This window comes from Rhinopithecus roxellana, chromosome 13, assembly GCF_007565055.1.
Source record: "Rhinopithecus roxellana isolate Shanxi Qingling chromosome 13, ASM756505v1, whole genome shotgun sequence".
In the NCBI taxonomy this organism is placed as follows: domain Eukaryota; kingdom Metazoa; phylum Chordata; class Mammalia; order Primates; family Cercopithecidae; genus Rhinopithecus; species Rhinopithecus roxellana.
Genome location: NC_044561.1, coordinates 43,733,304 through 43,804,010, shown reverse-complemented (window position 1 = coordinate 43,804,010; position 70,707 = coordinate 43,733,304). Strand labels below are relative to the sequence as shown.

The window sequence follows — 70,707 nt, the reverse complement described above, 5'->3', positions numbered from 1 at the left end:
GATATCTGCCTGCTTTGGGCACCCAAAGTGCTAGGATTATAGGCGTGAGTCACAGGGCCTGTCTTTAATTTTTTGTTTATACTTTTCTATACCTTTTAATTTTTTTCAACCAACACATATATCCCAGAAAATGTTTTCATGATTAAAATAAAACAATTGCCCTCTCCTCCTTGGAGCCCCGTCCACAAGAGCAGCTTCTGCAGATGTGGGAAGGAGAAGACTTTGTACCTGGGTCCCGGGCCACGTGAATAATCAACCCTGTGCAGGGAGGCTTGGGGGTCTGACAAGGCCACGGCTTGAAGGAAAGCAGCAGACCATGGGAGGATCCAGGCCTGTGGGTGCCAGGGTCCCCGGAAATGGTTCCCAGATGGGAGAGTAACCAGTAGCCCTCACCCCCAACCCCCAGCCACTCCCCCCACCACTGCCATGTGAGCATCTGGTTTTCCGCACACACCACCCCATGTCACTGGACACAGGCAGGGCCCTCCAACCCCCAAGTCAGAGTCACCCAGACAGACGGACACCAGGCACCTTAGCACTTCCATGGCCAGAGGCCTCCTGAGGTGGGAACTGAGTCCTGGCTGATCCAGGCCATCCCCCCAGGTGCAGTCAGCTGGGGAGCGGGGAGATCAGGCTTAGAGGAAAGCTCCACGCCCCAGGTGCAGCCACGAGTCCATTCAGGAGTGCCCTTTCACCGGGCCCCAGAGCTTCCAAAGAGTGGCTGTGATGGGATCAGTGACTGGAAAGTTGTGGGTGCCAGTTTCTGAGTTGGGACATCTTACGTGAGTGGATTGTGTGGTTGGCAGGTGGGGCTGCCTGTCCGATGCCCACAAAACTCAGGCAGAGGTGGCTGCTGACAAGGAACTCAGGGAAACCCAAAATTCACAGGAGCCAAAACAGCTGCTAAATAAGCTCTGTTGTGTCTATACGATGGAATACTACCAAAAGCCATGCTGCGGGAGAACCTTCACTGACAGAAGAAAGCTTTGAGGACCTATTACGGAGGCAAAAACGGACATCGCGAGGTGGGACGTGGATTATCATGCCCATTTATCTAAAAGGAAAAGAATATGAATTCATCTGCATAGACAAGAATCTGCAAAGTGTTAATTTGTAGAAAGAGATGAGTTTTTTCCATATATTTTCCAGTTTTTCTACAATGAGCAAACACTGCTTTTTTTTATGTCATTAAAATGACACTTTTTTAATGGAAGAGCGGAGATCACCCGTGTAGAAAGGACTGAGAACACGTCTGAAAGTGAATTCAGGTGGCCTGTGTTGAACGCCTTGGAAGACATCTCACATCTAATCAGGGCCTGTTGCAAGTTTCCTAACCACTGTTTAGCAGCAAGTCCAGACCTCAGGGAGAGCAGGAGTGAGTGGCACATCCACTCCTGGACCAGGCCCTTTAAAATGGGACCATCACCAAGAAGAAGGGCAGCCAGGTTCTGGAAGGGCTGGTCTCTGCAGCTGGCAGCCTGTGTCACGCCTCCGTCCGTGGTCTCTGCAGTGGACAGTCTGTGTCACGCCTCCATCTGTGGTCCCTGCAGTGGACAGTCTGTGTCACGCCTCCATCTGTGGTCCCTGCAGTGGGCAGCCTGTGTCACGCCTCTATCCATGGTTTTTGCAGTGGACAGTCTGTGTCACACCTCCATCTGTGGTCCCTGCAGCAGGCAGCCTGTGTCCGTGGTTTATTGCAGTGGACAGTCTGTGTCACGCCTCCATCTGTGGTCCCTGCAGTGGACAGCCTGTGTCACGCCTCCATCTGTGGTCCCTGCAGTGGGCAGCCTGTGTCACGCCTCTATCCATGGTTTTTGCAGTGGACAGTCTGTGTCATGCCTCCGTCCATGTCTGCCAGCAACACCACCTCACTCTGCTTTGCACAATCACTCCACCTCCCCACAAGCCCTGCCCCCACTTTGTATGCACACAGCACACACCTGTGCCCATGCAAACATCCGCTTTCACACATGTCCACTCACCGAGGTGAACGGGCACACTTAGGCACAAACACACTCACATTTGGTACATGCAGTTCCAGAGGAGCAAGACTGACCTCCTTCTCAGGAATGGACACGTGACTGAGGGCTGGGTCACTCAGACACTTTGCCCCTCAGGCCCCAGGGATTGATTAAACTGTGAATCCCTGTGAGATCCCTTCCTGCCACGCATTCCTGCTGATGGGAAATAAAGCAAAGTCTTTGAGGGCTTCTGGATGAGGAAGGAGTTTGTGATAAACTAGTTGTGAGAGGAGAAGTCCCTTTGCCACCTGCCCTCCTTTCTGCATTGGACGTTGTCCTCAATGGACATGATGCTTAGAGCCCTGCAGCCATCTTGCCTCCATGGGGCAAGCCAGGAAAACCTCGCCGGCTTAATGGCTTCCCTCCAGCCTTTCCAAAGCCCTGCTCTGGCCTCAGAGAGTTAGGAATTCTGTCACTTAAGGCCCAGAGCACCCTGCTGCTCCCTTCACTCCATAACCAGAGCCACACAGCTAACAGGCAAAGGGCCAGGAACATAGCTCATGTTTTCTGCTCTCTGTACCTGGTCATCCTGCATAGAATTTGGCTCCAAGGCTTGGCCTGACACCTTCGCACCAAGGTGCCGTAAATGAAACCTTTACTCCTGAGACTTCCTCACCTCTGCATTCCCACGTATCCACAATCTTCTATTTGTAAAATGATTCCCAGTTGTCACGGAGACCAGGGCACCGCAGTGGAGCTGGAATGTTAGGTGGGGTCCAAGGTTCAGTCCTGGGGGTAGGGAGTGGGGCAGGAGGCTTCACTGGGCCCTTTATCTGCCTGATTCTCATCTTTCTTACACAATAGTCTGTTCTTTATTCCTTCCCTAAGGGCCGGGACACAGGCTTGCCCGGGGTCACAGGCCCTGTCTTTACAAGTCCTCTCCTTCTGGCTCCTGGGTGTGCCTGAGCTCAAAGGAGCCTCCAAGCAAACTTGGCAGGGGGTGTCCCCCAGGGCAGAGGTGGGGCCCTGGGTCAGCACCCCCAGAACTCACAAGGTGGGGGTGGGGGATCTTGCACCTGACCTTCACCTTCGTGTGGATCAGATCAGAGCAGAAGTTCTATTTCTGGAACTGTCAGACCTGCTGACCTCCAGTCAATGGCGGAGGCAGGAAGGCAGGCAGAAATACAGGACGCAGCTCTTGTTACACCTCCTGCACAGACCAGCCTAGTTTTGGCTCCACACAGCCACTCACAATTTCACTCAATACGTGTTTCTGAGCATCTTCTATGTGCCTTTTCTCTATCAGGTGGGGGCCCCTGCGGTGGGCAGAATAACGGCTGCTGCAAAGATGCCAAATCGAGTCCCCAGAGCTTCAGCAGAGATCTTGCAGATGTGATGCAAGTGAGGATCTCGAGAGGGGAGATTCTGCTGGATCAGCTGAGGGGGGTCCAGTGTCCTCCCAGCATCTTTATGAGAGGGAGGAGGGGAGGCGGAGGAGGAGATGCAAGGACGAAGCAGAGGTCGGAGTGATGTGGTCTGCTGCAGGGACCATGAGGCATGCAGGCGGCATCTGGAAGCTGAAAAGGCAGGAAGGCAGCTTCTGCCCTGAGCCTCCAGAAGAATCCGGCCCTGCTGACATGGGCCCAGGAGCCCCTTCCCCCATCAGGATTACAGGCAAGAGCCACCACCCCCGGCCGAGATTCTTAATTACATCTGCGAAGACCCTATTTCCAAACAGGTCACCTTCGCAGGTACCAGGGGGTAGGGCTTGGACACATCTTTTGAGGGGCCACTACTCACTCTAATACACTAAATTCGAGAAATTATGATCAAGACCAACCCCTCATTTTGCAGAAGAGAACAAGACCTGAGAAGGGAGCCATCTGGCCCCAGCCTCACGGTGCTGCCACCACATGCAGGCCAGTGCTCAGTCACAGCAGCTCCCCCAAGCTTGGACCATGAGGCACCTGCTCTCACTCCTCGCCCGGCCTGTTCCAAAACACTATCTGAGGCTGGCTATTTGCTTTGCTTTTATAACTCTAGAAGAGCTATAAGCAAACATAGCTTTAATCAGCATTTACAGTGTGCAGGAGCATCTTTCCTTTGACTCTGCAAGAGGATTCGTGTCCTGTGGATGCCATAACAAAGTATCACAAACCCAGAAGTCAGGAATCAAGGTGTGGGTAGGGTGAGTTCCTCCTGGAGGCTCCGAAGGCACGTCTCTTCTGGGCCCCCCTCCAGCTTCTGTTGGTCGCTTCCAATCCATCAGGAAACCAAGGGGCAGAGGGGCAAGAACCTCAGCGTTGGAGACCAAGGTCTCTACCCTGGCTCTGCCCCCTTGGCTGTCATTCAACCTCTTTGTCATTCAACCTCTTTGCCGCAGGGTCTCCAAAGGCTCTGCCTGCAAAATGTGCACAGAACATCTCCTGCGCATGGCCACAACCACAGTTCACAGAGATAATGTCATTTGCCTTGCATGAGATTAACCCTCAGAAAACAGCAGTTAACATTTCATCCAGAAGGCCAGTGCGGTGGCTCATACCTGTAATCCCGGCACTTTGGGAGGCTGAGGTGGGCGGATCACTTGAGGTCAGGAGACCAGCCTGGCCAATATGGCGAAACCCCATCTCTACTAAAAATACAAAAAAAAAAAAAAAAAATTAGCCAGGCACAGTGGCGTGTGCCTGTAATCCCAGCTACTCAGGAAGCTGAGGCAAGAGAATTGCTTGAACCTAGGAGGCAGAGGTTGCAATGAGCTGAGATCGTGCCACTGCACTCCAGTCTGGGCAACAGAGCCAAACTCCATCTCAAACAAACGAACAAACAAAAAACACATTTCATCCAGGCCTGTAAGTCCTCAGGGCGACCCTCCCTGTGAAGACAAGGTCAAGAACGTCAGATCCTGGAGGCTGCAGGCTGCCCACTTGCAGACCTGGACGCTGAGGAGGAGCACAGGCTCCCAGGGACACTCGGAGGGGATCCTGGAGGGAGTCTTTCTGCAGGATGCGGGTGAGGAGGCTCCTCAAAGCCTCCCTACCTTGACGCATGGCATCTGTCCAGGGAGCTGCTACATCCACAGCCAAACAGCAGGGAACAGGACAGTGTGGGGGCTACGTTTCAGCAGCAATGATTTTTTTTTTTTAATTTTTTGGTAACAGCTTTATTGAGATATAATTCATCCACCATAGTCACCAGGTAAAGTCTCCAATTCAATGGCTTTTACAATATTCAGTAGTACAACTATCAACATAGTCAATTTTACTACATTTTTATCACCTCAAAAGAAAGCCCGTAGATTTCAGCTAGCACCCCACAGTTCCTCCATGTCCTGCCAGCCTCTGGCAACCATCAGTCTTCTTTCAGTCTCTACGGATTTGCCTATCCTGATCATTTTCTATATAAGGAATCATATCATTGGTGATCTTTGTGTCTGGCTTCTGTCAATGAACACAGTGTTTTCAAGGTTCATCGACATTCTAGTGTGTGTCAGTCCTTTGTTCCTGGCTGAGTAATACTCCACTGTATGGATGGGCTGCATTTATGTATCCCTCCCTCAGTTGATGGACACTTAGGTTATTTCCACCTTTTGGCTATTAGGAATAGGACTGCTATGAACATTCACGTGCAAGTTTTTGTGTGGACATATGTTTCCATTTCTCTTGGGTATAAACCCAGGAGTGGAATGGCTGGGTTGTGTGGCAATTCTATGCTTAACTTATTTGAGGAACAGGCACTGCAACCATTTTACATTTTCATGTATAGCATCCAAGGGCTCCAATTTCTCCACATCTTCTCCAGCTCTTAATATCTTCTGACTTTTTGATTATAGACATCCCAGTGGGTGTGAGATGGCAGCTCATTGTGGTTTTGATTTGCATTTCCCTAACAACTAACAACTGTGAGCATCTTTTAATGAGCTTGTTGGCCATTTTTATATCTTATTTGGAGAAAGCTGCAATGATTTTGAAAACAGGTAAACCTGGAGGCAACAGGGTGTGGAGTAACAGCTGAAACCCTGGAGGCAGGAGGCCTGGCTTTCCGTGTTTGTTCCAGCACTTAGCCAGTAGGTGATCTGAGCCAATAATGACTTTCTGAGCTTCCTGGTGAGGAAAGCCAGAAAAATAACACCAAACCCCCGGAGTGGCGAGGTGAACTTTTCCACTTACTCATAATGTGGGTCTAGTACCTGGCGCCAAAAAGTTGGAATCTAAATAGCTATTGCTGTTTATTGTGAAGCAAATGAGGTTTAGCAGCGCTGGCAGTGACGAGGCTTATGTCCCAGTTTTCAGCAACTGCTCAAGTTGCTTCAGAAAGATCCCAAATCACAGACACCTGTACACACCTTCTGTTGCTGCATAACAAGTTACTCCCAAACACAGCCGCTTGCAACGCCCATTGACTGACTCACAGTTCTGCAGCCCAGCAGGGCTGGATTCTTCACTCAGGTTCTTTGAGGATAGAATTTGGATGTCGGCCCAGCTGCATTCCTGTTGAGAGGCTCTACAGAGACTCCAAGATACAGTTTGGGCCTGTGTCCCCACCCAAATCTCATCTTGAATTGTAATCCCCATAATCTCCATGTGTGGAGGGAGGGAGCTCGTGGGAGGTGACTGGATCATGGGGGCGGTTCCCCCATGCTATTCTTGTGATAGTGAGCTCTCACAAGATCTGAGGGTTGTATAAATGTTTGACAGTTTCTCCTTCACACACTCCTCTCTCTCCTGCCGCCTTTTGCTTCCCCTTCCATGATTGTAAGTTTCCTGAGGCCTCCCCAGCCATGTGGAACTGGGAGTCAATTAAGGCTTTTTTTTTTTTTTTTTTTTGAGACAGAGTATCACTCTGTCTCCCGGTTTCAAGTGATTCTCCTGCCTCAGCCACCCTAGTAGCTGGGACTACAGGGGGATGCCACCATGCCCAGCTAATTTTTGTATTTTTAGTACAGATGGGGTTTCTCCACGTTGGCCAGGCTGGTCTCAAACTCCTGACCTCATGATCTGCCCGCCTCAGCCTCCCAAAGTTCTGGGATTACAGGTGTGAGCCACCACACCCAGCCCCTGTCCTGTCTTACTAAAGTCCCTTGCCAGAGCTGCTGGCCCTCACCCTGCCCCAGTGCTGGCCCTTGTCCCCCACCCTTCTTCCCTCCTCCTTTTCTTCCTCAACATTCCGAATTCTCTACCACCATTTGTTACATTGATCTGCCCGGAACCTGCTGTGAAGAAAAAGACCTTTCTCTTGTTGGGAGGTGCCCTCTGTTGGAAATCTCTTGGGCACTAGAGAAGAGGTGTCTGGGGACACACCCTCCCTGGTTGCCTTGACGCAGATACACAGGGAAATACCACCTTGAGATAAAGTGCCTTCTCCTATGGGGTTTAAGGCAAGGACATGACACCTGGACATGGAGCCAGGAGGCTTCCTGGAGAAAGGCAGCGGCCGGGCAGAGGAGGGCAGGGCTTCAGGCCAGGCAGGATGCCCCAGGAGGAGGAGTTGAGTGTGCAAGTCAGACCACGGGAGACGCGGGGGCTGGGACGAGGGTCTGGAGGGGGATCAGAGATGGGGCTGGAGACAGGGTTGCTGCAGGGTAAGGGGCTGAGAGAGGCCAGCCGGAGGGAGGCTTAGAGACCTCGAGCCTCTTAGAGCCCTCCCCAGGGAGAAGGAAAGCAGGGGTCAGGGCTCAGATTCAAGGGAGATTCAGGGCAGAACCCAATGCTTGGTTGGATATGGGGAGGGGCATGAAGAGAAGGAAGGCTACCCCAGACTCAGGCGGACACCAGGGACTCCCAAAGGGGCAGGGACAGCAGAGCCCATGGCACGGGTTGAAGGACAGACGATGCATCCTCCTCATACTGCCTGTTGCTTTGACACCCACCCTGCACCCACCCACACACACACACACACTCCGACTCCGGGCATCCGAGAGGCAGGCCTGGCCTGGAGGAAGGATGGATGGACGCACAGCTCTGGATTTCGGCACTGTGTGGGGGGCCTGAAGTAGCAGGCACGCAATCAGCAGCTCGCTGAGATTTTAGGAAAGAGAAAAACAACCCCACCTGCCCCTAGCTACTCTAATAGGGTGAATTCACATTAAGACCCCAAAGTCTGTAAGATAGGATCTGGCCTCAGCTTAACTGCAGGCGTGGAGGTTCGGAGCCCGGGCTCTGGGTCTGACCACCCAGGTGGGAACCTAGCCTCCGCTGTGAAACCTCTCCCCTGAGGAAGGTGTGCAGCCTCCCCGACCCTTAGTCTCCTCATTGGAGTGCAGGGGTGAGAATTCCGACATCCGGGCCTTGCTTCGTAGGAAAGGGTGAAGACGCAGGTCGAAGCCTGAGGACCAGGCTCAGCTGAAAGCCTTGCTCAAAAAGGCTGGGTAGGATGAGTGTGAGACAGCTCAGGGCTCCAGACCCTGCGCATACTCGCTCCCCCGTGTGGCCTTCTCAGTGCTGCAGGCAGGCTGGGGTCTGTATTAGTTCATTTTCACACTGCTGATAAAGACATACCCGAGCCTGGGTAATTTATAAAGAAAACGAGGTTTTGCTGGACGTGGTGGCTCATGCCTATAATCCCAGCACTTTGGGAGGCCAAGGCGGGAAGATCATTTGAGGTCAGGAGTTCGAGACTAGCCTGGCCAACATAGGGAAACCCTGTCTCTACTAAAAATAATAATAATAATAAATTAGCTAGGCATGGTGGTGGACGCCTTTGTAATCCCAGCTACTCTAGAGGCTGAAGCAGGAGAATTGCTTGAGCCCAGGAGGTGGAGGTTGCAGTGAGTTGAGATTGTGCCATGGCACTCCAGCCTTGGCAACAGATCAAGACTCCATCTCCAAAAAGAAAAAAAAGAAAAAGAAAAAGGGGTTTAATGGACTCACGGTTCTACATGGCTGCGGAGGCCTCACAATCACGCAGAAGGTGAAAGGCATGTCTTACATGGTGACAAGAGAGAATGAGAGCCAAGCAAAACCATCAGACCTCGTGAGCCTTATTTACTACCACGAGAACGGTATGGGGGAAACCGCCCCCATGATTCAATTATCTCCCACCAGGTCCCTCCCACAACACAAGGGAATTATGGGAACTACAATTCAAGATGAGATTTGGGTGGGGCCACAGCCAGACCCTATCAGCGGCCTTAGGAGGAAAGAGCTGGTTGATGCCTGCCCTTCTCCCCCAGTGTTCCTCCACCTTCAGTGAGAATCCCCATCCTTCCCTTGCCTTGTGGGACCGTCCTGACTGACTAATCACATTAATAGGAAACTAATAGGAAAATGCTGAAGACATCTTTGACCAACGGTTAACAGGACTTGAGCTGGTCCTGCCAGCCGGATGTGTGCCACACTGTCCACGTGAAAGTTCACTCAATCCTCCCAGCACTCTTCTGCATCCAGCACTGTCCTCACTCCATCCTGTGGAAAAGACTGAGGCTGGGAGAGGCTTGGCACTGCCAGGTTCCTAAGCCCGGCTACTGTGGGGTGGTTTTGCCCAGGTCCAGCTCCGTGCCCCTGTCCCTGGCCCCTGGCCCCTGGCCCAGCACTCAGCGTGGAGCCTGCAGCCCCTGCATGCAGGTCTGGGTCTCCTGCGGTTCTGTGACCCTCATAGCGCTCCCCTAAGTCCTGGTCATTGGTGTGCAACAGGAGACTTGGCACTGTGAGGAGCATCCCTCCCTGGACCCCTCCCACTGTGTGCAGCTTTGCAGGCGACAGAGCATGCTGTCTGTGTCAGGCAGGGAAGGAACCTCTCTGCTGGTGGGGTATAGTTCAACCTGGGGAATACACTTATTGAGGGAAAATCCAAATTCCAGAGAATTTAAAAATAAATTTAATTATTTTCTAATAACCAAGCATTACTAGGAAGATGCGACATAAGTACAGATGCTAGATAAAATGCAAGGCTCCCAGCTAAATCTGAATTTCAGCTAATCATAAAAATAAAATTTTAAAGGCTGAGTATGATGGCTCATGTCTATAATCCCAGCACTTCGGAGGCCAAGGTGGGAGGATCACTTGAGTCCAGGAGGTTGAGACCATCCTGGGCAACATAGTGAGACCCTGTCTCTAGAAGAAAAAAAATATAATAATATATATGTGTGTGTGTGTGCATATATATATGTCTATATATGTATATATAAAATTCCAGCTAAAACAAATAACTTTTGGTATAAACATTCATAAATAATAATGTATAAGTTACAAGTATTCATAGATTATTCATAAACTTTTATTAATGGTATCAGTATATCCCATGCAATATTTGAAATATACCTATGCTAAAATATAATGAATATGTTCAGTAAAAATTTGAAATAAAATTTTAGTAAAGTTGAACTGTCAAACATTGAATTAAATATATAATGAACGACTTTTTAGTATAAGTACATCTCATGCAATAAGTGGGACATACAGTAACCATGATTTGTCGTTTACGTGAAATTCACAGGTAACTGGGTGTCCCGGAGTCACTTTCATCCTGTACTTTTATTTGGTGAATCTGGCAGGCAGCTTTCCCTGCCTGATGAAGCTTGGCAGTTGCTGCAGCCCTCTGCCACAAGGTTGGCTGTGTCTTCCCCTGCTGCTCGCAGGTACACACAGGGTGCATGAGGCAAACCAGCGGCCAGACGCCCTCTGAGTGTGACGGTGAGAGCCCCTGCCTGAGCATTACTCCTGCCCCTTTTAACTCTGCTGGAAACCTGTTCTTGCCTCTGGCGTCAGCCCCACCCGTCTCAGTTCAGCCTTAGCACTCCTGCAGCCCGGGAACCACCTGACTCCCTGAGGTCCCTCCCTGCAATACTGCCCACTGCTCACTCTTCAGGGGACAGGGTGAAAGCCCCAAGAGGGATGAAAGACCCCAAGCTCTGGAGTGAAGGTTGAGCTCAGCCTGTGCTGGCCTGACCCAGTCTGACTCAGGACGGCCGGAGCCTATGGTCGGGAGGCATGCGGGGCTGTGCCCAGAGCAGCGGGTCCATTGCTTTGGAGCACTTGCCTTCTGCACACGTCCAGCACCCTGAAATGGATTCACAGCCAGTCTGAATCTGTTTTCTAACCAAGCACCTTCCTCATGATGAACACTGGTGTCCTTTAGAAGAGCCCCAAAGCTTAAAGTTGCCTTTGTCAGTTCCCTAAGAACCCACATAAAACTGGCCATGTCCAGGGCCTCTCCTGGCCTCCCCCATACCTCCTGCCTCCACGGCACAAAGCAGGCAGGCTGCAGAGCAGCAAGGCCAGCCTGACCTCCCTATAGAAAGCTATGCCTCCAGCCAGGTCAAGGCCCTCTTCTCCTCAGCAGAGGCAACCCTAACAGACTCCCTTTCCCAGGAACTGATGGGCAAGTGCCTTAGAGCCCTGCTCTCAGAGCCAGGCAGGCTGCTGCGGAGGCTGCAGGGACCAAACAAAATCAGGTCTGTGAAATGCTCGGTGCGGGGCCCAAAGGGAGTCTGGGTTCTCTATGTGTCCTCTCTCCCTCCCTCTGGCTTTCCTCCTTCCTTTCCCTTCCTTCCTCCTCCCTCTCTCCTTCTTCTCCTCTTCCTCCTCTTGTTCTTCTTCTTTCTCTTCTTCCTCCTTCTCCTCCTTCCTCCTCCTCCTCCTTCCTCCTCCTCCTCTCTCTTCTTCCTCTTCTTCTTCCTCCCCCTCCTCCTCCCCCCTCCTCCTCCTTCTTCTTCTTTCTTCTTCCTTGACACCACAACACAAAGCAGAATGAAATTCATGCCATAGAGAAGTCCCAGCAAAATGCTGCCAGACCTGAAGAAATGGGGACTGCTTCTGCCTGGACGGCAGGGCTGGGGCAACTGTTAGAGGAGAGAGCAGGTAGCCTGCCGGGCTGGCAAACGGCAAGAGGGACTTGTAAGCGCAGAGGTGGGAAAGAGCCATGGCAGCCAGGGTGCACCCTCCCCTGCTGGGGTGTCATGGAACCTGCACCCTCCCCTGCCAGGGTGTCATGGAACCTGAAGGTCAGCTGGAGGATAGGACACTTCAGGACAGTGTTGTGGGTCCCAAGAAATGCTCTGGAGAAGAGGCCGATGGCAGGATGAGGCTGGCAGCAAGGACAGAATACAGGAGTAGAAGAGATTAGGAGGTGGCAAGGCTGGGCTAAGTGGGCCAAGGGAGGAGCCATGGGAGACTCCAGGGTTCCCAGCGAGGGGGCGGGGCAGGCAGGGGCCTGGCACCTCCAGGAAAGGCAGGAAAGGACCGGCAGGTCTGGGGAAATGGGGGCTGGCGTGGATTGATGGAGGGTCCTGTGTGCTGAGCACTGCAGAGGCATGACTCACCCCTGACCCCCGAGTGGCAGACTGGGACTCAGGCCCAGGTCTCACTGACACCGAGGCCTTGCACCTCTGGCCACCAGCCTCCTGTCCCTGCACTGGGAGAAGTGGAACCCCAGGCCCCTCACCTGGTACCCACAGGCTGCTCAGGCTCAGGTACCCACAGGGAGCTCAGGCTCCCACTGCTAATGTCTCCCCTTGCGGGGATGCATACAAGGCTGGACTCTCGGCCTTTCTTGGGGCCTGAGCTAGTCCATGTCCTAAGAAAAGATGACCATGGCCTCTGTTTTAACAAACACGGACCAGACCACTTGTCCCCTGGCTGTCACGTCCTAACCCTCCCAGTGGGTGGCGGGACAGCACGCCCCCTGGCCCTGAGCTGTAAGGGGAGGGGAGGCCCCCAGGTAGGTCGCCCGTTGGGGAGGCCACCACCGCCCCAGGGAGGCCTGCTCAGGTAGGTCACGGTGATGATTTCCGCTGGCAGGTCGCAACAGGCTGCGCTGGCTCTGAGAAATGAAGGAAAAATGTGCCTGGATAGGTAGAAGCGGTTCCTGGTGTCTTGGCAGCCTCAGAGGCTGCCCGGCTGTCTGGTTAACCCCTTCCCTCCTGAAGCGTGGCCCAGCACACATGTGGGACTTCCAGGTCACCCTGCACCCCTGGGAAGCCAGGTACACTGGGTCCCCTCCCCTGAGTTCACCCCATGCAGAATGGAAACGATGTTGCCTATCCCCCAGTAGTGGAAGCCAATAGGAGCTGGGATGGTGAGCACAGCCCTGAGGCCAGTGCAGACAGGAAGGGCACGGGCAGGCTCCGTGGGGGCTCACAGCTCCCCAGGCACAGTGAGGGTGGAGGGGACCTTCAGGAGGGGTCAGATTGTGGCCAAAACATCACCTGGAAGACCCCACAGCGCCCACTGTGGCCCCTCCTTCCTGGGCCGGCCCCGCTGCTCCACCCAGGCGTCTGGAGCTGCTCATTACAGCCACCTCCACAGTGCCCTCCAGGAAAAGCCACAGGGCCTCGCCCCACAGAGCGCTTCTGTGCCCGGCACCTCCCCGGTCCCTTTGGGAGTCTTTCTGATCTGCCGTTTTAGAAGCGCCCCTAGGAAGGTGTGGTCTTCAAGGCACCCCCCCGAGCCACCCCTTCCCACAAACGTGTTTCATGGGAGCTAAGGTTTGGGCCACGCAGGGAATTCTGACCAGGGAGACTTGGCTGAGTGTTCCCACCTGGCACCTGTCTCCCAGCCAGACCCCGCCAGACGCTCTCCTCATCAGCACCTCCTTCCCGTGCTGGGGCCCCAGGGAGAAAGCTCTAAGCCACTGCCCAGCTGGCTCCAAAAAGGGTCCAGAAATCACTTTGAGGGTGACCCTGGGGCTGCTCCCAGCATCCCCACGTCCTCCCCATTTCCAATGAGCAGCACCTGCCCCTGGGCACTCCCCAGCATGCCTGCCTTCTCCTTGGCAGAGGGGGCTTCCTGCTGCTTCTTCCTGCAGGACAGTCAGGTGTGTGAGGGCGGGCCCTCCAGCCTGGGCACCTCCTCATGTGGCTCCCTTGGTGAGCCACCATCACACAGTAGGTGGGTAGAGGGAAGAAGGCAGTGGACTTGGTGGTCCTGACCCTTGTAAACCCAAGGACAGGAAGTGACTACCAGTGTGCTGAGGTGGGTGCCTCTGGGAGATTTTGGGCTCCCTGGTGCCTTGACTGTCCTGTTGACGGCCAACTCCCTTGGCGTGTGGTCCCGTGCAGTACACATCTATCAAACAACCGCAGAAATGAATGAATGAATGAATGAATGAATGAATGAATGAATGCTTTAGTCTGACTTCATACCACATAGGTAGGTTTCAGGATGTTAGCACAGCTTAAAAGCAATCGGGCAAATTACGAAAAAAAAAAAAAGGAAGGTTGGAAAAAAAAAAACTGTCATGAGCACGCCTGGCGTCACAGCAACCCTCCAATGGGACCGGAAGAGTCACGTGAACACACGCCCATTTGCTGGCTTTAGCTCGTGTCCTGGCCGTATAGGACTTGCCTCTGTTTCGCGGCCACATTGGTGTTGAATTTATTCAGGGAGAATTCATACAGCATCAAACCGAGCATTCTAAAGTGAGCAATTCCTGGCACTTAGTGCATTCACAATGTTGTACAACCAGCCTCACCCTCGAGCTCCAAAACATCCCTTCTCACCCAAGTAAAACCGTGGCCCTGTGAAACAGTGTCTCCCCAGCCCCTGCAGCCACCAGTCTGTCTCTGTGGATTCACCTGTTCTGATATAAAATGGGTGGTACCATATGTGGCCTTTCCACCTGCCATTTCTCACTCAGCATCGTGTTTGAAGGGTGTACCCACATGGTAGCCCATATCAGAACTTCACTCTTTTTTATGGCTGAATAATATCCCATTGTATGGGTAGACCACATTTTGTGAGTCCATTGATCTGTGGATGGGCATGAGGGCTATTTCCTCTTTCAGTCCTGTGAATAGTGCTGCTATGCAAATACACAGGTGTACATGTAGTCATTGGAGTCCCAATTCTTTGTGCCACCAACAGTTTTTCATAGTTTATAAAACATTAGATCTGTAGAATGTCTACCTCAACCTCCCTCCGTTTCCAGGCATGACTTGACCAAGGGCACAGAGGGTCAGGAACGGCAGGGCCAGGCCTGGGACCTGGTCTCCTGATCATACCCTCCACTGCCATGAGGATGAAGGTCCCCATGGAAGGAAACGGAGGGTGTGACCCACTCACCTTAGCAGGTTGGGCAACACCCACCAGGCCAGGCCGCAGGCAGTGCTGTTAAAGTCGGGATCCCATCGCCTCCCACCACCCATTAAGGTCACAGGAGGCAGCCAGGCTTGCCCACACATGGGGGCAGCTAGAGGAAACCTGGTTAGGGCTTCAGAGAGGGGTCAAGGTTGGAGCCACCCGAGGGGTCAGAGACAGGAGGCAAAGGGCCCTCTGCTTCCTTCAGCGGCAAATTCAGAGTCTGGGTGCATGGAGGCGAGCAGGAGGAACAGGCTCATTAGAGAAGCCCCACCCAGTTACTCAGCACCTGGTAAACATCGATTATTCCCACTCCAGGCTAAAGGAAAGGGAAGGAAAATTCCCTGCTAATGCCACCTCCCCAAGGAGCTACTGTGAGCCTTTGAGGGTTTGTTTGCATGGAAAGAGAAATCTGGTGTGGATCATTGTACGTCAATGAATCAGCTCTAAATCAATGGAGCGGGTTTTATGGTATCCCTTATGTCATCAACTAGGAGGTCACTCATGCACCTGGGATGTCACCTGTTCTCCTCCACAAAAGCTGTGAAATTCTCAACACCTAGTCCAGTAGCTGGCATGTAGGGGGTGTGGAAAAAAATGCTTGTTGTAGGAACTAATGCTGAAACCCAAGGTAGCCCTCATAGAAAGTAAAAGCAGATGCCCTTGATGCCTGTCATTCTGGGATCCCACGGAGAGAAGGCACGCCCACCGCTTCCCCACGCCTCTGCCCGCCTCCGGCTCACTCCTGTTCTGAGCCCTCTTGGACCCTCCTGCCGACAAAAACAAGTTTAGGTAGCATTTTCACCTCTCTCATGTTAATATCTCAGTGGATATCTTAACTACAGAATAGACATAACCTCATTATAACAAAGTTAGCTCAACTCAGCAACTGGAAGGGACAGTTCCCATTTAAAGGTAACTTATGCAGAATATACCACAAAGAGACAGAAGATGTTATGAACAGGAAGTTGAGATTTGAAGGACAAAATTAAAAGGAGTTCTAGATTGAAAGTCACTTTCCTTAGAATGTTGACAGCATTGTTCTCTTGCCTTCAAGCTTCCCTTTTTATTGTCTGTGCCTTACCAAATCAGTAAATGCACACAGTGCAAAAACTGAAAAACTCAGGGCGAGAAAACATAACGCATGCAGCCCTGCTCTCCCACCTGCTAATACCCGAAATCCAGGTCTCCCACCATAGGCAGTCACTCTCCAATCTTGCAGCGCTTTCTTCTAGTATCCCCCCATCACATGCTTACACTGATGTTTGTTTGCTTTTTTGTTTAAGGTTTTATGTATTTATTCCCAACTAGGGAAGATGAAGATTTAGTGCTTTCCTGACAGCCCCACCCACACCCTATAGAGTTATGTCATCACTTACAATGAAATCAAAATCCACTGTTTGTACATCATTGTGATTCAATGTGATTCCACCCAACCCAGGCCTGCTCATTTGGCTGGATGTTGAGTTCTAGTTTGGAGGAGGCATTCTTTGCTGCCAATTGCATGGACTAAACATGAAAACATTCCTACTGCACAGATACAAGTGTTGGATAAAATGTGAGACTCCTTTTAAATAACTAGCTAAACATACAAGAAGAAAAGAGACAAAATATCCAGGGACCAAAAGAAGAGGGAAATAAAGTCTGAGTAGTGAACACCGGCTGGGCTGAGACTGACATGGGGATTGCACTAATACTGGCAGCCAGGGACCTTGAGTTGAACAGCCCAGAGACAGAAGATAAGGCCAGGGGTCCCAAATGAGGTAGGATATTATAAGCAAAATTCTTGAAGAGCCACCCTGAGAGAAAATGCTGGCCACCCACCAGCAAAGGAAGATGACCTGAAAGCATATCTATCTCAGACCATGCCAGGAGCAAAAAAAAAAAAAAAAAAAAAAAAAAAAAGAAGAGAAGAGAGGAGAGGAAAGGAGAAGGGAAGGGAAGAAGGGAAGAGAAGAAGGGAAGGGAAGAAGGGAAGAAGGCAAGAGAAGGGAAGGGAAGAAGGGAAAGGAAGAAGGGAAGGGAAGAGAAGGGAATGCCCCTTGAGAACTTGTAATGATGGGCCTGTCTTGTTCAGGTTTGGGATTTGAATTTATACTCCCTGCACAGTCCAGGACTCACAGAGCCACAGACTTAGCACAAAAAAATGATCACAGGCTGGCAAGACAACTGAGAATCTTGCAAACACAAAATCTTTCAGTAAAGACAGCTTCAGCCCAAGCACAAAAGATTCTCACAGCTAGAGCCCCACTGAAAATGAACTCACAATCCAAAATTATGAAACACATAAGGAAACAATCCACCAGCAGACCCAACAAGCAGAGGAATTGGATCCCTAAGAACTGTAGGTAATAGGATTATCAGATGAATGCTTTAAACGGGTATGTTTAAAATGATTATAGATGTAAAGCAAGGAAATGAGCACAAGACACTACCAAGAAAACAAGGCAGATTCAGAAACAATGGAGTAGAACGTTGGGAAATGGAAAGTATAGTGGGTGAAATAAAAATCTCAGTGGATATCTTAACTGCAGAATAGATACAGCCTCATTATAACAAAGTTAGCTCAACTCAGCAACTAGAAGGGACAGTTCCCATTTAAAGGTAACTTACGCAGAATGTAGCACAAAGAGATAGATAAACGGAAATATGAACAGGAAGCTGATATTTGAAGGACAAAATTAAAAGGAGTTCTAAATTGAAAATCACTTTTCTTCAAATGTTGACAGCATTGTTCTCTTGCCTTCAAGCTTCCCTTTTTGTTGTCTAGAAGTCTGATGCATCTGATATCTGATTTAGTATCTCCTTGCACTCCACCTGGAAGCATTTAGGATCACCTCTCCAGCCCCATCCTAGCATCACCTCCCCATCCCTGTCCTGGCATCACCACCCCATCCCCAACCTGGCATCCTTCCATGTTAGGCTTGTGATGGCCGTTCTTCTAGCCACCAATGTATGCATTTGCTGAGTCCTCTTTATGTGAAATTCCTGTTCTTTAGCTTGGAAACATTTTCTTCTTTTTCTTTTTTTGAAACTCCTATTATTGGGATGATGGGCCTCCTGGAATAATTCTCTGATTTTCTTTCCTTTCCTCTCCTATGTTCCACTTCTTTGTCTATTTGTTCTTTTTTCTGTGATAAATTATTATCTTTGATTTCTTAGACTTATTTTCTACTTTCGAGAGTTTTATTTTTCTCATCACATTAAAAAAATTCCATTTCTGTTCTCTAAATACACACACACACACATTCCTGAGCTGGTGTTCATTAAAATGTATGTTCTCTCTGAGATATTATAGATTTTGAAAAAATCTTCTGATCCATACTTTGTTTTCTCTGATTTTTTAAGCTGCTTGTTGGATTGGTTAGGATGGTCATGTCTTTGTCTTTCATGTTAGGGCTTTCTTTGTTCTAGTGGGCTCTCTGTTCTTTTTTCAGATGAGTTAGCCACAGATATCTGGAAGCTCTATGTGTGTGGGAGAGCTTATCACTGGGTGACTGTCACTGCAGCATGATGGAGGAAACCTCTAAATGTCAGGTCTGCAGATCTTTTCCTGCTTGGAGGTGCTGAGAGAAGGGAGAGAGGCTGTAGGGATGGAGGTGGAGTGCAGGTGATACCTTGAGTACATAGAGTCTACTCAATTTCCTCCTATTGAGTTGCTTCCCCCAGCCCCTCTCTGGATATGCCTGGAGTTGTGGGGTTCAGGCATACCTGGTTCAAACTTGTCCTGTCTGCTGATGGAGTGGAGAGTGGGAAGCCATCTGTGTGTCTACTTGCTCCTGGTGAGGGCGCTCAGGTAGTCCTCTCCTGTCCCACTCTTCTCTCTGTCCTCCAGAGTCTGGTGCCTCCACCCCTAAAGATTGACATTATTGGTGGTAGATTCAACAGACAACATTATTCTGTCTAATGAGCATACATTTTCTAAATGCTTGTTCAGCTCATTGTGGTCTAGGAACAAATGGTTTTCAGAGCCACACGGCCCACAGACAGACTCGCACCACCTCCCAGTGTGGTCTCCACCGGGCCCGTGGCGGGCCTATAGGCAACAATATCCAGCCACAGCCTCATTAGGGCACCAGGTGGGCTTGTCAGTCACACACCTTGGCTGATCAACAAATGAAGGGAAACGCCAGCAAATCTATTTCCACCATTATCGTGAGAGGGTACTTTCCAGCTCTTCTTCGGGGACACATCCCTCCGCACCCTCCCTCCCTTCCTCCTCCTCCATGCACCCCTTCCCATGCACCCTGGAGAGACCAGCTGGGCTGGCTCCTCAGCAGACCCCTCCTCAGGGGGCCTGGCCTGGCTTCACTGAGTCCACAAAGGTGATGGGTTTGGCTGTGTGCCAGCATGCGGCCATGCCCTCCCCTGGGCTCCAGCATCATCCCATGTATAAAAGGTCATTTCCTGAAGGCAAAGATGGGGTCCCACATTGCCTGGTGTCCTTCCCCACGCCAACCAAGGCAGCCCTCGAAGAACAAGTTCTTCCCCACAGCCACCAGGAAAGATGCAAAGGATAAAGAGAGGCTCTGCTTGAATTCCGAAGTCCAGGAGGAGGCCGCCCCGTCCTTTCTCCTGGAAGAAGGGCAGCCTCCCCACCAGCCCCACCTGCAGAGCTGCCAGGTGCCAACTCCCTGAGTCTAGTTTTTCCAGTAGCACCACTGGGATCAGGCAGTGATGTAAGGAGGAAGGAAGACACCGCAGAGAGACCAGGTTCCTCTGGGTTGCCTCAGAGGGGCTGAGGTTGCTGAAACCTCCAGGCTCTATTCCAAGGGGTGAGGTCCATCCAAACATGACAATGTAAAAGGAGGTCCTCCCCTGATCCTTGAGTCCCACTTTCTGGGGCCAGCCCTGCTCATGCTTTGGGGAATGCCTTTCTGAAGAGCTCCATCCAGCTGTACATTGATACTGTCGGGTTTACATCATGCTGTGTGGAGAAATGAGAAGCCGATCATTCATCCTGCCCACCCCCTCACCCCCGGCTTTCCTCACTTTCTCATCTTAATCCAGCATTTTCTTCTTAATTCAGCATCCAACGCATTTTTTTTTTTTAATTTAAACTTCCTTCCTTTGTGTGCTAACATTTTACATGTAGATCCTAGCACGTTTCTTTAGGAAACAGACCCTTTATTGAGCACCTTCATCGTGGCCACTGCAGTTGCCTGGAAGGCTCCGGAAGGTTTTTTGACTCCTGAAGCCAGCTGAGGTGCCCAGCTGAGCAAGGGGGTTGTTCATCCCAGGGCTCACCTTCATTCAGGGCCATGACCTTTTCTAGTAAGCGTGCACTCTCTTAGGTCCCACCCTGGGTCACCCCGACTCTCTTGGAGTTCAGCATGTGGAGATGACTTTCTTCCTCACTCTGGATGCAATTTGGGAACTTCACCGAGGATTGTGGCCAGGGGCTCTTCCCTCACCTCTGATGGATCCAGTGGGTGGTCCCAGATTCTCACTCTGACCCACCCACTATGACTTCAAAGCTGCTGTGCACAGTTTTCGCTGCTGGGCAGACCTTCCAGAACCTTCCAGAACATCCCATGATTCAGAAGGAAGACACCCTGGATGAGGGAGTCCTCCATTTTTCTGAGCAAATGCATGTGTTCTACATCCAATTCCAGGTCATTTTCCAGTGGTACCTGAGCCCTCCATAGGGCCCCTGTGAGGAACCCTGGGTGGGGACTTCTGTGGCCGTGACAACTGGCCTCTGGGTCACCTTTTCCAGGAACGGCATTCCTGATTCTCCCTTGGGAAACTACCACCTCCCTCCACGTTCAGGGTGGCATCTGCCAGCCTAGCCCAGCCCGGGCCATTGGAACCCTCCATCCCCAGGCTGAAATGCTGGCTTTTGGGGATGGGCGCAACCTGCTGCGGGGTCACCACACTGCATTCATTCTGAGATGCCATGAATTCTAAATGTACTGTTGTCCTGATCACCTCCAAAATAGGAAAAAATGCTGCCAATGACTATTGTAAGAGGCCATTGACTCCCTCATAGCTGTTAGAATGCAGAAAAAGGCCGGGCACGGTGACTCAAGCCTGTAATCCCAGCACTTTGGGAGGCCGAGACGGGTGGATCACGAGGTCAGGAGATCGAGACCATCCTGGCTAACATGCTGAAACCCCGTCTCTACTAAAAGATACAAAAAATTAACCAGGCGAGGTGGCGGGCACCTGTAGTCCCAGCTACTAGGGAGGCTGAGGCAGGAGAATGGCGTGAACCCGGGAGGCGGAGCTTGCAGTGAGCTGAGATCCGGCCACTGCACTCCAGCCTGGGCGACAGAGCGAGACTCCGTCTCAAAAAAAAAAAAAAAAAAAAAAAAAAAGACTGCAGAAAAAATAGCATCTAAGAAACTATGAATGATGTTTAATTTGGAGTTTGGGAAAGGGGAACTATTGGGAGAAAGAAGTTCTCTTTCTGCTGAGATCCTCAGGCCATTTAACCTTGGAGACAAGAAGACAGGGATATATTTTGCAAAGGGCTCACCCATTACTAAAGGTGACACAGGGAAAGGAGACACTGAACATCTGGATCCAGCCATTTCTGACACTGGATTTCATGAAGCAGTACTTATTATTATTATTATCATCATTATTATTTGCCTGCAGGGCCTAAAGCAGTGACTAGCACCATTCCTGGAACAGACTGGCCACTTAGTGCCTCCTCACTCTGCAGTAAACATTGGTACCGCTGCCCTCCTGAACATCAATGTCCGTGGACAGGTGTGTGGTACAGAGAAGGTCAGAGCCCAGGCACCTGAGAACAGGGGCCCGTTGCCTCGTGCAGTGGAGTTCTGAACTCCTGATCTTATGTGACAATTTGTTCAGGGTTGATAGTCCAAGATGTCAAGAACCTGGCATCCAAAGTTCCTTTGGGGCAGGGAATCTGTCTTCCAAATATCACCTTGTGCCAGTGCCTGCCCCTCCCTCTGCAGTGCCAGTAGGAGGCCTTCACACACCACACCCACTCTTTTGAAATGAGCAACTAACCTTGGCACAGTGGATGGTCCTGGTAAACAAAGTCCCCTAAGTACTGGGGTCAGTCAGGTTCAAGGGCCTGGGAGAAGATGGCAACTCTTGGTTCAACAGCCTGGGAGTGGAACAGTCTCGGTAAATCAGTTGTTTGCCAAGGAAGCCCTCAGGTATACAGGTCCTGGTGCTGTCAGCCGTCCTGGTGAAGCACCAAGAGGTTGACTGGACACTGCCCTCTGCTCAAGAGGGACTTCAGAAGGACCCTGAAATGGGGCCCAAAAAGTCCTAAGATTTATAGGACAGGGTACTGAAACCACGGAACCAGAAGTGACATGCCAATCATGGGTCAGGTGTTCCCCTCTGCTCTCCAAGAGCATGGCTTCAGGTGTGGGTCTAGGTGGGGTGCTGATGATGAAATCTTGGTGCATCTGAGCCCAGCAGGCTGTTTCTGACTTGGCTGGAGCTGAGGACGGAGGAGCATAGGAAGAAAGCATCCCAAGGACAGGAATTTCCTGAGTTGGTGTCATAGAGGTGTGAATGAAGTGAGGCAGAGTGGGAAGCCTGGGTGGAGTCCTCCACTACTACTCTTTGGCTGGTACCTGAACTGGATATCCCGATCAATAATGAGGGGAAGTTTGGCACCACATCCCCCTGGTCCTGACCTCATCCCCCGGCCACTGGGAGGGCTGCAGTGAGCTAAATGGTCTGGGGGCCTGGATGTCAGTGCATGTGGACCTGTCTTGCACCTTGGCTTGCCCCAGCCAGGGAGAACCACTTTTCTCCTAGAACCTACCATCTCCACATGTCAGAGCTGATGAACGCAGGCTGTCATCATCTCTCTGACATTGCTCAGGGCTGGGGTTCTGGAGGGAATAGCCAGGGGTGTACTAAAAGACCCCTGGCCCCAGAACCACTGTAGAGCATGTGAAGCATAAGACCCACTTTTGTTTCCTCCCAGGAACAAAGGGGCAGACTTTTCCTAAAGTGGAAGATATAAAAATGCATTCAATCCTCAAACCAGAAGATGCTCCTGAATGAAAAAACACAGAATAGGAATCAGAGGGGAAGGAAAATGCCTGAATTTTCTGGGAAAAGAAGAAGAAAAATGGGAGGCTTGTTAAATTATCACTATTTCAAGACAGGCAAGGAAATAATGTAGGTTCCTAAATGGAAAAACAAAAGGGAAATTAAGCCAAATGACAGTCTTAGTAAGGAACAGTTCCTAGGCATCGCTACCTGGCATAAAAATCTTTAAGGGTGAGTTGCCATTCTGCAGGGCCAGGAAGCCCAGATGACAGGGTCACTAGGCACGGCACAGCCAAGGCCACCAGTGTGTCAGGGAGATCATCACACACCAAGATTGACCTCATGTGTGTGTTTTGAGGATGATGGAAATGGCTCTCATAGCCAGAGAAAACAGATACAAATACAGACCAGGAAGAGTGACTGCTAGGGTGCTGGGCTGTAACCGAAGGCATGGATGTGAAATCTGTTTCTAATAAGACACAGAAATATATATGTGATATTCACGTAAGTCACACGCAGCTTTCTAGGTCTGTCTGCTGAGGGCCTAGAAGCAATGACAGCCCAGGAACAACGAGCACCTCCAGCACCCAGATCTTGGCTTCTAAGAACCATTCTCCACTCAGAGAAACAGTTTCCTTGGAGAAATGCCTGCTTCCAAGGCTGGGGAAGTAAGTACAAGGTGGGCTGGAACTGTGTCAGAAAGCAAGGAAGCAGAGAAAGATGGGAGGTGAGGGAGCACAGGAGCCTGCATAGAGGTGCCCAAACCAGCCAAATCAGGGCTAACCTGACCATCAGAATAATTAAGAGTATAACCTATCGATTAAACAGGGAGCCAAGACTGCATATTGATGTAAATAAACAAAAGTGGGAGAGGAAAAAGCCCTCCTTGGTACACAGTATCATGTCTGTGGTATTTCTGACAAAAACGTGTAACCTAAACCATATCTTGAGGAAAATTACATAAACCTAAACTGAGGACACTCCACCAAATAACTGGCCTTACTTCCCAAAAGGTCTGAATGAACCCATGAAGGAGCCTCATGTCACAAGTTAATTCAAAGTCAGAAAAGAGAAGACTGAGAACTGAGGATTGATGAAAACGGAAGCCACATGGCAATTGAAACACCATGGGGTCCCAGGCCAGAGTGAAAAAAAAGAGGTGCTGCTGTGTTTTTCAACTTTCTTCTTCTATAAAGGACAGTTTTGAGATAATTAGCAAAATTTGAAGAGAATTTGTGCATTCGATGGTAATATCGTACCAATGTTAATTTCCTGAATGTGATGGGTAAACTGTGGGTGATGTAGGAGGAACTCGTGCTTTTAGGAAATGTACACGTTAAGTATTTAGGAGTAACAGGGCACACTGTCTGCAACCTACTCTCAAAACAGGTAGGTGGGTGGATGAGACAGTCAAATGCAATCAAATATAAGCAAACAGGGAATCTGGCTGAAGGGTTACCAGAGTTCTATGTACTATTCCTGTCACTTTTCTGCAATATGAAATTATTTCAAAATACAGAACATAAGAACTATAACATTTCAATAAAAACTTTAGTGTTGGGAGCTTTCATCCAGACACATTTCTCTCCCCGACTGGATCACCCGTGTGTGGAGGGACCCAGGCAGAGGACGACACCCGGCTCCACCCTCTGCTTTCTCACGGCCCCACGGCCTGGGTTAATTCAGGACACAGGGGCCCTTCCAGAAGGCCATCTGCAAGCTTCTGTCACTGCCTCAAGCCTTTGGTTTTCAGAAATCAGATTACACGAGCTTGTTGATAAGAAAAAGCAGTCTCAACCAGCTTCAAAAAAGCAGGCAAGTACTTTGCTTTATTGACACCAAATGGAACTTTTCGTCCCTCATGCAGTCCACACAATAGTAGCATAACATAGTAAAGGCAAAATGAGGCATATTAAAACATAGCCAGTTTTAACAGCTTGGATATTTCCTGTCATGGACAAGTATCCTGCCCACAGATTCACATTAACATACATGGTACATTAATATCAATCTCTATCATATACCAGGCCACGGTACATGTTTGCACACAGGGTCACGTTCTGCAACAAACTTATTCTAATAACACTATTAGGAAGGCACCCTATGGGACACAGGTGATAGTTAAGTTACGAGACTAGATGGGCCGCATCTTTTACATCCAATAACCGCCCTGGGGCCACACCCCAAACTGCTGAGGTGCGGATGCACGTCTGCAAAGCAGGTCAGAAACCCTCCCCCTGTAACCCCAAAACACTATCCTTATCCCAAATCACCTACCAAAAATGAAAGCTGGAAAGGGTGCAGATGAGCAGTGCATCTACCTAGGTAATACTGTCCATGTCTAGGTAATACTACATAGTTCTATCTTCATACTGTCTATGAAGATAAAAAACACAGTTTCTCCTGCACCTCTTCCCCCAAGACTGGTGCACTCCAGTGACCTGACGGGGCTCGCCTCAGTCCCCAGGACTGAGGTTACAAACGGAGAATTTTTTAATGACTCTTACGCCTGTGGCTCTAGAGTTCCCAAAACATCTTAGACAATGAGAAATGAACAGCAGCTAGTACCATGTGAGCACGTGTGTGTGTGGTTGTCTACAAGGACTCACCAAAGTAACAGACTGGAATGGTTAAGAGCTGGCCACACACACGTCCCATAATGCTGGCTGCTACCATTCACTCCTTGTTGCATAAAACATTGTTTTCAAAGCCAACCCCACTACTTAGTCATCATTTACAGACTAGACTATCCAATGTTATGAACATTTTTAACAGGTTTCAAACAGCAGCTGATAAGGCATTCATCTCTTAAGATATTTTATAAAACAATTCCATGAAAACTTTAAGACAGGCCTCTCTGCCCACTGCTGTGTATAAAGATAAAAAACACAGTTTCTCCTGCACCTCTTCCCTCAAGACTGGTGAGCTCCAGCGACCCAAGATGGCTCGCCCCAGGAGAGAGTGGATGCTTCCTTGCCTGGGGCTTCATCACTGAGAGACCAGCCTCAGCAGCCCATTAGGAGCACAACGAAATGATTCTGACCTACGGTCCTTTCAGACAGCGGGTGCCTAGATCGGTGATGGAGCGGGCACGTGCACCTGAGCCAGCTTCGCCTGGAGGGGACACTCCGGTCAGCAGCAGCCACCTCCTGACGGCACCATGTCACCTCCGCTTGGTCAATGTTTAGGCAAGCCACAACAGGGCCCCACGCAGGATTGTTCCATCCCCATGAGGAAGAGAGGACAGGACAAGAGCCCCACATGGACCCCTGGTCTCCATAGGCAGCCAGTTAGGTCTTGCTTCGCCGCAGGAGGGTGGCGGCGGGGCCATGGCCGCCCTGGAACTTGAGGCTCTGCAGGTTGATGTGGGCCCCATGCCTGAGCAGAGTCTCCACTGTCTGTGCATGCCGGCCCTGGGCGGCCAGGTGCAATGCGCTGAGCCCCTGCTCGTCAAACAGGTCAATGACGTCGGTGCTGACCAACTCCTCCACCACCTCCGAGTGCCCGTGGGCAGCAGCCAGGTGCAGCGCCGTCTGGTTCAGGGGTCCCCGGGCCAGCACATCGGCCTTCTCCTCGACGAGCAGCTTGACAGTGGCCAGGTGTCCGTTGCGGGCAGCCAGGTGCAGAGCAGTGTAGCCATCGGAGGTCACGGCCTCCTTGCCGGCGCCCCGATGCAGAAGCAGCCTGGCAGTGCTCGTGTGCCCCGTCTCCGCGGCCACGTGCAGGGGTGTCTGTGCCAGCAGGCTGCAGACATTGACGTCAGAGCACAGGTCGATGAGGATGCGGGCCACGCGGTAGTGCCCGCGCTGTGCAGCCAGGTGCAGGGGCGTCCTCCCATCCAGTGTCTGGGCGTTCACACTCACCCCCGGCTGCTTGGCCAGCAGCTTGACGATGGGGAGGTGGCCCTGCCAGGCGGCATAGTGCAGCGGCAGCCAGGCGTCCTTGCCCTGCAGGCTCACGTCCACACCTCGGCGCAGCAGGATGCGCACGATATTCTCCTGCCCATGCTGGCAGGCCACGTGCATGGGCGTCCGGCCCTCAAAATCAACCTCGTTGACCGAGGCATTCTTCTCCAGCAGCAGCCGCGTGCTAGACTCGTCCCCGTTCTGGGCTGCAAAGTGGAGGGCCGTCCACTGGTCCTCGTCCTTGGCGTTGACACTGATCTTCCGTGCCAGCAGGAGCTCCACGACGCCCCGCACCTTCCTCTCCACAGCCATGTGCAGCGGAGTGGAGCCCCTCCGGTTAGTCAGATTGGGGTTGGCATTGTTGAGCAGCAGCCACTTGACACACTCCTCTTGCCCGGCCTCCACCGCCAGGTGCAGCAGGCTGGCGCCACCGTCCAGCGCCAGGTCCACATCCTGTGGCTGCAGGATCTTCATCAGCTTGCTGGTGTCCCCAGACACGATGGCATCCATGAGCTTCTTCTTCTGGACGTCTGTGGTGCCCAGATCTGCAAGGAGAGGAGAGGCAAGCGTCAGAGCGTGGCTGCACGTCCAGGGACGCAGCGTCTCTGGGAACCTGGCTGTGACGCTCAGGTGGAGGAGTGCCAAGGCCTCCAGGCTGTTTGCTGGACACCTGACCATGTTTAAGCATTATCTGTGCCTCCTGATTAAGGTCAGTCCTAGTGGGGGCCCCGGGGCAGGCTGGCGAATGTCTTCCAGGTGCTCGTTAGTTGGTCTGCAGAATAAAACCCACTCTTGTTGTCCTGCGGGGTGCTGAACCCCCTTGGTGCTTAGAGATGGCAGTGACTGCAAACATTCCTTCATTAAAGAAAGGAAAAAGGGCACAGACCAAAAGACCAGGCTGGAGCCCCCTTTGCTTGGAAGCCTTGGCACCTGCCATCCACGGACACCCCAGGCCTAGCAGCCTGCAGAGCTGGTGCCCAGAGCTGGAAGGGGCTGCTGCAGCTCCTGCCCCACCTCGAAGTGGCACCTCCTGACCTGGGGAGGTCAAGAGGGAAGTTTGCTATGATAATCCTGAAGAGACTGAGCCTCTTGTTTCAGGAAGATGTTAGTCCAGCACTCAGGATGAAAAGTTGCATTTACCACAAAAATCCTACTGTAGTGCCTGGAATTCTGAGTCCCTGAAATGAGACTCTCCTCCACCCTCATGTGAAACACATGGGGACTTGGAAGGTGGTGCTGCTAAGGTGTTAAGAAAACGGAACCCTCCCAGTCAGACTTGGTGTTTGAACACTGGTGTTCCGAGTAGAGCCAGTAAAGGAATCCGCTCTCGAGCATGAAGACGATATATCATTTCAGAGTATTAGACCCAAAGAGAATGTTCTAGAATGTACTTCTCCATGGGAGATGGTGGTATGTCTTTCTGCCCAGTCTTAGACTCGGCCCTGATTCTCTTCCTCAACCCTATCACCTACTGCTTATCTGCCGTCACACCAGGTCTTCCCCACTGTGTCTATATAGCATTTCCTTAACCCAAGACACCCTCTTTTGCCCCCAATATTCTAATCTAAAAATCCCAGGAGGTCTGTAAGATCCAGGAAAAGTCTTTGCCTCCAAGAGGATGTACCAATCCACCAGGAAAAACCAACTTCTCCTTCCCCGCAAGATCACAGCCTTGGCCCTCAGCCCCCGTGGCTGTAGCCCTGAGTGTAAATCCCTGTATTTTCCATCAGAGCTGCAGCCCCTTCAGGAATAGGGCAGGACCACATCTTACCCCTGCAGCCGGCAAAGAGGAAGCCAGAATGACCACCAGGCCCAGCACCCTGGGGCAGGGATCGGAAAAAAAGCTACCTTCCAAAAACAAAAGCCATGAAAATTAACACAAAAAGATAAGATCAGCTAAGTGAGAAGTGCTCCTCCCTAACAGGGGGTTTGCACAGGTGGCCTGGTGTTAAAACCTCCAAGGATAACCAACACATTACAAGCCCTGGACTACCATGAATGGGGAGCCCACATATGCGAAGGCATGGGTGTGTACCCAACAGCATCTGAGCAGAGGGTGTGGGACTGCCATCCTGGAGACAGGAGGCCTGCCAGGGAGTGGGGCTCAGCTCCTCGCCGGGCTCACTGCACTGGATGGGGTTTCCCATCTGTAGTCCAGAGCTCAGCCTCTACCCATGGCACTGGCACAGGCAAGACTGTTGCATGGACTGGTGATGTGGCCTGTTCCCCACATATGCTAAGTGACACAGGATGGAGCCAAATGCCCAACACCCAAAATTAATTACTTCAGACAGAGAGAACACAAAGAAGAAGTATTGCTGGGTGGAGAAACTTCCCCTTGATTCCGTTTAGCTGCTCACTGAGTCCAGTCAACTGTCCCGCCGAGCCCAGCATCTCTTGGGACACAAAGAGGCGTCCCCACTTACCGCTGGTCGAAGGCTCCCGCTCAAAGGACAGCGACAGTGATCCTCTGGAAGAGAAGGCGGAGTCCACCGAGGACACCCCCGAGAGCCTCTTCCCACTGCCGGACGACGGCAGCTTGGACTCAGAGGAGCTGCGGCTGAGCTCCTCCGGGCCCTCGACAGCCTGGGAAACTCCAGAGTCCAGCTGTGAGAGCAGCTCGGAGAGGCTGTAGTCGTTATCGAAGGTGGGGGCGGAGGCCCGCTTGAGCCTGGCAGACACAGGCACCACCTGCGAAGAGGCAGAAGAGGGGGTGGGTGAAGACCCTGCCATACCCCGCATGGCCCGCCCATGACACAAACATGGAAGAGCAAGGTGGGTCATGGGAGGGAGGTGGGGGAAGAAAGGACTGAACCCTATCGGTCCCCCAGCTCAGACCCCGCCTCCGCACAGCACTAGGGAGCTCAGACGCCGAGTCCGCACAGCACCCGTGTGCTCAGACACCACGTCGGTCCGCACAGCACCAGGGAGCTCAGACTCCGCAGCCGCACAGTGCCAGGGAGCTCAGACGCCACGTCGGTCCTCACCGCGCCAGGGAGCTCAGACGCCGCACCCGCACAGCACCAGGGAGCTCAAAGACTTGGAGCTATAAAGACTTGTGCTGGCTCCACCCAGCACAGAAACATTTTAAGGAAAGATCGACTTCATAAAGTGCAAAATCCAGCCTCATGCAGCTCTGGATGCCATCTGCTCAGTAGCACTGCACACAGCGTCAGTCACCCAGACAAAAGGCAGGCAATGTCAAGCTGCAGATTGACATTGTGAAGCATGCGTGGCGGGACACAGCTGCTCAGCACAGGCCAGCATTGGCAGGAAACCAGAGGATAGACAAGAACTGGGCAGGATTCCCACCCGTGGCTACAACTGCGACCTCCCCGCGGAACCACCTGGGGCTGGCCTGGGGGTTGTGTGGGGACCAGGGAAGGGGGAAGGGCCCGGCTACAAGGACGAGGGATGATCCAATCTGACACACACCAATGACACCTTATAAAGGGTCTCGCTTCACGGACTGCAGGGGCAGCAGGTTTCTGGTGGGTGAGTGGAATCTGACAGGATTTCACGTTTCTTCCCTTAGGCACACCTGTTTGTCCCAAATCCCCACCTTTGTGGGACGGCTCGATGTCCCACACTGTTGCTGGGTGTACCAAGCCACCCCCACATGTTGGTTGCCTTCTTTCCCTTATCAGGGCCCAGGTCTGCCTCTTCACTAGCAACCCCCAGGCACCTTTGCTCCCAGACTCACTGGCATGCATGCACTTTATGTTGAGACAGTGGGCACACCCTACATGTTTCCTGATCTCCTGAGCTCACACCAACAGGCTGGGATCAACTGCCCAACACCAGATAACACATTATAAAGCTCACTTAGCTCTGCCTCACAGGTCTGCTCCAGTCTCATTACCTGAAAGGGTATTTAGCCAGCCCTGGCACTTGGAACTTCTTATCACATTTGAAATCACCTAGGTGGCACTCATCAGAGTACAGACCATTTATGAGCAGCTATAAAGGGACTGGATCCCCAAACCAGACACCAGCTCTCCCTCCCCGTCTGGGGCTGGGCCTTCAGATCCCCGTGGTTCCACGCACATCCAATGAGTGGCTATTTAGTGTCAGGGAAGCCCTTACACTACTCATGCAGAATCACAGACAGGAGGTGGGGCGGGGATGCAGCCGGGCAGGTGGACCTGAGCCCCCGTGGGACCTACACTTCTAACGGAGTTGGGTGCGGGATGGGCTCAGAAGAGCGGGAGAGTGGTCCGGGCGGCGGAGGAGTCTGCAGAGAGGAAGAGGGTTGGAAACCCTGCCTGGAAGCCAAGGAGACAAAAGACCCCTGTGGGAAGGGCCCATTACCTCGCTCCTGGGCTCTGGGGGGCTTTTCACGTCCAGGTCGTGAGTGGCTTCTTTCACTTCATCATCAGGCTTTTCACACAGGTCCTCGGTTTCAGAAGTAATTTCTTGTGGGGAAGAAAGGGGACATGTCACTCGGATGATGACTTCTGCGTACACAAGCCTTCCATTTAAACGTGGGCGGGGCCTCCACAAGCTGGGGGATTTCTCACATGCCTCGGCCCAGGCTGAGCTCGCCAGGCAAGCCCAGGGGCCCTACATGGGCGATTTGCTGGCCAAACCCAGGCCCCCCTGCAATCATTTGCAGGCCTCACCAGACTCAAAGCAGAAGCCTTCCCCGGGGAAGCCCCACCTGCCAGTTGCAGGGAGCAGAGCTGCCAGCACCTGGCGGATGAGCTCCCCATCCCATTTCCTGCTGTAAGCTTTAAATGCAGCAGTTTCCATCTCATCAGGGTGACTTTCCTATGCCAGAGACACATCTGTCCCAGGAAGTCAACTCCCCAAGGGCAACACCTCCAGCCACCAGCCAGGTGAGTCCCCGGGAAGAGCTCGGCTGCACCTGAACTTCAGGCTCCCATACAGACTCCTCTGGGCAGCAAGTCCAGTTCCTGGCGGGGAGCAGGGGATGGATCGTTGGAAGCGACTCAGTTCCAGCTGCTGTGGCCGAGCCTTGAGTACCAGAGGCCACAGGCAGGTGCTGGGGCCAACCTATCTGTGCAGGGCTCATTTCGGCCCACCTGTTACACGCCTCGTTTCTCACCCAGGCCTGGTCCCTGACCCTGTCCTGTCCGTCGCCACTATCTCCTGTGACACCCACAGACCGTGCCGGGGAGACCCTGGGAAACTCACCTTGGAAGGTGGGCCGAACTCGCGGATCCCCCTGCCAGCACCGCTGCATGAGGCGTATCAGGTGGCTGCAGGCGCGCGGCCGGGCTCTGCACACGGGTGGCAGCTCGGGGCGGTGACCTTTCACCACCTTCACCATGATGTGCAGGATGTTCTTCTCATCTGCCAAGGGAAGGATGCGAGTCAGGGGCTCTGCAGGGCTGGGTGGCAGCATCTCACTCTTGGGAGGAAATGACACACTTGCCGGGGACCACGGTGGGACCATCCCCACACCATCCCAGGGAGACGGCTTCCCCTCCCGTTTCACAGCCAGAGCTTCCTGTAACCCTCATCCTCACGGGGCACCGTGCTCTCTAGTTTCCTGGTTTTGAAATCGACCTCTTTCCTTGGGTTCTGATCTACCAGATGGAGTGTGTTTGGTCACAGAGCAGATCTTTCTCGGCATCCCACCCAAAGGAGGATGAGGTTCAAAGGAGAATAATATCTTATGAGGCTCATTCCATCAACAGCCCAAGCCAGCAAAGGGAATGAGGTTCACGCACCATGGAGGAGCCACAGCGTACTGCATCCACAGAGACCCAACTCTCTCTACAATGGCGAAGAAGTCTTCCTCAGTTCCAACTCCAGTCCCAAGCTCAGGTCCCCAGCTGGCCTCCCCTGTAGCTGCATCAGGGCTGGGGAGTGTGGGAGGGCTCTTTCCCTTCAGTTCACCATGTGGGGCCGCGCCTGTCCTTTCTGACTGCCTTCACTAGCATGCACGGGCTCTGGCATACTATTATTATTATTATGGCCACAACTTCCACCCTGACTGGGAAGAAGGGCTCAGGGTGACTTCCAGTGGGCCAAGTTCTTTTTTCTGCGTAGCCTGGAACCCTCAAGGTGGACTCCAAGCTTCTTGTTCCCAACAGCCCTCTCCGCCCTCCAGATACAAACACGCCAGCCCATGGAATGGCAGCTCTTTGGAGAGGCCGTGTGCCCCAGCAGGTGTGGAAAATCCGCCGAGAATCACCCACAGCTGCCAGGATTCCATACGATGTTTTGCTCCACTTTCCCATTAAATCTTGTGCAATAAATACCTTAAGTATTTAACAGGCTATTTCCATGATTATTCAGACTTCCAAAACCAACAGCTCTTCTAAATAAAACGAAAGTGAACTGAAGTAAACACCTGGAATATGTCCTGCTGCCAAACGCAGACTGGAAAAGCTGGGGAGAGGCCTTGTTCTCTTGCACCTGGAACCCCCCCCCATCTATTAACCCGTTTATGCCTGAGGCTGCAACTTTTTGCATTTGAAAAATCAGACCTTGACGATGACCTTGAGCAGTAGGATATGAATAATTCCCACATGCTTAGCATTCCAACAATGGAACACTAGGCATATTCAGCAATAAAGCACAGGGACTTGAGCCTTGATCTGTCCCCTGTGCCTAGCCTCGGGTGTCACATCTATCAGACCCCCTCATCTATCAGACACCGCCACATTTCACAAGCATTTGGGCCATAGGCCACTGTGCAGGAGAACGTACAGAAGGCAAGAAAGGCGACAGGCGGTCAGGCAACACAGCCAGACACCGGCCGGCAGAGGCCTGGCAGAACGCGTTCCGTGCTTTCTATTGGCATTCTTTCAAAGCTGCCAAGATACTTGACCTTGCGATGCTGGGAAGATCTCTTCTCGCCCCAGCACCTTTCCCATATATCAGCTCCTAGTCTGAGCCCCAGCTAACAAGAGGGGGTAGGCCTTGACTCTCATCTTCATTTTGAGACATTTTCGGTCACACCACAAAGTATCATTAGTAGCCCAGAAATGCCTTTAGAGGAAAAGGGAATCTGTCCAGCAAAGCTAAAAAGTCCTAGATTTTTATGATAAGTAAGTCAAGGTGTGACAACTTTGAGAATGGTGTTCGGAACGGTCGCTGCCTGGCTGGGGAAGGAAACAGCACAGCTCTCAGGCTGGGCAGGGGCGCTGCTGCTTCTGCATGCAAATCCATGACACTGAATGGCTGTGGATGTTGGCTGTGCAAGCACGTGAGCACACGTAACACTCCTGAACTGTACGCTTCACACAGTCAACATGCTAAGTTTTGTTATGTGTATTTTATTATTATTTTTTTAAGTAAATAAAAAAGAATTAGTTGGAAATACCAGCACAGGCAAACTCATGGAGACAGAAAGCAGATGAGTGGTTGCTGGGGCTTGGGCAGGAGGAAGGGAGAGGGACTGCGGAATGGCCATGGGTTTGGCCTTCTGGCATGATGAAAATGTTCTGGAATTAGACAGTGGTGACGCTTGTTCAACACTGCCAATGTAGTTAATGTCACTCAATTAAACACTTTAAGTGGCTAACATGACCAATTTTATGTTATATATATTTTACTACCAAAAAAACCCCAAAGAAAACTAGCTGGCACCTACAAACATTCCATTGAACAGGCCCCTTCAGATCTGTGCCTTTTCCTGTGTGCAAATTACACCACAGAGCAGCACCTGCGGCGGCGCGGGTCACGGGCTCTGTTTTAGGATAAAGGACAATTATTCCATTATTCCAGGAAAGACAAGCACATTACACCTCCACTCACCTGCAAATGGCTTCTTCTGTGTGAGCACGCCCCAGATGACGATGGCAAAGCTGGAAGAGAAACCAGGCACGTTAGCATCTCACAGCCAGAGACTCAAAGCCGAAAGCACTCGTGCACAGCAAGAGGCATGAAGATACCTGTTCTGAAGCCTTCCAAAGACAGAGCCACGACACTGAGATATTTCTCCTGTTTTTAAAAAGAGAAAACTCTCTATAGTGAAGCCCAGCATGTTGACAGCTCAGATGTCAGACAGACTCAAGTAACTTCGTCAACTGGGCTACAAATCTTCAGGCAGCTTGAGGGACTCCCAGAGAGGGTGCCACACTACATGGGGCATGAGCTCCTGGGGAACAGCACCTGTGTGCCTCACTGTCATCTCCTCGCAAGCACCGGGCACAGAGCACCTGTGCAGGCATTTACTGAAGAAATGGATGAATGAATGATGGGCAAATCCCATGTCCCCCTCCCCCAACAATGATTTTATTCTCTGAAAACATGGATTCTGGTTCCTAACTTAGGCTTGCTGAGATTTCAGCGTTCCTAACTGAGGCTTGCTGACATTTCATTGTCAGAGGGCTGTTAAAGAAACCACACAGAAAACACAGGAGGCAACACAGCCAAATGCCCCAAAGCCTTTTTCGGGGGCTGCTTAGAAATATATAGATATATGAAGGATAGGTTCATGTACATTACTCTGGATACACCAAAAAAGGTGCCTAAATTGATTAAAAAAAAAAAAAAAGAAGAAGAAAAGAAAAACAGAAGTCCAAAAACTGAGCCTCCAGGAAGCACTGAGTTGGTGAGAGTGGCTGTTTATAGACACCGAATTTACTATCAAAAATTAGTTCAAACAGCAGGTTCAAAAGCTGAAACTCCAAACTCTAAAATAAATGGAAAGGATCTTAACTCTCCCCTAACTCTACAAGCTGTGACTAGTCTCCAAAGTGACACTTCCAGGCAACTCTCAGCTTAAACCCCCGGCTAAGCACATGCACAATGGCTACTGTCAAACCAGTCAGCCTGGGCTGCTGCTGGTGGCAATGACCAAAAGGCAGAGCTCAAATGCTAGATCAGAGTCACAGTGCTGGAGGATAAGAGACACAATGGGAGGCTTAGTGCCTGCTCACATGCTCCCGCCCACTTTTCTTCTCTAAGAAGTCTGTGTGATTAAGACCTTTACAATTTGAAAAAGGAAGGGACCAGGTGACTTGGGGAGTGATCTCTGACCAACAAAGGTGAAGTGCCATGAAGAAGATGAGCTGCTCACCTCACAAAATCAGAGTGAATTTCGGGAAGTACAAACACACATACGTACAGACACCCAGACCACTGAAAGCAGCAGGTTCTTCCAACAGACAAGCCATAAAGCCCACGGGTCATGAAATCGCCAAGGCTCTGACAGGGCAGAGCTGTCAGCCTGGCTCGAACGTGGACCCAGGAACATTCTTCCTCCTTGGCCAGCAACACTCATAGCAAAGAAATCCCTGAACTCTACAAGCACCCACCCGTTTCATGTGGACTTAGCCCCCTTTCTGTTTGCTTATTTTTTTTTTTTTTAGACAGGGTCTCGCTCTATTGCCCAGGCTGGAATGCAGTGGTGCAATCACGCTCACTGCAATCTCTACCTCCTGGGCTCAAGCAATCCTCCCACCTCAGTCCCCAGTAGCAGGGACTATAGGTGCACGCCACCATGCTGGGTTAATTTTTGTATTTTTTGTAGAGATGAGGTTTCACCATGTTGGCCAGGCTGATCTCAAACTCCTGGACTCAAGCGATCCTCCCGCCTCGGCCTCCCGCAGTGCTGGGATTACAGGTGTGAGTCACCGCACCTGGCCCGAACCCCATTTCTGACTGGCAGTAAGAGGCCTTTCTGAAAGCTGCAGCTCAGGGCATGGAGCATTGAGGTTCAGAGCCCCTGGCACCCATAGGGGATGGGGGGTGGCATGTCACACACACCTGTATACATCGTGCTTGGTGTCGAAGAGCCGGCTCTTCTCCCTGATGCGCTCTGGAGGGAGGTAGGCAATCGTGCCAAACAGGCCATCCATGCTGAGGTCATGCGAGTGGGACAGCCCGTTGCACTTGGCCAGCCCAAAATCAGAAATCTGCAACACAGCCATCAGAGCAGGGCTAATTAGCCTTCAACAGTGACATTTTATGATGCTGTATCAAAAGCTGCCCTCTGCAATCTGAGGGTGGGTGAGAGCTTTCTAAGAGCCCCTGAGAACCATGTCTGTGCCTCTCCAGGTAGCCCTGCCCCAGGCAGGGAGGAAGACAGATTCTGGGGCAGAAGCAAGCCTGGAGGCATTAGGAGCAGCACATTTGATGGGCAGGTTAAAGAATCGTACTGTAAGGAAGGAGTTCTCTGAGACAGAACTCAGGAAGAATTAGAACCCACCTTCTGCAAGGCATCGTGTTTGCCATTGTGGTTGACAGCCAGCTGAGCCGGCATAAAGGGAAAAAAGCCGGCCTTAGAGGGTTCAGGTAAAGAGAGACACATGTGAAGATCAGGTCTGCTGCTCGGGAAGCCGGGCAGCTGGTTATGCAACCTGCCAGCTGGGGAGGCTGGCGGGCAAGTGGCTGCAAGTCCTTTAAAGGGGAACATACCTTCAGAAGCTTAAACTTTAAAGCAAACAACACACACGCCTCGCAGCCCCGTCCATCTGGAGTGTTTTGTGATCAGACACTGGCTGGCTGCTTCAAACACACGTGTTCAAGCAAAGGTCTGATAAACACCTCTGCTGGCAGGGCCCGGGCCCCAAGGAGCACCAGCCACCAGCTCCTCCAGGAATGCCCTCAGTGTCCGCATTCGGGGGAGGCAGGTCTCAGGTCTCCTTCAGGCAAAGGTGACCTTGGAGCTCACTGGGGAGACTTCACAGACCCCCGGCCTGACCTCTCTCGGGGGCATCCCCTTTCCTGCCACTGTCCTCCCCTCTCCAGTGTAACTCAGTTCCCTCTGAAGCTGCTGAAAACCGTGTGTGGGATGAAGCCACAAGTCATTAGCATTAATAGGACTCTTGATCCAGGGGGAGTGCCGCCCTCAACTCTCCTTCAAGGCATATGGATATTTTTTAAAAACCCTTTTCATTAACTCTTGAGCTCCTCTCCAACACACCCATGGAGTGACAGGAAATGAGGCTGAGTCAGGCCTTAATTCTGGGCTGGCCGTGCCCATGTGGTGAGCCAACAGGGCTGCTGTCATCAGCACCAAACAGCAGGGAGAATTTATGACCCATGACTCGGGCTTCCAGGGATCCTGAGCACATCTGCAGGGAGGTGGGGGAAAGGCCTGTGAGCAGGGACTGGCCCTCCTCGTCTGCAGCTAGGAGCACCAGGATAAGGCCCCGACTCCAGCGGCTCTCATGTCCTCCCACTTCCGTTTCTCCCAGGGCCTTCAGGCCTGCACCGCCTTGAGAGCCACACTCTGCACCCCAGGGAAAGCATCAGCTCCCCAGAGGAACGCCATCACCCGATTGTGCAAACCCCAGCGGCAGCTGGACACTGGGACACAACGTGTCCTAACTCTCCAGATAAGCTCAAGAGTACAGGAAGTTTCAGTTCAACAGTGATCGGCGGCTTGAAAGCCTTCACATTCAGAAATGGGTTGGACAATGAGAACACACGGACAGAGGGAGGGAACATCACACGCCGGGCCCTGTCGGTGCGTAGGCGAAGAGGGGAGGGAGAGCATTAGGACAAACACCTAATGCATGTGGGGCTTCAAACCTAGATGATAACCTAGATCGCTGATGGGTGCAGCAAACCACCATGGCACATATATACCTATGTAACAAACCGGCACGTCCTGACATGTATCCCGGAACGAAAAGTAAAATAAAATACAATAATAAAGAAAGCATCACACACTTTCTAGGCAATTCCTTCATCCCCCTGTATGGTTGAATGTAGGAAAAAAGTATCATCCTCTCACTGGTTAGTTAAGGATCAGACTCACTATTCTAATCTTGCCTGTACAAGTCAGTAGCTCTTTAGTCCTGGACAATTGGCCTCTCTGTGTCTGTTTCCTTTTTCATAAAAGGAGGCAACAGCAGTACCCATCCTGTAGCTTTGCTGTGAAAATTAAATGACATCTCGGATCATTAGGAAAAAAAAAAGAAAGACGAAAAGAAAAAAATGAGAGGGACTGGGGCACAGAGATCCCAGCCTGGTGCTTCCCCAGCCCTGCAGCCTTTTCTCCGCCTCGCTGTCTGTGTCAGATACAGCCAGCCACTCCAGACTATACTTGGTGAAAAGAAAATAAGCAGAAATTCTCTGCAAAACCTCTGGCAACAAAATGCAAGCTCGGAATTGAGAATTCTGGGAGGGTTGCTGACTCTCTGTGTTCTCCTCCCTCTCTACATCTCAGACCCTGGGCCAGCTGCATTTCCCCTCCGCCCTTCCTCATGTTCCCACCCAAGCTGCCCCTTGCCCCGTGTCCTTAACAGCGAGCCACTGTGGCATCCACTCTGACCAGCAAATGCCTCCACACTTACAAACACTATCATCAGCACCCAACTCTGCATCTCTGCATCTCTAAGAGCTGAGGGCTCACAGCTGCCCCCAGGCACAGGGTCCTTCAACTTCAAGGTCCAGCTGTCAAGACTAAGAAAGTGGCCCTGCCGGGGCTTTGCTGCCTTTAAAAGAAAGACACAGCAGAACGCAACCCACGTGTGACCCTTTGAAAAGCGTCTGTTCTGGGCTAACTGGTCATATAAATGCAGCCTGAGATTTTAAACCAAGTTATGTCATTTTTAACTTGAAATTGATTCCAACTAATATCTTAATATTGGTATTTAGTATATTTAATGTTGAATAATATCAAGTAGTAAGTTGATACTATTACTTTATATACTATTTATATATATATACTTTGTGAAGCAGACAGTTGCTGTGGTATTTTTAGTTTGAATGAAGCCCTGGGGACCGAGGCAGCCCATCTCAGAGGCAAATGGCAGGACTGGAATGGCGACTTAAGATCTAATTTCAGAATTCTAGATTAAAGTTTTCCTGCATTGAATAACTGTCTACTGAGGACTGCCCAGAAGCCCAATGGCCAGTCCATGCAAAGCTTCCACACTTTATCTTCAGGAACAACGGTGCTGACTCTTAGAACCCCAACACTCTCCCTGCTGCCCTCTACACACACCAGTAGCTATTTCTAAGAAAAAATAAGTATGTCGTGTAAATACATTTTTCTGTTTGTTTTTGGGCTTCTTGATGGTGACTAACATGCCTGATTAAGAAGGATGTCACACAAAAGCAATCTTTCCTGCGGCCTGTCAGGGTACACAGAGCCCTAAGATGTCCCAGGGGTGCCAGGCAGAGATGTCCGTCACTTCCTCAACAGCAGCCTCCCTGAGAAAGCAGTTCCAGGCAGTAGCTGTCTGCTGCAGCCATCCTGAAAGACAGGGAAGCCCTGCTGCCTGCTATCCCTGCAAGAAAAGCCCAGAGCTCTCCCTGCGTCTCTCAGGCTATTTCCTTCACCTAAACGCTCTGCGGCTGCCTGCCCCCGACTCCTGAGGGCAGAAAAGCCCGACCCTGTATGAAGGCCCAGCCCCAGTAGCACTCCCATCCCCTCCCACAGGGCTGCCTCCAAGCCCTGCCTACAAGTCCCATGCTCTGCCCCCAAGTGACCACTACGTGCAGTGGTCATTTGGTTTCTTTCACGTCAAGCACAGTGGCAGGCCAGGTGGAAATCAAGGTCTCCGCTCCACGACTTACAGCTGGACGATCCTGGCTGCTAACTGACTCACTCTGAGCCGAGACTCAGCGAGAACCAGAGGCCACCGTCCACTCTGCACCTCTGCTCTGAGGATGGGGGCAGCTCCCACAGGTGAAGCCTCTGGCATGCCCTTTCTGGTATTTAGTGCATGTTGCTCAGCAGACCTTACCAGTCATTAGGGCCCCAGAGCTGGAGCTACCTAGAAACAAGCCCATAAATGTTGGCGGGAATGGAGGGTCCGCATGTGAAGCCCAGCCCTGCCCGTCACAGGAAACGGGAATCCCAGGGGTCCCAGAACATGAGCAGATGCGGGAAGCCACCCTAGAGCCCATTCAAGCCCAGTCATTTGATTTTTGTCTCCATTATCTCAACTTCCTACTTCACTTAGCAGGACAGTGCTTCATCTTCTCGCTGAAATCTTATTACTGGGCAACACCTACCCAAGAGACAACTTATAATTACCGCCCAAAGTGAAAAATTGACCTCCTCACCGCCGCCCTGGCTGAGCAAGGCACGCGAGATACACTCGGCCACAGAGTCTGGGCACAGGGAGCGGCTGTGCACATGCCACATGGGCCACCACTCCCATCCCCCCCAAGAGCTCAGGGGCAGGGCCGGGCCCTGAATTCAGGTCTATCCTAATTAATGGTCAGGCCATCAGAGAGGCCTGGAAGTGCTGTGCCACCAGGAATAGTAGCGCAGCCAAGCCAGACAGGGACTCCTCTGCTTGTTCCCTGCATGAATTACATGGATCCGGGCCATGGCTCTCGGCTCCTTCTCACTCCCAGGGCAGACACCAGTGTTGTGTGGACCAGCATATTACCCTGGGCCTCCCAAGAGCATGTGAACATCACCCCGTGGGGAAAAACTACAGTGTGCCAGGTGTAACCACCACATGTCAACGACAGTACAACCCTAGCCATGAAGGCCATCAAAGGAGATACAAATGCAAAGGAGATACAAATGCAAAACCTGATGCAAAGGTGATGATGCTAACACCTGCCAAGGCCCAGCAGCAATGCTGGTTTTCAGTTATATTATCCCTCTTACTTTTCTGTGTTTCAAAAACCAATCAGCAAAACAAAAGCAAGCTCCAGCTCCCAGGCCTTGCACTAATACAGCACGCTGCTCCTCCACACTCTACGCAGAGGCAGACAGAGGCAACGAGACCCTCCTCACAGCCTGTTTCCACAGCACTTTGAGGACCCCACTGCAGAGGACCCCCACATTCCCACCACCCTGAGCTCCTGAAAACACTGAGGGAAACGCGTCCCTTTGTTGCAGAGCCTGAGGTCTCGCAAGGACCCACCTGGCCCACGGGCTGGTTTCTAACCTGATTTCGTAAGACCAAAACCCACAAACCTGCAATCTTTTTCCGGAATGAGTCATATGCCAGGATTTGGGGGAACAGCCCCCGTGTTCACCAAGCCCACCCTCCAGCTACACAGCGTGTGGTTTTCATACCGACCAGGACAAGCTTAGACTCCTGGAGTCCTCATGCTGCAAAAGTCCTTGGTTTCAAGTTCTTTCCTCCAAGAAGAACCACCTCCTCTTCCGCCAGTGTCCTGACCTCAGGGCTTCACCCCTTGATGCCCTGCTCCCCAAGACACAGCCCCCCCCGCCCAGCTCCCTCAGGCACCGTGCGGCTCCCCACCTTGATGTGGTAGTGGGCATCCAGCAGGATGTTCGCGGGCTTGAGGTCCAGGTGCAGGAGTGGCGGAGCCATGCAGTGCAGGAAGTTCATGCCCACCGCTGTCTCGTGGATGATGCGGAACCGGAGATCCCACGGCAATGGCTCTGAGGCCAGCAGCTTTTCCAGGGAGCCCGTCTCCATGTACTCCATGACCAGGCCGACAGGTTCGCGGCAGATGCCGTACACAGGCAGGATGTAGCGAAACTTGGCCATCTCCATCTTCTTGGCTTCTTCCAAAAGCTCCATGCGCTCCCTGAAAAAGTTCAAAGGCATGAAGAACACGCAGTGATCACTCAGCCACAAACACAGAACAGCAACCTGGCCAGAAGACGACTGGCTCCAGAGGGCTGAGCAAATGCCTCAAGTGCACACACACGGGGCACACTTTACTGTCATATCACTAACACAGGGCTTTCCAAAATCTCAGTCCTGAGGCTGCTGAAATATACCTGTGCAACACAGGGTTATCAGAAGTGAGGAGAAGGGAAATTCTAATTTTATATATATATATATATATATACACACACACACACACACACACACAATACACATACATATATATATACACACACATATATAGGGAGATAAAATGTAGTAAAATAGACATAACATAGTATTAATTATTTTAGCCATTCACAGGTGTACAATTCCCTGACATTACACACATTCACAATAGGGTACAACCATCACTACTATCTATACCCAAAACTTTTCCATCATCCTCAACAAAAAGTCTGCACCCATTAACCAGTAACTCCTTCCCTCACCCCCATCCTCAGTAACCTCTTTTCTACATTCTAGGCAAATTCATACATGTGCAAGCACATAAAATTTGCCCTTCTGTGTCTGGCTTGCTTCATTAAGCATGTTTTCAGGGTTTATTCACGCTGTAACATATATGAAAACTTCCTTTTCATGGCTGAATAATATTCCGCTGCATGAAATGTACTGCGTTTTGTTCATCTGTTCGTGGGTGCAGGCCATTTCCACCTTTTGACTCTTGTGGATAATGCTGTACAGCTGCACACACTGGGGGACAAACGCCTGGAGACCTGGCTTTCAATTATTTTGGATATATACCTAGGAGCAGAATTGCTTGGTCACATTCTACGTGTAACATTTTGAGAAACTGCCAAATAGTTGCCCACAGCCTGCCACCTTGTTTGTATAAACTTTTACTGGAAGAAAGTCTCACCCATTCATTTAAAATACTGGCTGTGGCTGCTTTTGCACTTCAAAGGGGAGAGGAGTCCTTGCGACAGAGGCCCTGCGGCCTGCAAAGCCTAAAATGTTGCCTCTCTAGCCCATTGTGGAGAAAGTTTGCCAACCTCTGGTCTAAGGTCACTTCCCTGGTGCAGCTTGTGTTTTCACAGACTGGAATCCCAGTGCAATGGTCTGTATTAGTGTCATGGGTCAAAAGTCTCAGAATGCGTTCAGGGTAAGAGGCTGAATCTGAAGATGCACGCTCGCCATGGAGGATCTAGGTCAGCAGTCCCAAACACAGACATGGTAGAAAGCACCCAGGAAGCTGGCTGGAATGCTGGTTCCCAGGCCTCGCTCCTTGAGAATGTGTTCCAGGTTGGGGCTGGAAAATCTGCTTTTTTTTTTTTCTTTTTTGAAACAGAGTCTCGCTCTGTTGCCCAGACTGGAGTGCAGTGGCATCATCCTGGCTCACTGCAACCTCCACCTCCTGGGTTCAAGTGATTCTCATGCCTCAGCCTCCAGAGTAGCTGGGATTACAGGTATGCCACATTCAGCTAATTTTTTGTATTTTTAGTAGAAATGGGGTTTTGCTATCTTGGCCAGGCTGGTCTTGAACTCCTGGACTCAAGTGATTCGCCTGCCTCAGCTCCCAAAGTGCTGGGATTACAGGTATGAGTCACTGTCCCCGGCCAATCTGCTTTCTAATAATATAATAATAAGCTCCCTAAAGGAAACGTTCAGAACCACACTTGGAGAGATCTGACCTCCTAGAGCAGGAAACCCAGCAGCTCCATGTCTACACACAGGCCACCAAGGCAGCTGGCTGGGGTGGCCCTCAGGTAATTCCCCCAGAATCCAGAGTCCAGCCCAAGTCCCTGCCTATAGCCCAGTCTCTGCTGCCACAGCAGGGGGCGCTTCTGGAGCTTGGACACAGGCCTGCTCCTCCCAGTGACAAACCCTGGAGCAGGTGCTGGGAAATCACTCAGTGGCTCTCATTTCCTCGCCTGCTGGAGAATCCAAAACAGTGCCAACAGAACGCATCCATTTCTTAATGATCTGACCTCCCCTGTGAGATTCAGCCCCTCCCAGGCTTCCCTCACGGTAGTGAAAACACTTTCCCCGCAGGAAAAGCCAGCAGGAACCCGTGGATCCTACTGTTTAGCTCTTGCTGTGGAAATTCCCATGCATGGGATAGGTACCAAAGGCTTGGAGATCTCACTCTGCCCGCCCCCCACAATGTGAGCCCTGCAGCTAGGGCTCTGCGTCTCAGGGCATAGCGCACTGGTTCTCAATTCGAGGAAAATTCACCCCCCAAGAAACACTGTGCAATGTCTGGAAAGATTCTGGTTGTCAAAACTGAAGGATCTACCAAACATGCTACAATGCAGAAGACAGCCCCAAGGCTAAGAATTACTCAGCCCCAAATGCCAGTGGTGCCAAGTTTAATAACCCCGATGTAAACCAAGTGAGTGCATTTTCAGCCAACAAACTACTACTGTCCAGAATCACCACTTCACTACTCCCAGCACTCACCTGACCTTTATTTTAAGCAGTTCTGTGTACTGGTAAGTGCTCGGTGGAATCCACTATATGTCAGAACTAAGGACAGGAGGTCCCTTTCCTGTCTTCACGGTGTTTACATGTACCCTCTAAGGGAGAAGATGGAGAATAACCCCCAAAAGAGAGGTGTGGTTGAAATATCTAAGCCTCTTGAAAGGAAGGTCCAGGGAGCTATGGAGAATCAAGGGAGACCCAAAGTCAGAAGTCAGCGTAGGAAAAGGCCCCTGAGAGAGTCGGGAAGGCTGAGACCTGCACAGAGTCCAGGGGCACCCGGGAGGCCAGCAAAGCAGAGGGGTCACTATGGACCCCCTTGGGCTTGGCAGAGCAGAGGGGAAGCCAGCAGAGCACACACACTCCGTAGGAAGAATCTGTAGGACGGGTCCACTGACTGCATGTGGAGGAGAAAGGCTTACAGGACCTCTCTGGAGCTGTACGAGGGGTCGCGAGGCAGCCCCCCATGGTGGACATGGGAGCACCCCAGGAGAAGCAGCTGGGGGGTGTGCGGGGTGGGCAGGTCAAGAGTGTGTCTGAATACACTCAAGGAGCAAAGAATCCCACTGGCCTTGGGAACAAGGGAAGCAAGTATCAGGAATGAATGTGAAATTATGAGACAAAACAGAGGGTAGCATGGCCTGCTTTTCCTAGCACTCTGGTTAAATGACCAGTGGCAATGGCAAACAAGATGCCCACCAGTGTGCAGTGCTGGCCTGTGGGGGTCCCTGGGCTGAGCTGAAAGCTGCCCCATCACCAGCATACCGTCGGCTGCTCCCTCCCTCCAGGGGAAATCCCTCTCTCTGCAGCCACCGGTGTGGGCCAGGCTCTGGGACCCATCACGGGATGGGGGGACTCTCAACCCAGTTCCCAGTCTCAATGAGCATTGGGAAAAAAGGAAAAGGGCCTGATGCCAATGTCAAGCATCAGCTAAAATGAAACCGGTCACCAAAGAAGGAAAATGACACCTCTCAGCTCCCGGCCTTTGGCCTTTCTCCTCCTCCGGGAACACTGGTTGGCTTGGCTGGGGCCCTCATTTGTTATTTAAAGGAATACAAGCACAACTTCCAGCCCAGCAGCAGCCGCTAACTTCCAAACTGTCGGACTGGGACGTGGTACCAGCTGCTGCTTCTGTCTTGTTAAGAATCAGAGTTATGATTTGCCTGTTTCCGATTGCTCAAATGTGGCCAGCTTGCCGCCCCTCCCCTACCAGTGCGGCCTCCCTCCTCCAGACACTGCCCGGGGGCGCGGGCCAAAGTCCTTACATAGGACTCAGACCCACATCCACTGTGCAACCGTGTGAGGCACACCCTCCTCGCCGGAGGGTTTTGAGGAAATGACAATTCAGGTGTTTAGAGGCGGGCCATTTACAAGGGTCATTTTTCTACATTTAGTAGACATTCTGAGTGTGAACTCTCTAAGCCAAAGCTGACTGATAACAAACATGTATTCTGAGAACAGTCAATCCAAGGAAGGCTGAGTAGCTTCTTAAGTGGAAGCTCTGAGCCACTCCGCAAATAGTGTTTTCTTCTATTTGCCCAAAGGGCTTACTACGTAAAACCCAGGTGACTTCTGATTGCGGAGCGAGCTCCTTAGCAACTCTCACAGCTACGGGCTGGCGGCAGAGCACACCCCTCCCCAGCGCACCGAGTTCAGCAAGTACTCGACTCTTCCTGCCCCAGGCCCTATCTGCAGAACAGAGACCCCATTTACTTTCCTTTAAAAGAAACAACTAACAAACAGAAAAGGGCCACTGCTGCTGTTGGCTCCCAAAAGCGGGTCCCTGCTGGAACCTCCTAACGGAGTCCACCCCATCTTTGCACAACTGCCTGAAGGGAGCCGAGCACGACGTCCCCCTTCCACGGGCCACGCATTTTCCACGAGGAAAATCAGCTGTCCTGGAAAAAAAAAGTCATTGTTTCCGTGGACAAAAGTGTCTTCTCTGTGACAGCATGATCCACACTGGCTTGGGGTAGGCAGGATTCCAGCTGAGGAAGGGGGTCCCGGGACCGCCCCGTGGAAGATCTGAGGCCCAGGAGTGGAGGTGGAGCGGCTCTTGCCTACCAGCATGGATTTCGTTCAGAAGCACCAGCATATCCTCAGAAACTTTCCATACTGTTTACCATCCAGTAACCGCTGGGCCAAAACCCACACAACCCCTCCTTCCAGCCTCTCTTCAGGTGCTCCCTAGGCGCCATCTGGGAAACTCCAGTGGTTTAGGAAGCGCCAGCCCTTCTGGGGTCAGGTGTCGCCCGGCGGCATTTGCCATTCAATAAGCCTGAAAGGGCCTCCTCGCAAGCCGCAGGAAGAGGCTCCTCCGAGGGGGGGAGGTTACGAAGTGCTCAGGTACTCTGAGCACAGAAAGAACCCACCAATTGCTTTTTAGCAATGGCACTAATTTTTTTAATACATTTTTTCTTCTAAGCAGTGTTTCTGGCTTATTGTGATGACCACACAAAAGGAACTGCAGATTTATTATTATCATTATTTTAAGACGTGGAAAGATGCCGAATCCAGCCTAGGTGCTGGGGTGGCGGCCAGGGAGCGCGGAACATCACATAGTCACATTCGCACTGTCTCCAAATCGCATTTCTTACTGTGGACGGTGAGGTCAGCGTTTCTGGGTTGACCAGAACCCCCTCTCGCCGGTGTTAATTAAAACACAACCTAAAAACTGTGCCTCGCTCCAAGCGCTGATAGGCTTAGGCACAGTTCGGAGGGGGTGGCGCCCTGTTCCCCTCTCCTTCGCTGCTGAGGAAAGCATTGCTAATTCTGCTTCCGCGCAGGAACGAGGAAAGCCCCCACCCCACAGTCCCCTGGGCCCTGTTTTGGGTTCCACATGAAAAATCTCTGGGCATTAATTAGGATTAACTTGTGGTTCAACTTTTTAAAGATATGATGAGTAGCACTTACATGAATTCGGGTTTCTCCTCATTTAGGGCTAGCCAAAGTGTATTTCCCCCTCCCAGGGAGGGCACTGGAGTAGCAAGAAATACGAGAAATATCATCACACCAACCATTTCTAAAAGGAACTTCCTAAAGAAGTCCCAGGGTTCTTCTCCAGGCTCAGAAATCCCAAAGACCTGTGGAACAGGCCAGCTGCGGTTTCCCCTGGAAGCACGCAACCTGGAAAGGGGGAAAGAACAGCCCTGGGACGTGGTCTTGTGCAAGTGGAGAAGCAGTAAATGAAGGGAAAAGTGAGAAGCGGGGAGGTGGGGGAGGCGGTGAGACCGCTCAGGTAACAAAGAGCTCCTAAAGAGAAACCTAGGTACTACCTTCGGGAAAACGCAGCCGGAAAATGTGTTTCATCATCTGTTAGCTGATGCCGCTCAGTGAGGCCTTCTGCACACAAATCCAATTATGTTCCCAGGGAGCCTCCGAGGGGTTCCCACACGGCTATTTTTAAAACTGACAAGAAATGGGCTTGTTCAACTCTCAGCTCTGTTGTTACAAACCTGGGGTTTGCTCAGGCTCGCCCCGACCAGCCAGGGCTGAATGCGGCAGGAGCAGGAGTGGCTCCCAGCCGTCGCTGGCACTGGCTTTTTCTGAGCATCCCCTTCGCTGGGGGCTGGCACGGGAAGAACGGGGCCTTTGGGATCACTTTATTCTCTCCAAACTGTACACAGCACCCATCCCTACACCCCACCCTAGGCCCTGTGACCCCCCACAATGAGGGTCAGCCAGGGAGGCCAGCTGTCTCTCCAAAGCCACCCCACAGGACCCTCCGAGGCACCAAGCCCCATGATGAAGGGAACCTCAGATCAATGGGGTATCACCTATGAACTACCAGGAGCCCTGGGAGCTCCTGGGAGCCCTGCCAAGTGTCTAGGGGCTAGGCAGCCCCCCGACCTTTCTTGCATAGAAAAGCATGCTCACATGGCCTGACGCAGCCTGCTAATCAAAGAAGTCCTGGGCAGGTGCTGTGGCCAAGGGGTAGCTAAAGGCTGGGCCCAGGGGAGCTGCAGGGAACCAGGAGACCCCAGATCACCTTGAGAGGCAAGCAGCCTTGGCCAGTGAAAATCAGCCTCACCTGCACCTGTACCTGTGGTGGCTCTTATGCAACAAGTGGAGAGGACCATAATTGACCCCAGGCAGCCTGGAAAAGGCTCAGACCCATGTGGCAGGGGTGAGAGGGGCTGTCCCTCCGAGAAGAGAAGCAAGACTTAGGCAGAAGGGGTACAGGGCTGGGGGCTGCACACAAAGACCCCAGGAAAATCCTATCTCCCAATTCAGGGAACATCTTGCAAATATGAGGGGCTGGGGTGGGAGGCAGCTCGTCAGAAAAACACTGAGAAATTTGGCAGGGCACATGACACAGCAACTACCTTAAGGCCTAGGTGCAACCTTGTGAGACGGCAATGCAACCAGCTCCTGGAGCACAGAGGGACTGATGTACATTCCTAACAAGAACCTCAAGCCGAATACAGTTAATAATTAACCTAAAGGAATCAACTTCGCAAACAGCCGGGGTTTGACCATCTTCTCAGAAAGATCAGCCACTGCTGCACACGGCAAAGCCCCAACCTGCTCTACCAGGCCCAGCAGAGCACAGCAGGTGAAATGCTTCCTGCTAGGCGATGCTGACCTCGACCTAGCCACCTGACATGCCACCACCTGTCTGCTTTGGGCAGGGCAGGAAAGGCTTCCAGTTAAAGTACAAAACACTTTTCAACCAAGCTATGCAATATCCTAAGTGATCCGCCTCAAGTGTAGAAAGCCTCCCTCCAACTAGGCCACCCAAGATATAAAGGACTGGTCGCTAGAAATAACAGAAGATCCTAAGGATGTGAGCTGGTGAGTCAGTCTGGGGAGGTGCTTGTTTACTTTGCTCTTCCAATACAAGAAAGTGGTGTTAAAATTTTCGCTGATGATTAAAGCTCGCTGCAACTAGAAGACTGCATCAGACACACATCCCCAAGAGAGAAAATGCATGCCCCTATGGAGAGGGTTCCCTTTCTGAACCTAACCACTGGCTGGTACTCAAAGTGGTTTGGATTTCATCAAAATAACCACAGCACCCCTCCTGGCCTGAGAAGTTCCCAGGATCTGGGGCAGGGGAGAAAAAGTGCACAGCCTGGGCCAGCATCTCACCTTTGAACTAGTGGTGACTGGATGACACTCTGTTGATGTTTCCAAGAAACACTGCATTTGAAGGTTACAGCAAAAAGCCACCAATAGCTCTGCTGTGTAGTCTCCTAGCCAAAGACAAAAACGCAAAGGGAGAGGACGGGTCTCTCATCTACAGAGGCGTCATAGCCACGACATGGGGCTGCAGCACGCGCGCTGCCACCCCAGACACAAGCATCACAACGATTCTGCAGAAAAGCTGGGGTTTAGCGGGCCCATCTCTCAATCAGCCAAACATTCGAAACCAGGTCTGCCAGGCAGCAAAGGCTAAATGGTATTTTTAAAAGTAGCCGCTTCTGAGTGTATGTGTCTAGGGAATCTCTAGGTAAAATACAAGCATAGCTTCTATGTAGAATGTAAGCTTCATTAAAGGATAAGTAATTTAAATGTGCTAAATTAAGCCTTACATATAAACCATCAAAATCAACTGTAAACAGTGAAATCTACAACAACAAAGAGGTGCTGTTCAAGAACATTCTCCCTACCTCTCAAATTATGCACAGACGACAATCGACCCACCGAATTTAAGAGGGGCGGCTCTGCGTCCTTCCCATTCGTCTTTGTTACCTTGAACACTCCTGCTAGGTACTAGGTACAGACAGGTTTCATTCTGACTTTTGGACAGAGAAAATGGGTTGCAGGAGGGACCCCATGGCACGGCCACAGAGCATTAACGCAAGGCCCTTCCCCAGAGGTTCGGTCTCGAAATTAAGTCAGCTAAAACGAGAGTGTGCGGCGAGAAGGGGCTGGGTGGACGGATCAACACCCCAGACCCTATGCCGGACCCCATGCCGGACCCCACTGCCAGGTCCGAGCCCTGGAGTTCCAACGCGCAAGCGCAGGGCGCCCGGGAAACCTCGCCCGAGCCAAGCCGAAGCTTCCGACCGAAATAATTACTGTCTTACACCAATTTGTGTTCCAACGTAAATTACTAAGTCAGTCGAACGAAGGCTAACTCCACTCACAAAGCCCAGAGGCCCACACGGCAATTTTTCTAAGCCCTGCGTAGACCGCAGCTCCCCAGGAGGTCCCGGGCGGGCCGGACGCGCCTCCCAAGGGCACGGGTCCGAGGCGCAAGGCAAGCTGGAGACCCCAAAAAACCGGGGCCACTCGGGGAGTGTCAGGAAGCACGACTGGGCGCCTTCGGACGTCCGGGCAGACGCGGCCCCCGAGGAGCCCCAGAGGAGCCGCCTGACCCGGCCCCGATGGGCGCGATCGCGCCCGGGCTCGCCAAAGCCCCCGCGCCCTTCCTGCCGGGACAGGCCGAGTGGTCACTGCCGGAGTCCCGCGGACTCGCCGGCAATTGGTTTACCCCCCTAAGCTGCTCCGGGGGTGAGTTCGGGAGAGAGAGGCAGGACTCTGGGACCGGACACCCCGACCCCGGCTCCGGCCTCGCCCGCCCCAGCGCCCCGCCCGGGCCGCTCACCTGTCGTCGACGTGCAGGCTGGGCGAGCACTTGATGGCGAGCCAGGTTTTCCAGTGGACATGGCGCACCTTGTACACCTGCCCGAAGCCGCCCGAACCCACCTTCTCCCAGCCTGTGAACTCGCCCGCGTCGAAGGTGCGCAGCAGCCCCAGGGCCCACGGGGTCCCGCCGTCGCCCTCCATCCCGCGCTTCTAGCCAACGCCGCCGCGGCCGCCCAGGTGCCCAGGTGCGCGCCCCGCCCCGTTACGTCACTTCCGTCGATCGCCCCGCCCCTCTGCCCCGCCCACTTCCCTGCCAGCGCCGGGTGACTGCGGACAGATGAATAGACGCGCCGGGTCACTGCGCTCTCCCCTGGGTGCTCAGGCCGTGAGAAGGGCCTCGACGTGCTCATCAGCTGCCCTGCTTTTCTTTGCTTTTTTCCCCCTTAATTGCAGAGTCACATGCCGTTGTAAGAAATCATTCACTTTGCCCAGTTTCCCCCAGTGCTATCACTTTGCAAAACTTTATCAAAAAAAACTGCGGCCTCATAGCTAGGATATTGACTTTGATACAGTCACCGATCTTATTGAGTTTTGCCCTGTTTTACTCGTCTTGCTTTGCATGTATTAGGTTTACACAATGTAATCATCTGTGTAGCTTCTCGTACCCACCCCCACCTGGCCCCTCCTGTGGCGATTTTACAGCCGCAGCCCGGAGCCCTGGCATCACTAATCTTTCCTCTATTTCTAAATTGTTTTATTTCAGAAATATTATGTTTAGATACAGGAATCATACAGCGCCTAGTTTTTTGAAATTGGCTTTCTTCACTCGTCAGCCTAATTCCCTGCAGGTTCATGTCTTGCTTTTTTACACGAGTTTCCTCTTAGAAAGTAACTTTAAAAAAAATATTACCCAACAGCAAATCTAAAGTACATTTCAAATGCAAGAGTTCCCTCATCCTTTCCTAAATAACAGCCTCTTTTTACAGATGGTTTGAAGAGGAAAGATGTTTTTTTCACATACGGGAAAAAAAAATTCCCAGCCTTGGAAGGATGTTTGGGTTAGAGGCCAAAGTGCATCGCAGATCACGCACACGTCCACACCTCAGAAAACACTCACACATTCCTGAGACGCAACAGTGAGTGAAGGCTTATTTTTGGCTACAGGAGATGAATAATGAAGACAGGAGGGAGGAGCTAAAGGAAAGGGTATTTTAACGACATTAACTGTGTTTTTGTGTTAGTCACTCGGAAAGAGAGAGGCTGCTCCAAGTCAGCGCATTGGAAGCTGCAGACCTAGCGTCTCCAGGCTCCCCCTTCCAAACGGGCACGGACCTTCTTTCACAGCCTGTAGCGGGGAGTCGCGTCTCCCCACTGCCTCCCCACTCCCATCCGGCCGCTCTTTGGAGCGAACTCCCACATCCCAACATGACGATGCTTGCTCGGGGGCCTCCTGGGGGCACCAGGGAGCCACTTCCTTTCCCACATACTCTGAAAATTAAAACTGGTCTCCTTAAGGCTGGAGTGGCAAATAGTTGTTTTAAGCTTGTCACAAATGTAACTTACATTTGAACTAATGTTTTAAAAAATAATTGGGGTTTTGAATCTATGAAGATAACTTGGAAGTAAACATAGTTATTATTTTGGTGGGAAAAAAATGAATGGACTGGAAAGTGAGTCATCTGCACTGTTTCCGGGGTCAGCTCTAGCAAAGTACCCTTCTGCCTCTACAGTCTCCAAGGCACACAGCTCCGCTGCTGGGGCTGACTAACAGCCCACACCATCAAGTAATAAAACGCTCCAATTTCACGTATTTAATCATCTGTGTGCTTCATTTGACAAATATTTATGGAGTGTCTGCTGCTGGCTCAGTACCGGGTGCCTGAGACTGGAGACCAGAGCCCCGGGAGACCAAAATAGCCAGCTCCCAGCTGTAAGCAGATCGGGTCCAAAGATCACGGCTGGGCTCAGGAACCTGGTTTGGTATATGGCTCCTCTGCAGACTTTGAAGTGCTTTACCGATTCACATGACAACTGGTAAAAGAAAAACAAACACCTTTACAGGAATTGTGAATTCGAGTTCCAGACCCGCTGGGATTCCGGGAGCGCAATTGCTATTTATGTTAGCAGTCCTTGGTCCCAGGCTGGGAAGGTTAGCATTTCCAAGTATAAAAGTAATTTAAAGTTTCGCTTTAAATACATTTTAGGGCCAAAGAAAAGTGGACCAATTTAAAGAAAAAGATGAAATGAATAATAGGGCAAGTTGTGCATCTCAGACTTGGGAGGTGGCTGTCCTGAGGATTAATGGGGCAACATTAACCTCATGAAGTGTCTACATGGACAACGTGCCCGGTGTGGTTACAAACAAACCAATCAGCACAGATCCTGGGTGGAAAGCAGGGCGCAGTCACGGAAGCGCAGTAGGGGTGCAGACTTGAAGGTTTTCAAGAGGTGAGCTCCGAGGGCATGAAGCTCCACAGAGAGACTGTCAACCCGCCTGGGAGCGCGGGTGAGGAGGGGAGGGACGACCAGGGGAGACAATGGCGGGTGGGAGGTGGGAAGGAGGAGTCGGGGAAGGGGGCTGTCTGCTGATATTTGCAAGCCCCCACTCCCCGACTACCCTGTGTGCCTCCTGGCCCCTTTCCCAGAAGAATTCCAAATTCGGTTTCCTCCTATACTGGATGTCCTGACTGCGAATCTAAATAGGTGATCCCTTGAGCTCCAGGTCCTCAAGCTGTGCCCTTCTTCATAGGGGGCCATGTAGCACTGACCCAGCAGGCAGCCCAAGGTCCCTGGTCTGGAAGTGTCGGGAAGCTACCTTTAACATCCTTCCACAGGGAACAGTGAAGGTTGCCGGCCAGGGAGAATACAGGATAGAGAGGTCTCCGGGTTTGCAGCCAGCCTGCCTCAGATGGGGTCCCAGGATACGACCATGGTGCATTTGCCTGTCCCCGATGTGTGGGATAGAGGTACCTGCTTCAAGATGTCTGTGGAGATCCAAGCAGATGATAATTATATGTGTGTGGCACATGCTAGGCTGTGGATGAATAGTGAGATTTTAAACTGAGTCATTTTCATCTTTGTCCTTCTCAGGGTCCTAGAGTAACTCAGCCCTCATAAGCATATGGCTCAGTGACATCGTGGAGCCGACATGGGCTGACCTGGCTCTCAGAGGCCCCAGAATAAAGCCAGAGCCCCCGGGGTCCACCTGCCGGCATGACCATGGGGCAGGGGAGCGAAGCTGAGCTGGGCTGGCCACCTGGAAACACTGTCCCCTCCCACCAGGCCTCTGCACCCAGCCTCTTCTTTGTCTAGCAGGCTCCTCACTCCCCTACAACAGCCGCTCCTGCCACCACTTGCATGGTTGTTTTTGAGAATTCCCTGTGTGTTGTGTTATTTTCTAAAATAAATAACTTGTTCACTGCAGAGATTCTGCTTTCACTAATTCTGACAAAGTGATTTAAGGGAGACATTGAGGGCCTGACTCGCAAGGGATTTCTTTCCATGAACATGCACGCTGCCTTCCTTTCCATTCTGTGACTCACAGATGTGCCGGCCAGCCTTCCGATGGAGGCCCCAAAATGGGGATATTGTGCCCCTGATGATAGGATCTGAGCACTCCAAGGGCCACGATGTGATTTGGATCAATGAGGTCATTGTTCTTTGGGGGTTTCCAGTAAGGCATGGGCTTTCTTAAAACCCTGTGACTAAGCTGTGATAAGCTGCTGGTTCCCTGGGGAACCTGATAGGGTCTGGCCCTTTTGCCCTTTGTGGATTTCTCTGGCTCTTCCCGGCCCTCTCCCACAGTACCCATAGGATGATTTCTTTCCTTTCTGAGTTTTATTACCTTTGCTGAAAAGACAGATTCAGTGAAAGCCTGTGTCTTGTTCTATTACCCAATTATTAGCATCCACCATACCGAGGGCACCCCCCGTGAGAAGCAGCCGCCTAACGTGGGCCTGTCCCTGTCCCAGGGAACATGCAGCCCCAGCTCTAACAATCACAATCTGCAGCATGAAGAGGGCTGGAATCTCTCCTCTGTAGCCAGTCTTTAGACATTCTTTGGAAACAATAAATATTGTGCAAAGAAAAGTGGATAGAAGTTGCATTTTAGGCAGGGTGTTGGAAGTACCTCCCCCAGCCCAGTCACTTCCCTGCCAGGTCATTCCTTTTGGGCTAGTCATTGCTTTCCCCTTGAGGCAAATCCTCCTTGGATGGGCACGTCCTGAGAGGGACTGAGGTCACTGGAAAGGCACTGGCTGGACTCAGCACCTGTGGGCCTTGGTGTCAGAGAGACCAGAGTTTGAGTCTGACCCGGCACGTTCCGGCCATGCACCCTCTGCCAGGTTTAGATGATCCCGCACCGATTTCTCTTCTATAGTTAGTGACAGCAACAACCAACATGCAGGAGTCAGTTCTCAACTGTGTTTGGAACATTGGTCACCTTCTCCTTATCTCAGGTCACACACTGTCTTGTTAGCAAGCCCTCAGGAGCCGGTGGTGGTGTGCCAGGGACCGCTAGTTATCTCAGGGGCACGGCCTTTTGCTTTGGCTATTTTCCATCGATGGGACATTTGACATCTCTGCCAGCATTCATATTAACTTGAAGAAAATGGACAGTGATGCAACTGACTCTATCTGGTGGCAATACAGTTGAATTTGTCTTGTCGAGATGCTAATAGCTTACTGAACAATAGACATCACCCAACAGGGACTGTTTTATTGCACCGTAGGACCCTGTGATCTGGCAACATCCTTCCAGCATGCCTTCTGTCAGGGACTGTAGTCTTTCATTCTTTTTCCACTTTTTGAACCAGCTCTGCCACCATGCTGGCTTCCATACTGAGTTCCATAAACCATTGACAGACGTTCCTGTTATACAACAGTCATACTTTTTTAACTTGTAAAAAATTCCGCTTCAGCAAGGGCATCATTCTACCCCCACACCTTTTCAATCTCTGCTGCCTCCCTCACCTTTTCTTTTCTCCACCCTCACATCCTAGAAAATCCATCCAGTTGACTGGGAGGAGTAGCTCACACCTGTCATCCCAGCACTTTGGGAGGCCGAGCCAGGTGGATCACCTGAGGTCAGGAGTTTGAGACCAGCCTGGCCAACATGGTAAAACCCCATCTCTACTAAAAATACACAAAATTAGCCAGCTGTGGTGGTGGGCATCTGTAATCCCAGCTACTTGGGAGGCTGAGGCAGGAGAATCACTGGAACCCAGGAGGCGGAGGTTGCAGTGAGCCAAGATCGCACCATTGCACTCCAGCTAGGGGGACGAGAGCAAAACTCCCTCTCAAAAAAAAAGAAAAGAAAAGAAAGGAAAAGAAAATCCATCTAGTCTCAAGACTTTAGGTACCTAGACGCTGACTACAAAATTGATCCATCTCTAGGATGGAGAGCTCTCCACCTCCATGGCTGTATGGCTCCCCCAGGCCTCTCAACCTGCATGGTGTTCATGTCTTTAGAGCATCCACATTGAACTCATCCCAGCTGAGCTCCCGGCTGCCTCCCGCACCCAGAGCAATCTTTCTCCTTAACTCCACAGTGGAAATGGCACTCTTCTGATTGGTCCAGCTGAGGCCTGAGAGGAACTAGGGGGTAACAAACACCCCGGAACTTCACAGCTGGAAGCAGCACTCATTTCACTTGCTCTGTCTCTCCACTGCACTGCCTCTAGCCTGTCAGTGTTCTCGGTTTCCCGAACATCGCAGGCATGATCCTGCCTCACAACCCTTGCTCCCCTCACAGTCTATATCAAGCATGTTGGGAACTCCTAGTGGCTCCACTTCAACCGTCCCCACCTAGGTACCTCTCACTCTCCCCTCCACACCACCCTGGGCCACGTCGCCATCAGGTTCTCACCTGTGTCCTGGCCACAGCCCCCACCTGGTCTTGAGTGCCCTGCCCCGTTCGCAGGGATTCTCTGAGCACGCCTCTGCTCTAAGCCATTTCTCCAACGGCTTCCAGCTTCACACAAAGCAAGAGCCAAAGTCCTTTCAACAGCCTACACAGCCCCATATTCACTGTTCTCAAACAACAGAAAGCTGGAGAGCCGGCAGCGTGAGGAACCCCAGAACCCCTGCCAGCGTGGTTCGGAGGCAGCAGGCCTGGGGTGGGCCCCCGGGAACCACATGTGGAGGCAAAAGCAACTCCAGCTTGGATGCCAACCCGCCGTGTTGACTTCGAATTGACCCCAGTTCTGGAAGGCCTCTACGATTTCTAAGTTATCTGCCGTTTGTTGTGTAAGAGCACCCACTGAAATCCCACCCCTAGGTCAGAACAACCTTGACCATAACTCCTGTCCTTAGGCAAATTCACATAGCATTCTTGCATATATGAAATTTCCCTACAATTGTCCTGCACTTTCCTTCTGGTACTATGTAAGCCTGAGGAGTAATGGGGATCCACCATCTTGTCTTGCTGCTGGCAGAGATATAGACATGGCTTCTGTTTGCAAGTCCCAGTTAAATGTTTCTTTCTGGATTACTGTGGTGGCTCACACCTGTAGTCCCAGCTCCTAGGGAGGCAGAGGCTAGAGGATCGCTTGAGCCCAGAAGTTTAACTCAGCAGCGAGCTATGATTGAATCACTGTACTCCAGCCTGGGTGACAGAGCAAGACCCTGTCTCTAAAATAATTAATGAATAAATAAATGTTTCTTTCTAAGAAACTGGATTTTTCAGCCTCTTTCTTCAGCCACTCAGCTTCCTCAGACTTTGGAGGTAGGTTTGCATAGACCTGCCCACTGCAGAACATACACCTCACACATGCATGCCCTTACATGGTCCTCTCCTCCTAAATATGGTGGACCCCAGGACTCACTTTAATTAATTAAATGTGGCAGAAGTGGTGCTGTGCCACTTAAAGGCCTAAGCCTTAAGAAGACTTGGCAGCCTCCGCTTTTGCACTCTTGGGAGCTCTGAGCCGCCACATAAGAAGGCCAGCTACCCTGCCAAGAGTTTCATGGACAGAACACACAGAAAGGGCACAGAAGGGAGAGAGGCCCTGTGACCACATGGAGAGACATGGAGAGAGAAATCCAGTCATTCCAGCACCCCCATTCTGGCCAGCCCAGCTGATACCCCGCTAATGACAGCCACATGGAGGGCCACCAGCAAGACCAGCAGAAGAGCTGCCCAGAAGAGCCCAGCCCAGACTGCAGACATGAAGAAATAAAATGGGTTGTTTTCAGCTGTGCAGTGTGGGGGTGGTTTGTCATTTCTGCTTCTTCTCTGACCTCAGGTCATGTGCCTTTTGCTGCTGTCAAACACCACAAGCACGGTCCTGCTTTAGGATTTTTGCACTTACTTGTCTCCCAGCCTGACCTTCTTTTCTCCTAGCTACCTGCTTGGGGTGTTCCCACACCTCTTTAGGCTTCTGCTCAAATCTCACCTGAATACCCAATTTAAAATTCTAACCCTCTCAATCTCTCTCCCCATCTTCATCTTTTCCAAAGGACTTACCACCATTGGAGGCTTCCCAGATTTATCTGCTTATTTCTGTGTGTCTGTCTCCCCCTCAAGAATGTGAATTCCTTGAGGTGGGGCCTTTCTCAGGGTCTAGAGTATGCATGGCACATTATAGGCACTCAGCAAAAAACAGGAAGGAAGGAAAGAAAGAGGGAGAGAGGGAGGGAAGAAAAGAGGGAAGTAAGGAGAAACAAAGAGGGAGAAAAGGCTGGGCGCAGTGGCTCATACCTGTAATCCCAGCACTTTGGGAGGCCGAGGCGAGTGGATCACTTGAGGTCAGGAGTTCGAGAGCAGCCTGGCCAACATGGTGAAACCCCATCTCTACTAAAAATACAAAAGTTAGCCCAGTGTGGTGACACCTGCCTGTAATCCCAGCTACTCAGGAGGCTGAGACAAGAGAATCGCTTGAACCCAGGAGGTGGAGATTGCAGTGAGCCGAGATTGTTCCACTGCACTCCAGCCTGGGCGATAGAGCAAGAGTCCATTTCAGAAAATATATATATATATATATATGTAAATAAAACATAAAAAAAGAAGGAGAGAGGGAGGAAGAGGGGAGGGAAAGAAGAGAGAAGGAAAGACACAAAGGCAGAGCAGAAAGAGGAAAGGAAGAAGGAAGGCCAGCCCACTTCGTAAGTAGGTTGTTACAGAAAACACCTGGCAGGCTGCCCAGCACATCACAGAAGACCCATAAAGCAAAGCGTCCCACTCCACAGATCCCCTCGGAGAGGATCAATGCGGACAGCATGGGAACTGAGGGGAGGGAGGCAGATGAAAGGGGAGAGGGCTCAGAGCAGGGGGCTGGAGCTGAAGATGGGCTCGAAACACTCTGAATTTTTCTGTGTGGGGTTGGCTTGGCTTCAACCCCTGGCTTTTGTCCTGAGTGGAGGAAGAAGCCAGCCTGGCTGTCTCCCCTTCCCCTGCAAATCCAAGGCTTCTCCTGCATCCCCTGGGTTCAGGATTGAGAACAAGAAGGGGAATCTCCACAGGGCCACCCAACAGTAGCAAGAGCCCTTCTGCTGTGCATGGATCTCAGCCACATAGGCAAGACTGTGGCACTATCAGCTTCAGGGTGTTTGGGAACATCCCACCCTCAACCACACACTGAGTTTCTGGAGCCACAGTTCTCAAACACTGTGTACAAAGAACACTGGGAATTTGTTAACATGCAGATTCCTGGGCCTGGCCTAGATCCTAATTCAAAAGGGCTGGGCCCAGACATATGTATGCTTTTAACAAGCTCCTCTGCGATTCCAGATTCTGATGCAGATAGTGCCTGGGCCACTCTGGGCGGTCCTGCTCCCTGAGAACTTTTTGCCTTCCCCAGGACTCTGATGTGTGTCAAAGATGACAGAGAGTCCTCAGAACCCACTGTGGGCAGAGGAGGGGCCAGCAGAGCTGGCGGTCCCCTCTGATCACTCTCTCTTTGCTGGACCTCCCTCTCATGAAACTGCCCCAACCTTTGATTCTTTCTCCAGGACCCATATTTACCTGTCTGCACATGATCTCCCCAGCAGAGAACACCCAGGAGTCATGAGGTCAGAAGAACAGGGAGGGGAGCATTGGAGTCATCCCCCTGTCCCTTCACCCCAACCCCTGCGAAGAGCAACATGGAGTGTGAGTCAGGGCAATGAGAATGAAGAAAGGCCCCACAGGGCTGTGTAGGGCAGGATAAGGGGCTCCCTGTAAGAAGCCAGGGCACTGCCCCACGTTTGTCCTGTCCAGACAGGAGGGTTCTGTCTTCCGCATCTTGACTAGACATTAGAGGCAGGCCTAAATTCTTTATGTGGGTATGTTCAGAAGAAACACAGGCCTGGCAGAGTCAGCAATGGATGGGTGGGCGGAAGGATGGATAGATGAGTGGGTAGATAGATACATGAATGAATGGATTAATGAATAGATAGATGGATGAGTGGATGGATGGATGGAGTGGGTGGATGAATGGAGGGATGATGGATGGGTGGATGAAAAGACGAATGGGTGATGGATGGAGTGGGTAGATGAATGAATGAATAGACGGATGACAAATGGAGTAGCTGGCTGGGTGGATGAATGATGGACAGGTGGATGGATAGAGGGATGATGGATGAATAGATAGATGAAAAGATGGATGATAGAGTGGGTGGAAGGATAGATGGATGAGTGGGTAGATGAATGAATGGATAAATGAACAGATGGATGGTGGATTGATCGGTGGATGATCAATGGAGACGGTGGATGTATGAATGGACATATAGAGGGATGATGGGTAAATAGACAAAAAGATGGATGATGGAGTGAGTAGATGGATAGATGGATGGATGATAAAAGGATGAATGAGTGGGTGGATGGATGGATGGACAACCTTCATCTCTCTGGTTTGAGGTTTGGATTCCATGCTCTCCAGGGTTCCTGCCAGTCCTGGTTGTGTGAGGGTCCATCGCTGTAGAATCAGACTGCTGGCTGTGGGGGGTGAGGGTGGTTCTTATGCTGGCAGGGAAAGTGTGAGAGCAATTTGCAGGTGAGACAGGATGAGAAAGAATTGTTGCGGGACGGAGAGGGAAAGGAGGGCAATAGCAAGGTAGTGGGGGGAGGAGAAAGGTGAAAGAGAGAAAGTGGGTAAAGTAAACTGAGTCTGGCAGCTTTGAAGGTTTCCTCAATTGCAGACCCAATTACTTCTAATAACACCTTGGAGTTCCTTGGCGCCTTCTCCCAGAAGCTCAAAGCCTTTTATTGATGCTGTGAAACTGCTTGACGTTCCAGCAGGGAAGACAGAGATGTGCTATTAATAACACCATTTATTGCTGAGGCAATGGGACCCAGAGAGGTGCAGGGACTTGCCCAAGGTCATAGGGCACTAGAGGCAGGCCCTAGAAGGGCATAGGGCTGGGCACACAGGGGAAACATTCCCTCCCCTGACTTCCCTCTTCACCGCCCTGTGGGCCTGGTGTCTTGTATGGTCTGCCCTGCCCTAGCTCTCAGAGAGCCCAACCATGAATTCATAAGCATTAGTAAGTCACTGGTTCTCACGACACACTGTGAGGTCACAGCTGTAACCGACTCATATTCAAACCAAGGACGCCCAGACTGGGGCAAGCCAAGTGACTCCTCCTAAGTCACTCGATGTGTCAAAGTTGGAACTGGGAATGGGTGAATTTCAAGATTTGAAGGCCAAGGTTTATCCTTAGGCCACCTGGCTGGTGTGTCCACAAACCAACATTGCACAGGAAAGTGATGAAATCAAGAGTTGCTGCAGCCCCCAGAGTACTCTCTCTGCCATCACCGTGTGGGGCTTCAAGCCACTTGGCTTCACAGGACCTCAGTTCCTTATCTCGCTGCCCCCCTTGCTGGGTGGGCCTCCCTTTTCCCAACCTGTGCTTCCACATCCCTCCCTGCCTTGATTAACTAAGATCCTTCTTGTTACCACAGTCACAGGTTGAGGGTTTTGCAGGTTAGGGTGGAGGGGGCGGACTGGCATTCCTCAGATCTGAGTCAGAGAGGTAAACTATCCAATAAAGCAGCATTACCAACCCCCTAAAAAGAATCCTCAACACAGCAGCCAAGAATGCACCTGAAAGGTTTCTTGGCTTCTTGGCTCCAGAAGTACCCTTTGTACCTTTATTGAGATGAGAAAAATGTAGTGCATTCTTGGGCTGGGCCTCAGGGGAAGTCTTGTGGAGACTGGCAGGGGTAAGGCGGGTAATCACCTTGCCTGGGGCCATGAGTCCTCTACCTGCCGGTTCCCAGGAACCGTTCCCAGGCTGCGGAGCAGGGGAGGGGGCAGTGGGGTTGGGGGTGCACCCAACCGTGAGTGCAGGGCTGCTAAGAGACACACTGGGAGAAGGAAGGAGGAGGGGCAGCTCAGCAGCTGCTGCGGGATCATGGCAACACTTGTGCCCCATGACTGTGGCTGGGCCCATTCAATCTGCTCTGTCTGCTTCCCCAGTAGACCAGTGGTGCCACGGGGGGCAAGACCCTGGTCTCAAAAGCCTCTGTAGCTCCAGGGACAAGTACAGCTCCTGGCATGCATGCTAGTAGGTACATAAAACTTTTCTATGAGATGGACGGATGATGAATGAATGGGTGGTGGATGGATGGAGGATGAATAGATGTAGAGATTAATACACAGATGGACAGATAATGGAGAGTGATGGTTGGTGGGTGGATGATGAATGGATGGATGGACAGTTGGGCTAATGATGGATGAATAATGGACCGATGGGTAACAGATTAATGATGGATGGTGAATGGATGATGAAAGGATGGATGGATGATAAATAGATAGAAGGGGAATGAACAGATGAGAGGATGGATGGACAGACGACGAATGAGTGATGGACAGTGGATGCATGTGGGTGGATGGATGGACAAATGGATAATGGATGGTGCATGGGTGGATGGATGCACAGATAGAAAAATGAACAGGATTCTGGGACACAAGGAAGATATTTGGGATCCTGCCCAAATCCCCACTGTGGCAGGCAATTCAATGAAATACTGAAAAGAGCCAAGCTTACCTATGGGGTGTTTAGAAGGAGGAGAAGCTCCTCTGTCCTCTACCCCAGCAGCACATGCAGGACCCAGGCTTAGATGTACAGGTGCAGAGCAGGAGAGGAGAGTGACAGAGGGAGAAAGGGATGCTCAGGAGCTGTGGGGGGCTGAGGATAGGGGGCCACAGCCTCCCGGCTTCCCTGGCCTCCACCTCTGCCTTTCCCCCAAGTCAGCTGGCAGGCCCCGGCCAGGCTAGCAGTTCTGGGGAGAGTCTAACCTGGGGAGTGACTCTGCTCTGTGGACAGGGGCTGCAGGGGCCCCCAATTACACCTACCCTTTCCCTGCACACCTTTCATGTGGTGCAGAGGGCTGTGATTACCCGCCCCCCACCCTTCTTACAAGTGACGTAAAACTGTGGCATTCAGTGCAGCGGCATTCAGTGTGGCGACTCTCAAGCTACTCCTGACTTAATGAGCTGCCAGTGGAGATCTTGAGCTGGGTCAGAAGGAGGGGCCGTAATTGTGTGTTGCTGCTGGAGGGAGTCCTCCCCTCTGGCATTAGTTCTGAGGGCCATCTGGGGAAGCAAGTGAAGGGTGACAGGTGCAAGAGGAAGTTGGTCACTGCCTTCCAGTTGGGCCTGGCGCCCAGGCTGAGGGGCCTCCAAACCTCTTGGCACAGAGGATCTGCCTGAGCCCACAGCGGAGCCCCGCCCTTGACACCCACACCTGGCCTGAAGTAACCCTCCCCTTTGCAGATGGCAGGGGCTGTACCTGGAAGCGAATGAGCCGAAACTTCAGGGTCCCACTTCTACTCCAACCCAGGGAGCACCCAGAGCTTCTGGGAGCTATAGAGGGTTGTAGGTGAGGAGAGGACACCAGAATTCAATCTATTTAAAAGAGATTGCAGAAGGGCAGAGGAAGAGACCCGAATCTCCATGGCGCTACCACTTTCTGGTGATTTATTCACCTTCTAAATCGGAACTCGTATTTGTATCTTACTTTGATTTAATGACTTTATATTATTTTTCTTAAAGAGAGCAAATTGTCTAAGCTTCAATCCAAAGCACCTGAAAGGGCTCCTGACTGCTGGTACATTCACAAGTCAGTGGCAAACAATTATGAGCTGGAGGTGAGACCCCCACCCCCCGGCCTCCACCCAGCCCCATCAACCACACAGACGGAGCCTGGGTGCCGTGCACTCATCACAGGATTGAGACATTTGCCCAAGGACTGCAAGCATCAGGGCTGCCGCCCTCTCTGCTGGGTGTCCCCAGACACGTTGCCTCTGTGCGGGCTGGCGCTCATCCTGCCTCTGCCTCATTCTGCCAGAGAGCCCCTCTGGCACTCCTGACACAGGACAAACCAAAGCCCCCCTGCAGCTCAGAAACGCTATTTTGATGACTCCCCGACCCCGTACCTCTTCCAGGTCATCAGTCAAGCCTCTGCTTGAGGAGATCCTCCCTCAGGCCGGGCACCGCGCCAGCTGCCGTCAGCTGCACAGCTGGGCCTATTTCTCTTGTTTGCTGCAGTCACAGGTGGAATCGTGCCCCACCCCCAAACCCCAGGGCAGGACGCCCAGTGTCCCTTGTTCCTTCCAGAGGGACACCTGTGCCCTCATGCAGCAGCTCTGGTAGACACATTATTCCGGTCACCCCATCTCCTCTTCTGCAGGGCCAGCTCCGGAACATCCAGTGTCCACCACTCCTCTCCTGGCATCTCCATAGGCACAGCGGCAAAGCAACCCTTTCCCACCCATCTTCCCATCTGCCCCTGCTCACCGCTGCCAGGAAGGTGCCACCTCCACGCCTACCCACTCTCGGGAAAGGACATAACCCACTCTCCCTCCAAGAGCTCCTGGACTGCCAGGATCTTAAACCTCATCCCGCACTCCTGCTCATGAATGAGACGTCTGCTGTGTGGGGGGAGGGCCTCTTCAAGTGCTCCCACTGGCTGCTGCCCTCTTCCAGCCCTGCCTGGGCCCCATGCCAGACCTGCCTCAGCTCTCCTCTGTGAGAGGATGTAGTGGTTGAATTGTGTCCCCTAAAAAGATATGTTCAAAAGGATATGTTCACAATCCCCAGTTCCTGTGAATGTGCACTTATTTAGAAATCGGCTCTTTGCAGCTGTAGTGAAATTAAGACGAGGTCATACTGGGCTGCAGTGGGCCCTAAATCCAATGAGAGTGTCCTTATCAGAGACAGAAAATGTCACATTGAGACAGAGGAGGAGGCCACATGAAGGTGCGGGCAGAGAGTGATGTGGCCATGAGCCAAGCAGAGCCAGGGATTGCTGGAGCCACTGAAGCTGGAGAAAGGCAGGGACCGATTCTCCCAGAGCCTCCCGATGAAACTAGCCCTGCAGTCACCTTGATGGCAAACTTTCAGCCTCCAGAACTGTGGGAGGATCGATTTCTGTGACTTTAAGTCCCCGGTTTGTGGGGCTTTATCACAGCAGCCTCGGCAAACGCATGTGGAGGCTGGCAACCGCATCAGCAGCTGCAGCCCAGCCCAGGCCGGCCCCCGCACCCTCTCTCCTGCTGGATCTTTCCCTGTGGCGGCCAGGGCCTCCCTTCAAGCGACAGGGAAGCACCAGGAACACGGTGAGGGCAGGGTGAGGTGGGCTCCACGACCGTGTAGAGCCGGCCCAGGGAGAGAGAACCCCCAGATGCATTTGGCACCCCAAGGGGAGACAGACCTCGGCTTGAACCACAGCTTGACATGTGTACTTGGGATTTGTCTTTTTGGGAAAGGGAGAGGTCAAAAAATAAAACAGAATTCCAGCTTTAGGGCAAATGACTGAGACCGTCAATTCATGTATAGGTATTGACTGAGGTTGATCATTTTGACTCTCAAACTGTGGTTGTAAATGATAATCGCCATGAATTCTGCAAATGATTGATGGTGCAACAGTTTAAATCCCTAGGAAGGAGTTGGCTAAGATTCTGTCAACACAACCTCAAGCCCTCGGTGCTTTTGGCTTCTTCAGGAGAACTGCATGATGGAAAACAATTTTTTTTTTCTTTTTAATCACAGCTGCCTGAATTGCTCATCATTGCTTAGATGGCTTGTGAAGGCGAACATATTGCCCCATACATTTTCAATTATCCTGTGCAGAGCGTCATGAGTCACCCAGGGTTCTTAAGGATGAATGGATGGTGGAGCGGCTTCTCAGGAAGATTAGCGAGAAGTCACGGCTGCGCTTGCCAGGCCAGGCCTCTGCAGAACTGACTCACGTGGACGAGGAAACAGTGTTGGGGTAGACGGCCTGACACAGAACTATGAGAGCAGCGATTCTGCAACCTTCCACAGAGGCGTACCCCCACGTGTCGGGGCGTCTCCTCATTTTGTTGTTTCTTTTTCTTATAGGTATGTACAGTACGTCTTCACTTAACACGCTTGATAGGTTCTTGGAAACTGTGACTTTTGGCAAAACGACATAGAATGCGACCAGTTTACCACAGGTTAGTTGATATAAACAAGAGTTAAGTTCCTAAGGCATATTTCTGGTCGCGAAAACATCACCAAATTTTTATTGTTGGTCTTATTTATTTATTTATTTTGCTTTTTGTTATTTTGAAAGAGTATCTCCCTCTGTTGCCCAGGCTGGAGTGCAGTGGCACAATCACAGCTCACTGCATCCTCCACCTCCCAGGCTCAAGTGATTCTACCACCTCAGCCTCCCCAGGTAGCTGGGATCACAGACACAAGCCACCGCACCCAGCTAATTTTTAAATTTTTATAGAGATGAGGTCTCACTATGTTACCCATGCTGGTCTTGATTCCTGGTCTCAAGCAATCCTCCTCCTTTGGCCTCCCAAAGTGCTGGGATTATGGGCATAAGTCATCACATCTGGCCCAAATTTTGAAATAAAGATAAAAACACTTCTAATATTAAACATTGAAACAAATATGAGCTTTTCATACATTTAGGAAAAATTAATATAAAACTAGTAACACTATTCAAAGCAATCTACAGATTTGGTACAATCTCTGTCAAAATAGTTCAGGGGAACAGAAAAGAAAATCTTAAAATTTGTCTGGAACCACAGAAGACCCCAAATAGCCGAAGAAATCCTGAGCAAAAAGAACAAAGCTGGAGACATCACACTGCCTGACTTCAAAATATGTTGCAAGGCCATAGTAACCAAAACAGCATGGCACTGGCATAGAAACAAACACATAGACCAATGAAACAAATTACTGACAGAAATTAATCCATGTATCTATAGCGATCCGATATTTGACAGAGGCACCAAGAACACTCATCAGGAAAAGTGTGGAGTCCTGATAAGATAAGTAAGCAACAATTGGGAAGGGCCCCAGGTGGGGAAGGTCCCCAGGTGGGGAATAACAATGAATAGTTGTTCTGAGAGATGGCCAATCACAAACAACCTAATGGCAGGATGACCATGACCTAGTTCCTGGTGGCCCTAGTATCATGACCTCCTTCTATCGGCCCCTCTAGCATGATCCTATAAAACTTCCCTCCAGCCCCTGCCTTTTTGTAGACAGTCCATTGCAACCTTGCAAGCTTGCAACATATTCTCATACCTTCTCTAATAAATCTGCCTTTCTTTAGCTACTACTGTCTTGGCAAACACCTTTACCACCTGTGACACCAGCCCTAGCTAGTCACCACCCGTGAGAGAAAGGCAGAAATCTGCCTTCTTTACCTTTTTTCATGTATGTGTTGGCCATTTCTATGTCTTATCCTCAGAAATGTCTGTCAGATCGTTTGCCCATTTTTAAATTGAATTGGTTTTGTTGTTGTTGTTGTTTTGCTCTTGAGGTGTTTGAGTTCCTTGTACATTCTGGATACGAATCCTTCATCACATGAATACTTTACAAATATTTTCACCTATTCTATAGATTGTGTTTTCATTTTGTGGATCGTTTCCTTTGCTGTGCAGAAGATTTTTAGTTTGATATAGTCCCATTTGTTTATTCTTGTGTTTGTTGCCTGTGCTTTTGAGGTCTTATTCGTAAAATCTTTTCCCAGACCAAGGTCCTAAAGCATTTCCCCTGTTTTGTTTTTTCTAGGAGTCTTATAGTTTTGGGTCTTGCATTTGATATCTTTGATCCATTTTCAGTTAGCTTTTGTATGCGGTGAGAAGTGGGGGCCTAGTTTTATTCTGCTGACATCTGCACTCCCAGTGTTATTATATTCACAATAGCTGAGATATGGAATCTTGGCTTGTGCTCAACAACAGATGAATGGATAAAGAAAAACGGGGTATAGATACACCATGGAATACTATTCAGCCATAAATAAGAATGAGATCCTGTCATTCATGGCAATGGCTTTCCATTGCAGGATCAGATCCACATCCACATTCACTCCAGACAGACGGAACTGGAGAGCATGATGCTGAGTGAAACAAGCCAGGAACAGAAAGCTAAACACTGCATGCTCTCACGCGCACACAGAAGCTAAAAAAAGTGGATCTCATAGACATGAAAAGTAGAACCAGGGGCCAGGTGTGGTGGCTCACACCTGTAATCCCAACACTTTGGGAGGCCAAGGCGGGTGGATCTCCTGAGGTTGGGAGTTCAAGACCAGCCTGACTGACATGGAGAAACCCCACCTCTACTAAAAATACAAAAATTAGCCAGGCGTGGTGGCACATGCCTGTAATCCCAGCTACTTGGGAAGCTGAGGTAGGGGAATTGCTTGAACCCGGGAGGCAGAGGTTGTGGTGAGTGGAGATCATGCCATTGCACTCCAGCCTGGGTAGCAAGAATGAAACTCTGTCTCAAAAAAAAATTGTAGAACAGGGGATGCTGGAGGCTGAGAAGGATAGGGGGAAGAGGGGAAAAGAGAGAGAGACTTGTTAAAGGACACAAAATTACAGCTAGATAGGAGGAATAAGTCATCGTGCTCTATGCAACTGTGGGATGACTGGTTAATGATAATATATCATATAGTTTCAAACACCTACAGGGAGGATGTGAGTGTTGCCCACACAAACACATGATAAATGTGTGAGATGAGGGCTGGGTGCATTGCCCTGATCTGGTTACCATCGAATGTTTTGCACATGTTCTTCTATCTGTGTTATATTTAACAATAAAGAAGTTTCCCCATCTTTAGGCCGGGCGTGGTGGCCACACCTGTAATTCTAAAACTTTGGGATGCCGAAGCTGGCTGATCACTTGAGGTCAGGAGTTTGAGACTAGCTTGGCCAACATAGTGAAACCCCATCTCTACCAAAAATACAAAAATTAGCCGGGTGTGGTGACGGGCACCTGTAGTGCCAGCTACTTGGGAGGCTGAGGCAGGAGAATCACTGGAACCTGGGAGGCAGAGGTTGTAGCCAGCTGAGATCGCGCCATTGCACTCCAGCCTGGGTGACAGAGCGAGACTCCATCTCAAAAAAGAAGTTTCCTTATCTTTAACAGTCTGAAAGCATTGCTTTAGTCCACCCGCTCTATTATCCATCATATGGATGGAAACATTACTACGTACCCCACAAATATGTACAATTATTATGTGACAATTTAAAACATTTAGAAAAACAAAATAAACAAAAAACAAGTAAGATAATTATGTACTCAATTATTTCATTCAGGGTGGATTGTCTGGAGCTTCTCCCGGCAACTCCGGGTGGAAGGCATGAGCCAGTGTGTACAGGACACCCTTCCATCACGGGGCGCACCCACACCCACATTCCTTCTGATGGGGACAATTTAAACCTGTGAATTCACCTAATGTGCACAGTTTGGGCTGCAAGAGGAGAACACTAGCGCGGACACTGGGGGAATGTGCAGATTCCACACAGACAGAGGCCCCTGGTTGGGGAGTGATTTTTTTGCCTCATCAACATTGTAATGAAATGACATTGGACAAAATGACGTTATTTGGGGACCTGCTGCACTGCATTCATGGGGACATCCTGTAAGCGCAGAGGAGTAAACATAGGTCCCCCTCTCTCTAAGCATGTAGTGGAGTACCTACAGGTGTACACTGATCTACTTTATGTATAATGTAGCCAGCAGACTAAAGCAACCGTTTTCAGACTTTTAAAGGTGGGGAAACTTCTTTATTGTTAAATACGACACACATAGAAGAACGTGCACAAAACAAACAAACAAACAACAACACAACTCAATAGTAATCACAAAGCAGATCCCTGTGGCCAGCACTGACCAGCCCTGCCTCCACGTTGCCTTAAGAAAAAGAAACACCTTCTGGAGAAAAAAAGCAATCCTCTATTTAGGAAAGCAGGCTTAGGCGGTAAATCATAAAGGAAAGTAAAAGAGTTATTACGGCAAAAGTTCTCTGGGTAGAAAAGAGGGGGATGGGACGGAGGGGACTTGGATTGGGAAGGAACACAGAGCAATGAGGACCTTGTTGTTCCCAGGCTCCCCGTGTGCCCATCCCTGCCCGATGCTCTGAGCAGCAGGCCTTTGTTCTTCTTCACGGCTGTGTGGTATTCTGCTGTGGGATTCCATTGTGAATGCTCTTC

The 70,707-nt window shown here is 51.2% G+C and overlaps 1 protein-coding gene and 1 long non-coding RNA gene across 4 annotated transcripts in view; both read right to left on the bottom strand.

The window, feature by feature from the left end:
• LOC104662452 overlaps positions 1 to 2,649 on the bottom strand; it is a 3,118-nt gene extending 469 nt beyond the window's left edge. Inside the window, exons 1-2 of the long non-coding RNA XR_747986.2 lie at positions 2,638 to 2,649; positions 2,021 to 2,177 (exon numbers count right to left, since the gene is read on the bottom strand). This is a non-coding gene — a long non-coding RNA (uncharacterized LOC104662452). The remainder of the gene's footprint in view (positions 1 to 2,020; positions 2,178 to 2,637) is intronic.
• Positions 2,650 to 24,760: 22,111 nt separating this feature from the next.
• RIPK4 (receptor interacting serine/threonine kinase 4) lies at positions 24,761 to 51,584 on the bottom strand. Of its 3 annotated transcripts, XM_010363479.2 has the most exons (9): positions 51,322 to 51,584; positions 41,976 to 42,267; positions 36,556 to 36,704; positions 34,737 to 34,785; positions 34,600 to 34,649; positions 32,026 to 32,184; positions 31,180 to 31,283; positions 29,295 to 29,559; positions 24,762 to 27,413 (listed from the first exon to the last, which is right to left on the bottom strand). In XM_010363479.2, the coding sequence occupies exons 2-9, from the start codon at positions 41,993 to 41,995 to the stop codon at positions 26,254 to 26,256; spliced, it is 1,956 nt and encodes a 651-aa protein (XP_010361781.2). In that variant the 5' UTR covers positions 41,996 to 42,267; positions 51,322 to 51,584; the 3' UTR covers positions 24,762 to 26,253. The 3 variants fall into 3 exon arrangements, with proteins under 3 accessions (XP_010361780.2, XP_010361781.2, XP_030771596.1); XM_010363478.2 differs by lacking the exon at positions 34,737 to 34,785 and having other exon boundaries at positions 24,761 to 27,413; XM_030915736.1 differs by lacking the exon at positions 34,737 to 34,785 and having other exon boundaries at positions 51,423 to 51,527.
• Positions 51,585 to 70,707: the final 19,123 nt, after the last annotated feature.

Bases quoted from the DNA above. Each gene is read 5' to 3' on its own strand.
- RIPK4 (XM_010363478.2), bottom strand. From the start codon at position 51,503: ATGGAGGGCGACGGCGGGACCCCGTGGGCCCTGGGGCTGCTGCGCACC. The intron at 31,284-32,025 runs GTGAGTTTCCCA...CTTCCCCACAAG, and splicing joins AGTTCGGCCCACCTTCCAAG to AAATTACTTCTGAAACCGAG. The intron at 27,414-29,294 runs GTAAGTGGGGAC...CTCTCCTTGCAG, and splicing joins GCGGGAGCCTTCGACCAGCG to ATCTGGGCACCACAGACGTC.